This window comes from Pholis gunnellus (genome assembly GCF_910591455.1).
Source record: "Pholis gunnellus genome assembly, chromosome: 8".
In the NCBI taxonomy this organism is placed as follows: Eukaryota; Metazoa; Chordata; class Actinopteri; order Perciformes; family Pholidae; genus Pholis; species Pholis gunnellus.
In genome coordinates this window covers 10,998,235-11,060,268 of record NC_136534.1, presented here as the reverse complement: position 1 = coordinate 11,060,268, position 62,034 = coordinate 10,998,235, and the positions used below count along the sequence as shown (strand labels likewise).

Below are 62,034 nucleotides of genomic sequence, written 5' to 3'. Positions count from 1 at the left end.
TACTGATTTGGTCCCGTTTATTCAAGTTGGTGAAATACATGGTGTCTGTTATGATATTATTGTTGTTACATTCACAGTACTGCATGTAACAGACGGCTCTTTCAATTAAAAGGACTGCTTTGTCTGTTGGGTGTGTTCCCATCTCTCCCTCTGCTATTATGCAAGTGGGACATTTGAGCTATTCACCCAGACTACAGTCCACACCCGAGGAAAATATGACACCATCTGGAAGGTATTTGTGTCAGGGAGGAAACCTGCACACGAGGCAAACGAGGAAAAAAGCCTTTCGTCTTACTCATGGGCTGATGCATTATTTGTTTCTCGCCTTCTGTGCGACTGTGGCAGATCGGTTGTTTTTGGCTGTACTTGTATTTAGTAGACGAGTGTTTTCAGGCCTCTCAGGATGGGAGGAGTGATGCAGTGTCCAAGTAGAAGCTATAACCCAGGGTTGGGTGTTAAAAGGGAGTTCACCGCCCCCTGGTGGCCGGAACCAAGCACATCATCAGTTTGCATCCTAATCGAAGGTAGTGAAGGCTTTATCTTTTGAAAACGTGTTATCCTACTGTTCGGTTACTTTGAATCTGCACATGACAATATTTCACTGACACTATCCAAGTTTACGGACTGGATGGGTGTAAAGCTCCGTCACAAGCAACACAACGGCACACACATCAATGTATTTACTTCATGAGAGATCAATGTGCAAACAACTATTCTCCCGATTGATTTCCAGTTGCTGCTTTGAAGGTTATAAATGAACTGTCAAGCTCAACTCTCAAGTCAAAACGGATGAAAAGTCCAGAACAGCTGATAAATGGACGTTGCAGTGAGAGTGTTTTGTCAAATATTAGGGAGGTGCTCTGGTCTAATGTTTGCTACTCTTGATCCACACAGAGGTCGCACACTTGCACATTCAAGAAGTCAGTGAGCCAAAGCAAAATGTATAGTTTTATTATATTGCTAAAGCTGTCATTACACAAAAAATAACAACCTTTTACTTCCTGAAACAAACCGCATCATAGCCTGTTGAACTGTACAGAGACAGACAGAGAGGTCAACTCTCCTCGGGGGGAATAACAATAAGCTAGAAACTAAACTAGAAACCAGGGAATATTGTACTTTTAAACCCTCAAACTAGAAACGTCTTAATCATAGGATATACTGGCTTTTGGCAACTCTGATATAATATATATTTATGCTAGCAATTTAAATATGGAAATTACAGGTTGGACGGCCAAAAAACAAACAGAAATATGAACATCGACAATCTCCAGAAGTCAATGCTGGGTTTCCAGAAACATCTAGGAAGTATTATCATCTTTGCTCTGTTGAAATCAAACAGGAGAGGGGTATTTTATATGCAAGTGGTTTGTGGTGCATCTCCCTGTTCACACTATGGTTCTAATGCAGGCAGAGACGATATCTTTCTTTTATTACATCCCTCATCATCACTTCTTTTGCTGCCATTTCTTCTATTGTACCTTTGTATTACATTAAATACATAGGAAACCTGTTTAAAATATAGGGGAAAAAAATGATTTTCATGCCAAGATGTCTTTGGAAACTTCAGGTCAGACACTGTGGACAGTGTGCCATTTGTTCGAACCTAATAAGATTTGATGCTAACCAGATGAACAGTTCTACAACATTTCGCCTGAAGTGAGTTGTAAAGAACGGGTACAAACATTTTGAAATCTTCTTCAGGGAACAGTTAAACATTTGTCACCATCTGTTCCAGCAACAACTTGATATCAGGGCTGTTATCGGTCTGCTCTCAGCTCAGTCGCTCCAAAAATATGTGTTAAACAGAAACATATTCATTTCTAAAAATTAGAAAACGATGATTCAGGCACACTCCTTCTGAAGATATGCACAGTCTTGACTTACCTGAAACTGGTCTGGAATCAGCCATCAATCATGCAAATACCACTTGTCCCGAACATGTGAACCCATAATACTGATGCAGGCTTCACCATTATAAAACCAAAATCATGTTTTTAAATCATGTCTCTGACTTCTGGGAGTCAAGAGGAACACACTTCGTTGTAGCTACTGTTCATTTTTAAACCAGCCAGCATCTATGAGACTATCAAAATGAAGTGCAATTACGCATGTGTGAAATATGGGACGTCAATGAATCGTAGCAGGGCGGTCATAAACATTTCACTGATGAAACAACACATCATCAGATAGTACACGCATGGACAGAGGAAACAACTCCATCACTCTGATAGTTTATATACGTATAAAAATAGCTTGAGGAAAAAAAAAGAAAGACTGAGCATTAGAAAATAAATTAAAAAAGTGAGTTCTTGGACTAACCTGCAAAGCTGAATAACATTTACAGTTTCACACATCTTGTAGTAGCCATGGTCTCACAGTGCTTGAACTGAAATGCAAATCAAAATACAGGCAATGACTCAGAGATACTAACTGGTTTCAGCCGATATAGTCTTACAACGCTGCAGTCATCATCTCCCAAACATCGTATTGTACCCATGGTGATGGACTTCTTAAGTTCCACAATGCACATCGATGTGATCGCCTAGTTTTTAGTGTAACAAAATCTACACGTATGTACGTGCCACCTTCCATGCTCCTGTAAAAAAATCATAACACTAGAATTGGAGTTGACGGATGCAAAAGTAAAAACCTAATTAATCAACAGGACAGGAGCATGCACGCCACATGCGTTCCAAAGCAGACAATGAGTTTGATACAACAGCAACCAGACAGAGCAATAAAACCGGTGTGGCGTTACCAATTACAGCTTTCTACTCACAACTTTAGGAACATTAAAAAAACCAAAAACAAAACTGATAAAATGTTTTACAATATATATACATTTGATTTAATGTTGAGTTTTGACATGGCACATCTGTACTTTGACATTTATTAGTAATGTTATGAGCAATCAATGTGCTATTGGTAGTAATATGGCTAATAAATGCTACAAAAAACAAGGGGCTAATATATATATATATATAAGGGCTAATATATAAACACGAACCACTGAGGAGTTCTACAAAGCTCAGCATGTAGATAATGCAGATTAAATGAGATTCATAGTGGAAAAAATGATGAAAATAAAATAAATTCTTGTCCAAAGGTAACGAGGCTTGATGATCATTATATGAAATGAATAACTATCCTGTTTAAAAATGTGAAACTTAATGATTGTGCCACTGTGGAGCAGAAGGAAATACACAGTAAGAAGCACCGACACGCTCCTTAGCAACAGAGACATGCAAAACTATTTACAAATCATGTAAATATTAAAACAGGACGTAACTCGTAGTGGCTGTTAATGTCACGGCATCAACCATGTGACGCTTTAGTCACACTGTAGTCTCTCCTCCCACTTTGACTTGGAAGTTCATTTTAGCATCTTGAGGAGCTCTCTGTATTGCCCACACCTCTGTCCGTGTCGGCTCTGTGGATATCTCAAGTATGAAGTATTTGAACAGTGAGTGGATGACAACACAGCACCTTCCTACAGCCATCGGGGCGTCCCGTCCTCCAGGAGATGTCAAATGGAGGCAGTTAGAATGAGTATTTGTCCCATGATGGTAAAGTGCTCCCAAAACAACGAGAGTTCGTTCATACTAAGTGTCCTTTTTACACTGAGAAGAGGCGGACGCATTGTGGTTGTCCAACCCTCCGCTTCAGGAAGAATACTGGATGCATGTGTGTAAAATATGTCTCTACTGTCGTCTTAAAGAAATGAACATACTGTGGTGTAATGCTACTCTGTCCTTCTCTTGTGATTTATTAACAAAAAAACATCCTCATGTCTGACACTGGCATTAGACAGCTGTGGGCTCGGATTTGCAAAAACATTTTGGTGCTTAGGCTAACGACCTTTATTCGACCTAATTTCTTAGGTCTTATCTTTGTACTTACCACAAGTGGGCCTGTGTTCCACTTTAGGTCAAAACCAGTATTTTAACAAACTTGGCTTTATATTATTTCTGCGGCATCATAGGTCAATTCAGAACCCGTGAAGCTGAGCATTAGCATATCTATGTATTTTCCATATTGAATCAAAGATGGCTTCTGCAGTGAGGGACTCTCACAGGTGAACATTTACAAAATGAGAAACGCTAGATGTCGAACAGGTGTAACACATTTCTCATACTAGCAAAAAAAAGCCTTTTGATTCTGTAATGTTTTTTGTGTCGCGTCATCATGGGATGCGTGGTGCGGAGCGGTCGTTGGTGAGGGTTCTCTTCAGTCTGACCCCATTGCGGATGGCCACCAGCATGTTCCCTTCCAACTCTTCTCCTGCCTCCTCCCCTCCTCCTTGCTGCCCTATCTCACTGTGTAGGCGCTGCTGGTTGTGCAGGGCTACAGTGGGAGGATTGGTTGTAGCCTGACCACTCCAGGACATCATAGGCAGTGTGCCAGCATCCTCCCTTCCTGCAAATGTTAGAGAATCTGGGCTTTCTTCTCCTCTTTCCCTTCCTCCCACCGCCTCTACACTCTTGCTCCCATTTACTGCTCCAGTCATATTGGGCACTGTAGGGATTTTTACTGGGACGACAGGCGTACGAATAGGAATGGGGCCCACAGCTGAGCCTGACCGGCGGGCGGAGGGTTTTGAAGAGGGGGTGCGTCGGATTGTGGCGACCCCAGGGGTCACAATGACAGGACCGTGGCCTGTAGAATACGAGCCACAGGCATTATAGGAGCTGGATCCAGAAAAGAATCCCTGACCTGGACATGTTCCTGCAATGATAGAACACAAATGAGAATTTAACAATTACAAAAATGCATTTAAATAATATTTAAGTGCATTTCAGTATATTATACAGCAGCCTTTATTTGTTAACAATAAGAAGAAGATAATGAAGGACATGAAGAGAGAAAACAACACCTGAACTATTCTAATGAAGTATTACATTTAGTAAATGTGTCTAAAAGGGAGTTATTGTCATAAACCAACACGACACCTTACAAACATACATCAACAAAGTGAAAATGGAAAGATTGTACACATCTGTACCTGTAGGGGTTGAATGATAAGCCCCGGTGTGGACAGGTGTGGGGGGATAGGGCCCTGCACAGTAGGCCCCCTGTCCATGGTAAGGAGTCTGTGTGCTGGGCAGGCCGGCTGTGGAGGCCGGCCGTTTGCTCTGGAACATGAGTCTGTAGGACTGACTGATGTCACTGTTTCTGGGGATGGTGGAAGACTTGTCAAAGTCAGAATGCTGCTGCTCAGGCTCCTGATCCCCGGCCATTGAGAAATAGTCATAGTCTGATACTAGAAAGAACAATAACAAGAGATGTTGACCAAGAACTGATACAAGATATTGTTTAGCATTTAACATTGCTAAACCATCGGATTCTTGATTCAAGAGTGTTACCTTGTGAAGGTATTGTGTCTTCAGAGCAGCAGGGTGTGTTGGTCTGCGTGCTGTAGCCACTGGAACACTGGATGGAGTCCCTACTGGACCTCTGGGTGTCCAGCTCCAGACCTCTGGATAACGCCAGAGCCAATTCCTCATGAGCCTCAATATCACCAGCCTGGAGCAAAGAGCAAATGAAAAAGAGTCTCACTGTTTGGATACAGCCAGGCGCAATTCATTAAAGTCATTAAAAGGGTACATTAAATGGTGGGAGACTCATGCTCTAAATCAATGCAATGACTGCAAAAACATCAGGCTGCTGGAAGTTGAATGTGAGGTCGGAAACTTAAGCAACACAGACAGCATTAAATGTAGACTGAACTATGTTAATGTGCTGCTCTCAGTATTGGCAGAATTAAGAGGTAACTGAAGCGCTGAACTATTGAGATATTTTAGTGGCACTTTGCCACCTGCTGCAGAAAAACACTAATGTTTTCAAGCACAAAGACACAATAGACTGTCTGAAATCATAAGGAGCTCCTTTCCATCCAACAACATAAACCAGCAAAATATTATAATAATAAATACCTGGCAGAAAGCGCGATTGGCTTAATGAAGGCAGGCTGTATTTGAATGAGACAGGGACTAAAACTGACCTTGAGCGGTGCAGCCAAAGTTCTGTTCTTCTCCTCCACTGATGACGATGTTTGTAGCGCAGCCAGAGCTGGCGCTGAGGCCAGGCCTGAGGAACGGCTGCTATCATTACTCGCACTACCATTACTGTCCACTACAGCTGGGGTCTCCTTGTCTTTCTTCCTCCTCAGTGTGTTGACCATGGGCTGGTCATAAGGGCCTGGCTTAGCCCAGTCCTGGAAAGAAAGACATGTCAGTGTTCATTGTATTTCACATTTCTCTGATGTGCAATTGATGAGCACCTAAAAACCTTTCTTACATACTGTATTTTCAGCTGCAGATTTAATCCAAAGTATAAAAGAAGAAGACTGATGAACAACAACAACAGTAAAATGAGCAAGGCTTGCATGTTGAACAAAAGGTGGATGGGAACAAGTCGAACATCAAGACTGAGGTGATGAACAAACCTTCCAGCTGGGGACTCGTGACGAAGGCACCATGGGGGAGCCCAACGGGCCGCTGTGAGGTTGGTCTGGCAGCAAGGCCGAGGCAGGACGTGACCATGAACGAGTGGGGCACGAGGAGGAGGAGGAGGTGGTGGTGGTGTAGGATGAGGAGGAAGGAGGGAAGAAGGGAAAGCCAGTGCCTGACCCTGACCCCAAACTCCCCCCGTTGGTATGCATGTAAGAGGAATTGGCCGGACTGTAGTGGTCAAAGCCATTGGACAACTGGATGTGTGTGCGTTGGTAGGAGGAGGGATGATAACAGAAATCGACCAAATAGAACAAACACAAAATGGGATAAATTATTGAAATGATAAATAAAAAAAGAACACACCACATAACTGAGGAGAAATCATACAAAAGGAACACAGAATAATAAGGAATCAATATTTATCAGAACAACACAGAACAAAAGGAAATGGTCTGAATGAAAACTGGAGAAACCGATGCACGGGCCGGGGAGTTCGGAGGCTCCTTTAACATTTCTGTGATAAAGTCGATTTCAATGTACAGCCGGGTTTGAAGTTTAGTGTGATGAAGCTGGGGGCGTGTAATGCTGGTACCACACAAGACATTCATGTGAAAGAGGAGTAAGGATTATGGTGGATGAGTGTGTTTCACCTTGTCAGTAGCGTGTTGTGGTGCACTAGCAGCAGCTAGAGGAGAGGGGGAGCTGCAGTCACTGTGGAGCTGCCCAGTTTCTGACACCTCAGAGGAACTGGAACTGGGACATGGCTGGGACAGCGAGAGCAGCAAGCAGGCAGAGGGATGAGACCAGAGGGGGGGGGAGAGGGGGTGAGACAGACAGTGGGGAAGAATTGCAAAGACAGACATGTCAGCAGGTAGACAGAGACAAGCAGAGATAAGCAGTTTGTTAGAGAGCAGAGGCAACTTTCCACAGTTCTCAGCAGTTAGTGAGGAGTACAGCCAAGTGACGACTGCAGAGGAGGGCGCACTGGGAGTCATACCAGAATTAATTGCATGGACATCAGCAGTGTTTCAGCTTTGTTATGGGAAGCACAGGCACAGTTCTTCTTCTTCAGGACATTGAAAGTATCAACATGTGGGACATCTATTAGCCCTGGTTATTTTATTACCGTTAAAGGCACAATGAGTAGGATTTGTCGGTTTGTGGTTTGTGGTTTGTAAACACGAACTTTAAAGTTGGCACCTTCTCCTCAACGAGGGTTACGCTGCTCGCCAGCGGGTGAAAGCCTCGTTCTGGGGTGAGCTTTGTCTGCTTGGCATTTCCCCCCCGTTAGATATGCGCTATTTTCAGAGCTGTCTGCCATTTTAACCTCCTGGATGCCTGATATTTTTTAGGAAAATCCTACTCATTGTGCCTTTCATTATATGCCTATAGGGAAATTATCTTTTGCATGCTGCCTTCCAGAAAAGGATAAGGAGTTCGGGCCAGTTTCAGAACTACCCCTCCATAGAAGTGGGTGTTGAAAATAGAGGGAAATTAAAGAGATCCACATTAAGTTTTTAGCCATGGCCCAGCCTTGGTTAAGGAGTAAGTCCATGTAAACCCAGTATGGTCAGGAGACTGCTCTCTTTCAAACATAAACTACTGTAACTGCACCAAGAGTGAGGCAACAACAGGGCTGATTCCTAGGACTGTACTGTAAAATGGGTCGGGTATGGACTTGCCAAACCACCTTCACTGCATCATAAAATCTTGGGAGACTAACTACACCAATGTGTTCTGGACGGGGGAACTCTGGTCGCTGGCATGCAAAAAAAAATGTCAGCTTGTGCAGCCGCTTCTCATGGTTGATCTCAAACCACAAACCCCAAGCAGATAATCCTCTGGACAACCACATTGATGATTATCTGAAACCGAGTGTCAGATGGTTGGATAAAACTGACAGAATGAGACCTGCTGATGGAGACGCACTCTTGGTGCCTTTAAAATATACTGTTGACACTGTAACATGTTATTTTACTGCGATACGTTTAATGAAAATACAACACACAGTATGCTCAAGCCAAACCACAGTCTGTCACAGCAGTCGGCTCTTTAATAGCAGGATGGGGCTGACCTGTTTTGCCCTGGGATAGAATGGAAGCAGACTAATTTCCTGGGCATTTATGCTATAATAATAGCAGTAAAATGACTTCACCATGATCGCATACACTTCCTGCTGCCAGCTAACAGCCTCTCATAGTGGCTAGGAAGATGTGTGAGAAAAGAGTGGATTGCTGGTTTGGGGTTCTCTCTCTGTCTCTTACTACAATGACTGGAAAATCATAGGGCACATTTGGTTTTATAGTCTCAACCACGTGAACGTACTTAAAAGGCAAAATGATGGGAAGTGTGGGTAGCCGAGGGGTTCTTCTTACCTTTGTTTCAGCTGCCATGGGCGAGGAGGATTTGGACGATGTGTATTGGTCGTGTGATGAAGAAATGAAGCCCGAGTCGTGGGAGGAGATGCTAGAGAGCCGGGCTGGGGCCTGCTGGGGTAGCGTGGAGCTACGGTACCGTTGGCGGGGGTGATGGTGGTGGAAGAGGTGGTGTGAGGAAGAGGAGGAAGAAGAGGAGGAAGGAGAATGAGAGTGAGAGCCACTGGATCCCCGGGAGTCACTACTGTTAACGCTGTTCAGACTACTGTGAAAGGGGAAGGAGTGATGGTTGAGGGGAGGACCAGAGAAGGAGAGGTTTTGGCGGTGACAGGCGGGGTGAAGAGAATCAAGTGCACCCAAAGACATGGATTGAAGAAGGAAGGTTGAATAAGAAAGATAAAAGAAATTAAGAAAAAAAGAGGGAATGGAGGCAGGGGGTTGGGGAGAGACAGGGTGGGAAACAATTAACACAGCACACCAAGATGCAGCAGGCAGTGACCGAGGCCAATCCAGTCAAAACAACAAACCAACATAAGAGGCGTGAAACCATAATGACAATAATTACAGGAAACCACAGGATTTCATGCCTTTGAGAACAATCGCACAGCGCACTCATGAAAAGCAAAAACAGCATAAACACTGGGTATAATTACTGTGTGACGCAACTATTTGAATATCTGAAGCGGATATAAAAATGGTGTATTGAAAAATGTGTATTATAGAAAAATACATACTATATGTACCAAATCATGTACAAACTAACAATGAGGGACAATTATAAATTGCAAAACATTAAAATCATAAAAGCTGCTGTGTCATGATGATTTGTGAATTCAAAAATCCCCCATCTAAGGATCAAGAAAAAAAAAGGCTTGTGGTGGACGGGAACTATTAAATAGATCCTCTGTAGCGGGTTCAACATGTTGTGAGAACATGGAAGGCCTTGAAACACTCCCATCATGACATAACAAGTAATCTAAGTTTCGACCCAATCACAGAAATCCCGCAACCCCAAAATTGACAAATGCAAAGCAATACACAACCGGGGCTTCACATTACATTTCTTTCTTTAGAGCAGAACAGTTCAGGAAAAAAAATCATCATTGGGAGACACACAAAGCAGGGAGGACAGACGGTAGCAGACGAGGTCTGAACAGCTACTAAACAAAAGTAGGCTTTTTGTCTATTCTTTTAAAGTTCTCCTTAGTTTTTTTATTTGTTTATCTGTGTATTTATTTGTTCTTTGACAAAGTAGGTCCACTTAAAGTGATTTCAGTGGAGTGACTAAATTAACAACTATCACTAACAAAGAGGAGATGAAGCAGAGATACAACAATAGGAGAAAGTTGCAAACTACTCCACATTGACCACTGGGGGGCAGACAGAGATCGGACAACACAAAAGGTCTTCTTCAAGGCCTTATTCCTGACTGTATTACACTGATGTAAGCTGTCCTCGTACCCTCTGAGAGGGTCTACAGGACAGATTTGCAGATTTGAGTAGATCCTATGTGTATACATGTCATGCTATCATATAATCTCCAACATGACCTAGTAATACATTGTATGCTGGTTCACCTCCTCAGTAAATTCATTTTCCATTCAACACCATTCTGGCACAAAACAACTCGTATGGGTAAAGTAGGTAAATGATGAATGATGATAATATTCACGGTTATGAGTCTTGTGATTGGCTGTAGGAGCCTACCTGCACATGCTGGACTTCCGGGACATAGTGGTGCTGGGGGATGAGGGTGGCGTTTGATAAGACCAACCATAGTCTGAGCCTTTAAGGTCCATGATCACCTGAGAGGGAGGGAAATGTTAGTCACTCGTCATACTTGTGAAGAGGAACAGCTCTAAACACAGCTATATTTAATCCCAGAAAGTTAACCAATGATAAGTCATACGGGACCAAAAGGGTACGCTTTGTTTAACCGAGGCCTGTTTCATCTCTGATATTTTTCCTCACCTGTTCACTAGCGGGGGGAAGCTTGTGTGGGTCAGAAGTCAGGGCTTTGAGGTCATCAGAGATCGCCTGGAGATGGGTGACCTCTCCCAACATAGAAATCTCCTCATCCTAACAGAAAGAGAGCAGAGTGGCAGAATGAGCTCTCATTCTAGGAAAAAAAAAGTCCTCTTGAAAGCAGCGGTTGTTTAAAAAAAAAAGGGTCTTTTTTGTTCTCTGAGTGCTTTCTGGAGGCCGAGTTCTCTCTCTCTCTGCCCCACTGTACTCACCACTACAGGCCGCAGCATGGCTACGAAACAGCAGAACCTCTGTCTGTCCTCTATAAGAGCCTTCCTCAGGGCCTGTTTCTCTGTCTCCTCCAGCAGAATGTATTTATCGCTGACATCCTGCATGGCACTGTCCAACTGGGGCTGGATATCACCACGACCTTGGAAACAAAATGGACACACGTTACAAAGAATATACACGTTACTCCGGGTATAGTGAAGTTACCAACTCACAAGAAACACCTGATTGGTCAATTTACTATTTCACAATGTTTAAAAAAATCAAGACACTGAGAAAAATAATAGCTTTATACTGTAACATGCATGAATGATCACAAGCGATATGATCATGTAGCAATGAAAGAACATTTGGTGTTTTTCATTTGCATCCCTTCTCTCTAGTGTTGGCTGAGACTGTTACTACTGTTGCTACTGCTCTACATGTTAATCTTTTCACTGTGGACGCTGCTATCTTCAGTGCTACTATTTGAATGTCAACACTACTTTTTGGCTATCACCTCCGCGTGAATGGCCACTCTTGTCACGGAGTGTTTTCCCGTCTCTTGTTATCTACTTTAGACTAATCTGTTGTTTGCCTTCAACTTCAATCCAGTACAGAACTTTTTTTATCTCTCCGTTACTCTTTGTCAAAGGGTTAAGAGAATCTGTCTGTGCTTTCACGAATGACAGGTGTGCAAGGTGCCTCCATGACCATCTGGTCCTTGTGCTGTCTGTGTGTGTGTTTAAATATGCGTATGTAAATCCAGGAAGTTCTTAGTCTACAGTCCCAAGGTGATTCTGTTGTTAAGCACTGTGTGCGTCTTTGTGCTGCGTGTCGTGTTTGTAGGCGTGTGTGTCTATGGTTGCGTGCATTTCCATCTGGGATTGCACGATTTTAAGAGCGGATAGCCCGAAGCAGAATCAAGCCCTCTTGAGTTCTCTAAGGAGGCAGGACGGCTGGCGACTGCCCAAGATTACATACGGGGGACCTCAAAGGCATTATCTAACCACTTGAACTACACTTACACACAAACAAACACACACACACACACACACACACACAGTCTTGACTTTGATACGTCAAGGTTAACCCTCAGTGAACAACTATGTGGCCCGGTCTGTCTGTCTGCTATTGGATCTGGGCAAAGATAACAAACTGGTGTCTTTTGTCGAAACTTGTCGTGCGGCTCTCTATAATGCAAATCCGTAGTACAGAAACGCTGATAGAGTTACACAGACAAATCACCTTCACTTTAAATGTAAAACACAAGCTGTGTGCTCTTTCCTCTCTGACGTGTCCGTGCAGTTTATACATTATGTATGATATACAGCATGTGGTAAGCTTTCCACAACTTTATCTCTCCATCAGTCCACTACACCACAATGAAAATGACAATTAACGTCGACTTCAAGCGCAGACGCAAACACTAAGTTGATGGAAACGCGCCCAATGGAAACATTTACTGTCATTATGCCCCCACTGGCACAACAGCTGACATTACTGAGAAGTGACTACGTGTCTGAATCACTTAAGTTGATATCGGATGAAGTATATCTCTGAACTATATACTGTGGCGGATTTAAGACAATGTTTGAACCCAAAGTGAGAAGAATGTGCAATTAAACTAGACTGTTTAGTTTTTCCATTCTTCTGAGTTTCCATATGGAGGGAATCCATTTGCCAAGTTAGTTTGGTGACTGCAACACTGAGAGGAATGTGAGTTATGTGTGTTTATGGCAGTTCCTCCTATATTACTCAGCTCTGGAGACCACGATGAAGTAGATGGGCCGTAGAAAGTCCAAATTGCAGTATATATTTTCAGTCTCATATAGATCCAACGACCACTTTTTAAAGCAGACAAGTATACAATTACGTTGTACAAGGTTTTGTGGGAGAACTGGTAGTATGACTGAGTCTGAGAAGGCTAGACAGGCCTCAGTCATTAGTCTGGTTTCCACTTCTGGACCCAACTCATTAGTATTCACTTCCCTCCAAGAAAAATGGGTCTTTTTCCTCCTGTTGCCAATAAGGAAATAATTTTCAAGCAGAGCTGACATTTCAAGTAATATTTTGATCACTAGCTATAAACAGCTGGTCAATCGGGTTTTGAAAGATAATACAGAGATGAACCTATCAAGTGCATCTATAAAGTAAAACTGCCAACAGGTACAACTACATTTCAACTCTTTATGGAACAATGCTCAATACCTGCCATGACGACAAAAGAAGCTTCTAGTGAATTAGGGCACTGTTGTAACGCTCCAATATATATATATATATATATATATATATATATATATATATGTTACGTGACATTGAAAAATATTCCTGTTACATCACAGCCCTGCTTCTATTAACTCTGTTTAAAATGAATAAAAAACATGTTAAAGCTTTAGGCCTTTAGGCCTAGCTTTTTGGGCCCCAAAGCCAGTGGTGCTGTGGTGTCTCCTTGGCATGCAGTAAAAGCAAAGATCTTACTGAATTCTGGTTTTCTCCCACTAGTTTAAGTCTTGGCCGACTGTATTCTCAGCATAACCACTGTGGGTTTGGAGGACGCTACTGTAAGCTGAGGCACTTTGTCTGAGACAGATGGAAGGCCAAATATTTTCTGTGTTGCTGTTTTGTTAGTGGTAGAGCTTGAGTAGTGTTTAACATTATCAAATCAGTCTCCCATTAGTTCCTCATGTACTCCTGTTGAAGGCTGACCGATCAAGACGCACACTATCACTTCACTCAATTCTAAATATGGTTGCGCATGGTACTAACTCATGTGGAAACTGACCATAAAAGTGTAAATATTGTAAACTACTTTCAACTAACCACACATAGACTGAGAAACATATTTAATATTCAACAACAAGCCATTGTCATTACTGTGCTTGAGGCACACATCAGTGTTGATGTAAAAGTCATTTTGGGGATGGAAGGGGTTGACACACGCGGCACACACAATGCAGACACATCCTGGCATGAGATGTCAACCGCTCTGCTCACCACAAGTTATTAGTGCTGAACTGAACACATTCCCGGTGTCAGTGCCATAACTGGTGCAACTATGTGAATGGCAAGCCCTTGATTGCTACTTCCTCTTTCTGTTCAACCACAGACAAACACAGAGGTTCCTTAAAGGTCAAAGATCAGCCGACTGCATTGAAAACAAATCAACCCGGAAAAATATTTCACAAGCGCCTCTAGTGCTCAATTATTAATGACTGGTGCCTGTGACAAGTAGTCTAGACTCAATTTTTGGATTCACGCCCTAAAGATGACTAAGCGATAATACACTGGAGATGTCTGTTAATTGAACTAACAGATGGTAATGCATTTTACCAGTCAATTTAGGTAAGACTCATCATTTTATTAGATAGACTTCGTAGGTTGGTGTGAACAGTTAGCTAATTTGCTCATCCACACAACAGCCAGCAGGTAGCAGAAGCTCTGAAATGTGTGGGAACGAAAAGGAGACTCCTTTGAAGTGATAAACAGACAAATCATGTGATTGTGCACATGTCCAGTAGATGAGTGGTCACAATGTTTCTGTTGATCATTTATTATTTATCAAAACGTTTTACGTTAAAAACAGTAAATCGAGCTGAAGTCTATTCTAATGTTTTTTCCAAATTCAACTTGCCATAAATTCAGGGACTACTAAGCAAAGATGAATTTGTTGGGGGCCCGCAGTCTGCACACATGTATGTGTGTGTGTGTGCACGGAAATGAGATTAGCTTCTTCAGCTTTCACATGATCAATGATTCCATTTCATTAGGTTGCAGTCACAGGCTGTTACTTAGCAAGGCCGGGGTCTTAGGTCAGAAAAACACCCGCACGAGACACATATCAACACATCACATATACACAAGCAGACAGATGGGCTGTTATTTCTTTTCTATCTCAACCGTCATGTGGGTAAGAGCAAAGTCTCAGTTATGAAGCGCACCTTGATTTGTTGTTCAACTTCCTTTTTAAGAACACTTCACAGGCACTCTAGGTGCTTAACAACATGGGCCTCTGACCCAGAACCACAGACAATGAATAATAGGAGCCATAAAAACAAACAAATGAGAGGAGGTAGACGAGGCAGCAGTGAAAAGGATGGGCCGTGGATTTCTTGACCCTGAAGTAAAAACCTACAGGGGACCTCAGCTTCACAAACCATACATCTATACATATGTGCCAATACGGAGTAGCAACGACTAACTGTAAACGATAGCTGTCGTATGAAATATTTAGCAGCATCCACACATATTAAAACTCAATATCTGGTTGCTTCTTCACAATGCAACCAATATGCTTTGTTATGCATTATAAAGTAAAAAGCGGACAGTGTGTCTATTCCACAAACTGACTTACCCAGATTATCAGCTGCAGTGCAGCATAAGGAGGAGGATGGCATCAGAACCACAGGGGACAGGCAGAGGAAAAAAAAGATCCAAGTCAACGGAGAGAGTGCCAGCACTTAACACTAATGCATCACCTAAAGGTGCAGTCTCATGCATCGAGATGCCAAAACAATGCACCAATATGTTTTTAAAGCAATACCAATATCAAGTCTTTCCCACCCAGTATCGGATGATACCGATAGATATAGAAATAAAAATAGTAGACACGTTTCCTAAATTTAAGACAAAAAGCAGAGGAGCATGACAACAATCCTAGAGCTAATTTTATGGTCTGTCTTGAGATTATGCCAACAGTATTTAATGATAATCAAAGTAATCTACTGCACAGGAATAAGAAGAACCATTGATCTTTTCTGCGTTTTTTAAGATACAGGTTTCCTGTACTTTTTGCTGTTGACTTTAGGAATGTGAGGCATCCCGTGAGTCATACCTAAATGATCAACATCTCAAACATACTGGAAGCATAATTCTCTAATTCCTTATTTGTGTATAGTATGTGTGTGAATGTACTGTATATGAGGAACTGGAGCCAAGAGAACTGCAGAAAGAAAAAGGCCCTTCCCTCTCTGAGTGCTTACCAAGTAAGGTAATGTTTAGCCTTCCTAGAGCTGCACAAGTCTGATCACTAACGTCTTCTATACACATCACTGCTGTCTAACGAAAACCTCTGAACTACAATTTGGGCATTTCCCCTTTTCCTATTTGAGCATACTATGCTATTGAAGAGTAATAGACTGTAGTTTCATTCTTTCTGAATAAGATGCAAACTAGTAGAGGATAACTAAAGGAACAAATTCTCTGACATACGAGCCTCGTCTCATTCTCAGGGCGTCAAATACCGACATCTTGTCACATCCCTCATCGTCTGATACCATCGGATAGTTTCAGATTGTTGAAACAAGATCTGTCTCCCTAATTATTAGATCACTTGCACTTAGCAGTGTTATTTTTGATAATTAAAATAAGCAAAAACAAAATATGCTTTTTTCTTTTTCTTTTTACCTTTCTTGGCTTTCTTCTGAAGTTTCAGTGTGTCCGAGGACTTCTTCTTAATTTCCTGCCGGGCTCTTTTATACTCTGGTTCAGATGGACATAGTGAAAAATTAAACTGTGTGAAAACTCAGTGTCAAGGTACAATTTCCCATACTCTTGTTATATAGTGTGGGACAGAAGAATGAACAAGAACGGTACGATAACCTTCATGTCAAACTATGTTTTAAGTCATAATAAAATGAAATAACATCATCATTGGGCCTTTTAAATTGCTGTAAATGTTGAACATGCATCCTCATGTGAAAGTCATTCCTGGATCAGCATGTTATGTCTTGTGCGTGTGTGTGGTTACATTTGTTTGTCCTACCTTTAGCATGGTCCTTGTCCAAAGTGTTGACTCCTCTTTTCCACTCCTCCATCTGGTCTTGTAGAGGGTTGATCAGACCCTCCAGGAAGGCCCTGTGAAAACACCAGGATACTTACTTCTGATCTGAGGTCAGCTTGACCAGTTAAACAATTCAAGACTAACCTTTTAAAATTCAAAATGTGTCCTAATTTAAATTCATCGAAAACATTAAGTGCTTGGGTTTACAGTTTTCATAAATGATGTGTATCCCAAATACATTTTATTGACCAATCAAAGAGCCTAACAACCTCTTTATAAGATGTAAAATAGTAAATGTGTCAGTATATCTGTCACCGGATTGTAAAGTAGCAAAGAGAACGCCAGACTCAAAAAACTCATTAGGTCTGGTTTACCTCTCGGTCTATACACTGTATGGTCCCGTCTGTCAATCATTAACAGGCAGAAAGAAAAGGGAGAAAAACAGACCCGAGAGGATATAATTATATAAAGTCTGCTGACGTCTGACTGTGTGTCACAGGAGGAAGTAAGAAGCTTGTGTAGTCACGTCTGTCAATCATTACCCAACTGTGTTTGTTGTGTATTTGAGATGTATTTGTGAGTGTGTTGAAGAGGCTGTGAGTGTGAGAGGTAGGCAGCTGCAGGCTTACTGCACGAAACTAAAATTAGACTTCTGCCTCTTGCAGACATTTCTCCAAAGTGTGCGTGTGTTAGTGGGTGGTGACCATGCACCCCCCCCCCATGTACAGCCCCTGCTATGGAGATCCTAGTGGAATCTTTACTGAAATGCCAACCGAAATTAGAGAGACCCTTGTGTAGTGTGAGTGAGGGAGAGAGCGAGATGTAGAGTGTGTGTGTGTGTGTGTGCGTGTGACTACACTGAAACATTACAGATGCTTGTGTTGCCAGACAAATCGTCTCTTGACCAGCATTCCACTACAAGGGGCATTCTCACCCACACACACACACACAATGTCAAGGCATGGAGGATGTGGTGAGATAGGAATTTGAATGCAGACCATTATATTGGAGTTACACTGTTCGGGGAACGGTTTAAGTAAAAGTAAAGTAACTGCTACTAATAAAGGAAACACTGCAAAATTAAATAACCACAACAGAGGGCTGGGCGATAAAAAGAAAATCCAATATCACAATATTTTTGACCAAATACCTCAATTTCATTGACCATTGGTGCTTTCACATGAATACTTACACAATGATGATTATTTGATAAATAATTATCAATAACGTGGAATCATCTGCTCAGTTCACAAAATTACATCACTTTACTTTAATGCTGTCTTGAAAAACTAAAAGACGACACTTATCCCATATTTTTAACGTGTGTAGAAGGTTCACCAGACATAATGAAGCTCCTGTTAATATTCCACTTTCAGCCACCGTGATGGAGCTTATTGACGCGGTAACACAAATGAAATCCCAGCTCTCACCAAAACCCTCTTACATCCCAGCCAATTCATCAACATTGCACAAGGGATGTATTATATCAGATCCTGTAGGTCGGTAAATGTCAGTGTTGTGCTGTGTAGCTGGGGAGAGAGGAATAAAGGGTAAAACAGCAACACAGTGTGTGTAATGTTGCTTACATGGAGAAGTGTTTGAGTTTAGTCTCTATGCTGCGATGTCTCATACACATCCTGGTCAATGCTGATCCAATGTCTTTGGTCCCGCCTGAAAGACATAAAAAATACAAGAAAAAATCATTTAATTTACATGAATTCCTTTAAGTGACACCGATTTCCATGAGAGTAAAAATAAACGGAGAGATCCAAATGTATCACATTAGCTTTAGACACAAAGTCTGTTTTGGGGATTAATTGTCAGAATTGAACCACCATCAAAAAGTTTGACATTTGCAACAAACAATTTATTTTAGGGCTGTAGCCAAATCATTTAGCAGAACCTTTAACTATATAAGTAACTGGAGAAAATGGTTTAGCACAGCGCTAAAATACAAACATTGGGATATTGAAATATAAATAATGATAAAATATACATTTTCTACAATGTGAAAAAGATGCAACTGAACTCCTGCTGCCTCTTGTAGATTGCTAAATATCTAAAAACTGAATGTAAAGCAGTTTGGTAATTATATTGAAGTACATTATGCAGAAGTCTAATGTTAATTCATCAACTTCATACTAGACAGAGAGCGACTTCGCTGCTGGAAAAAAAATGTCTTGCACTTATTGACTTATTGACCCCACTCTCTCCACTGTGGTAATCAGTGGGACACTGAGTTACCAACTGCACACACATGCAGGTCAAGAGAAGTGATGGGAAGTTGGAGCTGGAGCCTTGTACATGTGCTTGAGGCTGGTGTCAGTTTCCTTCACACAGGCTAACTAGCTGTGCACTGGAAGGCCTCAGGCTCTACAGCTAAGCAGGATCTGACGTTGATTGACAGAACTATTGTCTGGCTGCTCAGTATGACTAGTCTGTTTCTCTGTGGGGTTGAAGCACTACTGTGTGTGTGTGTCTGTGAGAGAGAGAGAGAGACATGGTGGGGGCACAGATATCTTGTATGAAACTGTGTAGAGTTCTTGCAACATTCTGTTCAGTGTATCAGAAGCAGAGTGATACTCTCTCAGTTTGTGTGTGCATGCTTTTGTGTATGCATGCTTTTGTGTGTGTGTGTGTGTGTGTGTGTGTGTGTATGTGTGTGTGTGTGTTAGAGACAGTTTGGTTGTGATGATCTGATGTGAAGTGTGAATTCCCTCCAACAGAGCAAGCCATTCTGCTGTCAGCGCAGTCCTTGCTGCATGCAGAGACACACACACAGAGCTGTCACTCACTCACACTCACATATACAACACACACAAAATTGTCTTTTACTTCGTCAGAATCTGGACAAAACAAATGTAAGAGGCTGCTGAATTGGCCTACAACCCTCATGGTGATTTGGATGGGACAAAAGAAAAAGAAAAAAAATCCCCTTAACAGGGAATTCTTTTAGAACAGGAGTAAAATATTAAATTGAAAAAAAACGTGATCATCTTGTTTGTGAAAAAAACAATATGCGCACCAGGACAATTGTATTACAGACTAATCTAATCTAACATCTAATATTGGTGTGAGATTTTTTTTAAGCTACCTTGTGTGAACAGTGCATCTTAGGCTGAGGGGGAAAGAGGGGAGCAAAGTTTAGAGCATATGTTCCGAATTAGTGCTGAAGGTCTAAATTCCACAGGCTCTTGTGTGAAGGAAAGTTTAGAGGATAAAGCATTTTCATGTGCGTTTGTCTGTCATATATTAGATATTTGGAGTCAAGTGTCGCCGAATTGGCACTATAAGACAAGTTTTGTGTTGAATCTCCTCTTCATGTCTGCCAGACTGAACCAAATTCATCAGGGTGAAAATAAAATAAATATCTCCCCGTGTCTCTACTCCAGAACTAAACCAGTGCAACAGCATCTGTAGTCTCCATCACTATGAGATTATGAACTGGTTTCCAATCAATCTGCATCTGTCCTGCTCTTCTAAAAGAGCAGAATTAGCTCAGTGTGCTTTTGACTGCTCAGTGAGAAGGAGGCCGAGACCAACTGTAACACAGACTTAGGTGAATCTAGATGGCAAATTACAACTTTCTCAACCATGTCACCGAGACATAATTTAACTCCGTCCCATTGAGCCCATTATGTCCTCAAACTTTTTCCTCTATCCATTCATTCATTCTCTCTTTTTTCACCCCACATGCTTGTTATTGCAGAGGGTGTGGCTACTACATGGCATAACAGACCTTTCTGTTATACAGCACCATAATGCTCATTCATTCCTGTGTTGACTTGTTTAGTCATCCTATCCGTCCATCCATCTGCCCATCTCACCCTTACTATGACTGCTTGTTATTCTAGAGGGTGTGGCGGAGAGAAGCCACAGTGCCACAAGGAGGCCACATGGCGGCCGAAGAAGGAGGATTTAGTGCTGGCAAACTTTTTTCATTAAGAAGTTACTGTAGAGTTGTAGCCCACACTGTCGAGAAAAGAGTTTGGTTTCAGGTGATTATTCATTTGTCCCACTCACACTCCTGGATTTGATATGAGGCGTATAAGAGAACCAACATGTGCTCTTGGCTATACGCACAGGTGTGCCGTTATGAGAGATGAAACTCTAGCTCACACTCAAGTTAGATTTGGTGAGATTATTGAAATAGCTCTATTTCCATTTGAATAGAGTTCCACTGAATAGCGCATTTCCTTTCAAGGGATCCTGTTTATAGACGTGGTGATGGCACAAAGACTCCTCCCATGCCATGAGCATAAACAGGCAGACATTTCAGGTAACAGCCTTGAAACTAAAACGGTTTACACAATAGCGACATGATAATCATGAGAAAAGTCATTTGTTGAACTTAAATCATTCAGCAATACCACATACTCCATGTGTGAAAGAGACTTGTGCATCTCACAGCAGGTAGCTAAGCTAGTCCATGTGGCCTCTGCCATGACTACCAGTCACTGTGGAAACAGTGCATGTATGATTGTGTATTGTGTGTCCACAGCACTGCAGCGTGTGGTCGGACTAAGTCAATATTTTTGTCAGCAACTTATGCCGGTATGAATTAGTGAAGTTGTTTTGTGCGTATGACAGAGAATTGTCCGATGTACATTTTTGGACTATCTTACATGTGATTTTGCATATTTTGCCACATTGTGATAGTGATATTGTGAAAACTATTATTCTTATTATGTTATTGATTTCAACTATTTCTATACAAGCTCACACATCACATGTGGTCAGAGGAAGTGTTGATGGTTTGGGTGCAATTTGCCCCGTTTGTGGAAAGATGTTCTGTTGCTTTCAGGATAAAGTGGCTGCTAACACACATTGTCTACTCTGTTTAGTGCCGACTGACCCCTGGATAGAAATAGCTCCATTGGCAGCTCCAGTTCTAGACACACACACACACACGAACGTGTGCATGTGTGTGTGTGTAGCATAGCTGGCTGTCAGTAGAAATCGCTGCTGTGTGACATGGTTGTTTCAGAGGCTTGTAATTATCCCTGAACCACCAACACTTAAATAGTAGAGAACAGACACATGCACTTATAGACTATAAGCTTGACTACATAAGCTACTACAAATGATTCTAAACAAATGTGAGCAAGAAGACAGCACTAGCAACTTTGTCAAAAAGAAAAGAAATGCAAATTTGGCCACAGAATATTTGGCTAACGTTTCAAAAACCACCAACCATCCCAGGCCTAGGAAATCAACAACGCTCCACAGTAGATAGAATATACGGGAGGTATAAAGTCAACAGATTGTCTCACAGCTGGTTATTCATTCTCTCTGCGTCAGGTTGTGATACTAATACTTGTAAGAAACCACTACTTTTCATACAACCCTGACAAAGCTTTGTCTCTTGGTCTGTGACATTTCGACTTTCTGTGGAAACTTTTGTCTCAATGGCCTAGGGACATTTGTGACAGAGGTGATAGTTTTCTGTGTGTGTGTGTGTGTGTGTGTGTGTGTGTGTGTGTGTGTGTGTGTGTGTGTGTGTGTGTGTGTGTGTGTGTGTGTGTGTGTGTGTGTGTGTGTGTGTGTGGCAATTTGATGTTGCGCTGCCAAGTCTGTCTCTGTCCTCAACCCCCTTCTGGACTGTTCCTTGGAATGTCACACTGTGCTGACACAGAGAGCAAATGTCTCTCTCTCTGTGTGTGTGTGTGTGTGTGTGTGTGTGTGTGTGTGTGTTAAGCATTTTGTAAGAAAGCAGAAAAGCGACTTGAAAGGACAGGTTGATGTATCAATGCATTTGAAACATACTGCAAAACATGCATTTATTATCTACTCTCAGTATATGTAGCCTCAATAGTTCTATCGTATAAACACCCTGTGTGAGTGGTCACTGTTGGTCTTGCAATGAAGTCACTTGCTGACTAAGTTTGCTTGACAGTTTTCCCTTCAGGCAGCAGGATATACTCATTCTCCCCACAGGATTACATAAAGGTGGACAGACAGAGTGACTTCCTTTGTCTGTATTTATACAGGAGTACCTTTGTGGTTGCTGTGAGAACGTTAAATGATTAAAGAGTATCAATAATAATGGCATCAATGCAGCAGGAATCAATAGGACCCTGTATGACCCTCTCCTGTGTGCCTGCAGTGTATACCTGCAGTACAATCTCAATATACTAGTACATTTACAGAACACATAGCTAGACCTAGGACTGTTAAAAAACAACAACAATTGATTTTCTCCTGTTCTAATGCAAAACATTTCAGTCATCAATATAAAAACATCAATGGCAAAAGTGTAAATGATAAAGTCAAAAACACCATTATACTTTAGGATACTGAAATACTAATAATACAACTAATACTAAATGAACTACAAGAACCCTTGTTGTGCCCCACATCACAGAAGGCAGAGGTTCATTTCTGTTTAACTAGCTAACGAAAGTGTGGAACACACTAAGCCTGTGTGCATCTTTACACAGATCTCAGCCTGTCATCAGAGGATGGAGGGAAAGCTGATCTGAAGAGTGAAATGTGAGTGATTTAGGGAGGAGACGAGATGAAGGAAGGGAGGAAGTGCTTGGAAATGTATATGTTAAATATCTATAGCATACATTCATATAAAAACAAACGAAACAGTGAGGAAAGGAGGGTAAAGACTTAATAGGGTTAGGGTAGAAAGAAAAATGGAGGAAGAGAGAGTGATGTGGCTCGGGTAGTTTTGACATGAAGATCAGAAAGGCTTGCTCGCTAAAACTCACTCTGTATGGGCACCAGATGGTCGCTGTTAACTACGGGCCAGTGGTTACACTGATAAGAGACTGGAGACCATACAGCTGGACACACACACACACACACACACACACACACACACACACACACACACACACACACACACACACACACACACACACACACACACACACACACACACACACACACACACACACACACACACACACACACCACCCTCAGCTGGACAGAGGGGATCTGTTCGCTAATTAGAGAGCTGGAAAAAACACTAAGGCTACTAAGCCGCTAAATTTAAGAACATATCTTTTCCTCTTCGTGTTGGCCTCCAATCGAACACGGCTGGGCGGGTTTTCACACCGGGAAAACGGGAAGTGGCATGATTTCAAAATGATGATGTACGTTAGATAGACACATCTTGAATCATTTCACAGACTGTTCAAGTCATCTTAGTATGTCTTTGAAAACATAACAACCCCCCCCCCCCCCACACGCACTCTTAGCTGAGCAGTTGGCATGCCCAGATGGAGCCACCCACATAGTACAGATACAGGGTAGGATTTCATTCATTGATTTATATTTCTGCTCCGTCAGTGTGTTAGCCTACTCCGAGTCTACAATTTCATTTTTGAATAAACAATAAACTAAGTGGCTGAGGTTTTAATAATTCTGGGAGATAGGGGAGCTGTAAAAAAATGAATTAATGTAGGAGTGACTGATTACAAACTATACATCAAAAAATGATCTAAATAAAACTAATATACTATTTGTACTAGGTAAAGGGAGGATATATGTGGGGACAAGTATGCATGGTCTCCAAGGTCAAGGGCTTATAATAGTCTGCTCTAATAGTCTTCAGTCATCAATAGCTGTTGACAGAAAGTGAGCTTCCCCTGTCTACCCACACACACACACGACAGTCAGTAAGTCTATAGCCTCAACGGGCACCAACACATGCAAATGTGTGGGCGAGCAAACACACACACACACACCTGCTGCAGTGTGACCAGTGCTGCTGACACACAAAAACTACGGACTGTCTGACGACAGCTCCTGACAGCTGTCACGCTAACACAAGAGAAGGGAAAAGAAGGACAAGAGGGTAGAGGAGGAGAAGATGAGCAGAGGTGTTGAAAGAAAAGAGGAGCGGCAGGGCCGAGAGTAAAATAATGAGGTCTATTTCACATACTGCAGAAATGATGTAAGAGTGCAGTTGGAAAAAAAGGAGTTCCTGTACCGAGACACACCTTGGTTGATGGGCGTGATAGAGCTGTGATGCAATATTATTGGTGCTCTATCAACTGATTTTGCTTGTCTTTATGAATGTCTGTAAACTGTAGGCTTTTATGGTGAAATCTTAATTTACTTTGTGTTGTAAGATATCGGTTATAACAATCAGAAACAAAAACATGGACATTGGTGAAAATGTGCTGAAATCAACCAAAGAATGGCATCAAAAGAACCAATACTGAATTTGCAACATCAGCACAGCTAAAGTATGATTACATTCCCACACCCAGCCCTGAACCTGCTGCCATGAACGTACAGTAGATTGTAAAAGAGCATTAACACCAACGAGGACCGTTAACTACTACCCATTTTACATTTTATCAGCTCTTTCTCTTGCTAAATAGCACCATGAGTATATTGAATAGTGACAGAAGAGATAAGAGAGAGACAGAGGGAAGGGCGGATCATGAGCCAGGTTTAAACCCATGATGCCGTTTGTTTGTCGATGGTTTGCCCCACAAAAACTACAGGCTGACATCGGAGTGTCTTTGTGTAGATAGTGAATGACAGCTGGCTGCGTAGCTTAGCGACAACATATTGACAATGGACCGACTATATAGCAGATTGTTATACCGACTGAAATTTATTCTACAAAAAATATATATAAATATTCAGTGCATTTATGTTTTTAAAAGAACCAATAGAGACTCAATGTGAACTGTAGTTGTGAATGTGTGTCAGTGTGCCACCGCAATGCAGTGAAATGCATCTTGAATAGTGATGCATGAGACTCCCCCGGCCTTGCCCTTCTCTCCTTTACGTTGCTCTCCTCTCCTCTCCTGAAGGCCGTATACCTCCTCCTCCTCCATTTTCCTCTCCTTTTCTGCCCCGATCTTGTTTCTTTTTTTTCCTCTCTGCTCGCCCTCCCTTCCTCTTCTATTTTCATCTCATCCCTTCCTTTCTCCGTCTTCCAAAACACTCTTGTTCCCTTTCTCCCCCTTTTTTTGTTTACTACCTTCCTGCACTCCTCCACTCTATTCTGTCATCTCACCACTGATGTGGAAAGCACAAGCAGCATAAAGACTCATTACAGTGACAAATGAGTGATGTAGACAAAGATGGTTTAGAGATGTATGAAGAGTTACGGACTGATGTACACTAAACAGAGCTGAGGTTGGTAACAGTAAGTGTTTCAGTGTGAACACTGGACAAAATTCCAGCAAAACTTTACACTCTTGACATAATGCTTATTGTAAAACAGATAAAAATATGTCATGAGTGGGAGAGGAGGACTGAAGAGAAAGGGGAACATAAGGAAAACATATATGTTGATTTCCGTGAGGGGGAGAAGAGAGTATAGATGACGGAGAGTAGTAATGCGAGTGTGACAGTATGTCACCTCTGTGTGGTTCTGGAGGGTGAATGCTAACGAGGTCTCGAGGCCGCAGATAAACAAGAAAAGATAGCTGACAAATGCACTCATTGCTCCGCGTCTCTCTCTTCCTCATTTGGAATGCTTACCGAGCTACCGTATATCTCTGCATCCCTCCTCAGTTATTCTCCTCCTCTTTCAACATCCGTCTCACGGCACGGTGGTATGAATGGATACCAGAGCGACGGATGGGAACCAATTAAGATAAGAAGAAACGCGTTTCACCCGACTACAAAACGCCACCATCCTTTTTCCTGTCACCCTCTTTGGTGCGCTTTGTGAGACAGTTCTCATCGTGCACAGTTGCTGCATATTCAGCGCCTATTTACAGAGAATGCTGATTTCCATTTGCTCAATACATCCTCATTAAAGCTATTGATATTCTGCATCCGAGATCTCTCACTGGAACAAAGACATAGGCAATACATCAAGCATGCCTTGGAGTCCCACTCCCTATGCACAAATGCTTATGAAGAATTTTCTCTTTTATATGCAATATGGAATGTTCTTTACTGATCAAGTCAGTCACCTGACCTCAGTCCACCTACGCAGTGACTTAACTAAAAACTAACCGAACATGGCTTCAGTACAGGCCTTGCAGAGCATCGCCATAGATGTCAGAGGACTGCTGATGTCTACTGTATGAGTCACAGTCTTCAGTCGGCCGTCGAATGAATGAAAGAATTCAGCAAATGTTCTTGTCAGAGAAATTAAACAGCATGGCACTTCTACAAGGAGACAAACTGTTAAGCGGAGGAGTACTGTATGGTAATGTGATCTGTAGAATTCACATGGTGCACAGGAGTAGAGAGAAAAGGAGAAATGAATGAGAGTGAGTACAAGAGATATCAGGGTGGTCTCGTCACAGAGTCTCCAGGCAGACTTGACATGGTAATTTATGCTACTGGTTTACTGTACTCTTACAGGGCGATGTCATAACTGCACATGTTGGCTTCAGCTGCAGATGTAGGTCATGGAGGAATTTCACCCCGCCCCCCTTTATTCTACTGAATTCCCTTTATTTCGTCTTTTAAGCCATTCGCTCTCTGATCTAGTTGTTCTCTACTGTACATCCCAGTCGTTCTGTGCTCAGTTCAGTTTTCTCTCTTTCTGCACTGGCTTAGTTGTCAGCTACCACCTCTCGTCTCTGATGTCTCTGTGAATGTAGTACCATGCCATTAACACGGTGCCTGAAGTCATCACAAATCACCACAGTTGCCATTTCTGCCTCATCAGGTATAGGGCATCCAATGTTTAGCGAACAAATAACCTCTTAAAGCACAAAAACATCAATTGTTGTAATAGAGCTGGCAATACGGTGGTTCATTCACTGGGGGCCAGTGCCTGCATATTATTCTACACAGCATGTAACAGCTCAACAGCAGCTATAAGTCTGCTGCCCAGAATCTGACCAATCAAATCCCCTAAGGAGGGAGTTTAAGCGTGTCATCAGATGACCAGAGAGAGAGAGAAAGAGAGGGAGAATAGATTACCCCAGAGCCCACTCTTGCTCTTTTTCAGGCTCTGGTGCCCCACTTTCTCTCTAATCTTCCTTTCTGGTCTGACACACATTCCACAGACAGATAGAAAGGATTTACTAGGACCTCTAAATTCATTGCTTTTTTTTGGTTAGAGTATTGCCATCCTTATTTGGGGTATGCAGAGCTGAAAAACAGTGGCAAAGATAACTGCAACTTAAAACAGTCACACCACGAATCAACTTAAAAGCTGTTATTTGTATTTATTTATTGGACAAATGAGACACTGTACGTTCAGAGGTACAGACCAGCATCACATCAGCATATGGTCGGAATGTGCAAAAAGTCTGATGTCACGGTTAATCATTTGCAGTGACGAGGACAGACGTTCATATTTCCAACTGCAATAACTGAACGCAATAACAACTGAATAGAACGAGGTTTGAGTCATCGGGTCTGAGTCACATACGTCTTGTTTTTAAGACTAAAGTCAGAGCTAGAGTGGCCTGAATTACTCTCCCATTCAGCTTAAATCGCAATTCTGCAATTCATTACATTGTCATCGTGGTAGAGATGTTCAAGTCAGGTTTTAGCTGCAAACAGAACAATAACAATATAGTACAATAAAACAAATGTACCTTTAAGAAAATACCAGCAAACAGAACGTTGTTAAAACATGTGTGTGTAAATCATACGCAGAAAAACAGGAAATTAAAGCCTATACTTAAAACATACAGAGAATTAAGACCGTGTATACACACGCTCTTGAAAAAGCCCAGAGATTAGCTTTAGTGTTCAATAATGTCAATAACCCATTTGGGGCCTTTTGTAAGAGGTTTACTTGGGAGCAACATTTTTCAAGATATTTCCACAGAAGTCATAATACAGTTTTGGGTGTGCACAAGGAGCGGCACTGTATTATTCGCTCTTGCGTATAAGCCCAAGGCAATGAGTGAAATGTTGAACTGAAGATTAAATGCAAAAGCAAAAATACCACTAAATGAATTGCTGTTAATAGCTGCAATACTGTAAAAGCAAACACGATCTGGTATAAAGCAGAGGAGTACATGCACATAGACAATGAGCATTTACATGGACAATTTGAATCAATATACTAAATACCGCCAAAGTCAGTATTTGCCTTGATTTATCGAGCTATAGACTTGCATGTACCTTTGTGGGAGGTCGAAACTTTCTACTGTTACAGTATAAGGCCCTAAATGTCCCCTTGACATCAAAGCAATTCAGAGAAAACATCAAAATTTGACCGTCAGAAGATGATCTTTAATGAAAGTGACTTTCAAAAGTGTGAAAAATTAGGAAACTTTGGTTGCTCAGGAGAAATCCACCATGAAACACAATTTACAGGCTATCCTTGTTATTTCAAGAGTATGGAGTATATCGAGAGGAACGAGTTTTTCTCAAACAAAGTTAGAAACAAGACAGGCTGCAGTGAAGTCTAAGGTGTAATTAACAGAAACATGAAAGCAACTTGTCACCTACCAAACTGGGTATCCAATGTGAATGTGACCTTCCCAGGGAGACTGGGAGGCCTCTAGTCTCGGAGATACTGGTGATAATTTAAACCAGACACACACTAGAGAGACTGAACGGTTTGTCAGTACAACACAACACTGCCTTGTTTGCAATAATGACCACCAGATTACATCGACCATGTGTGTGTGTGTGTCTGAGCCTTTGCATGCATCATGTGTGTGCGCATGTGTACGTGTAAGAGCCCTCTATACTGTCAACGAGTTAGTAAGGGGACAGTCTCCACCCGAATGTCTCTCTCTCACACACATACACACACACACACACACACCCACACACACTTCATACAAACACATCATTCATTCAGAGTGCTTTATGAAGTGTCTTTGGGACGATAGGGAACAATCCAGACGCTGAAAGCTCACTGAGTCAACTCACTGAATGAGTAACTTGCATGGACTTAACTTAACCATTACTTCTCCATCTATCAACCAATACAAAGGCTGTATTATCTCACACACACTCAACGATAAACTCATACCTATTAGAGCTATTTAAAGAACGGCGTGCAACATGCTAGCTCAGCACATTTTACAGCACATTCACTGAAATCATTATTTGCCTAGATCAAAATAAAAAAACTTTAACTTAAAATGATTATATAGAGAAATATTAGACACAATATAAGCACAGTATAAGTAACCTTGACTGAATGAGGTAACACTTCATCCAAGTTCACCTTAATGGTCATTGCTGCAGCAGATGGCTCACCTGCCCAGTCACACTGTAAGAAGCTGATGATGGTAGCCCACTGTGCATCCGTGCTTCTGTCTTTAAATAGTGAGGCAAATGTGTAGCCGTTAGAGGCCGACCGTTTTTTTAAAGGCCAGTATAATAACAATAGTTTGGAGTAGAAAAAAGCTGATTAATCAGCTTATACCTGTCAAGAGCTGATAGTGTTGATTTATATATATATATATATAGCTGAGAGATAACATTTATGGGGTGAAATAAACTGAAAACAAGTCAGATGTTACACAAATCACACTCGGCTAAACCGAATAATCGGTCAACCTTAGCAGCTGTGGCACTCTATACTCAAGTGTGACACATCACTGGAAGATCTGAGCACAGACACACACCTTTTATTTCTGCAACCTATATAGCTCCTACTCTCCTCGGTCTCTGCCCCTCTCTATCTTCCCATCTTTCTCTCTGTCCTTGGGGGGAGTTTCAAATAAGTAGAAAGTTCCTGGTGATAAACAGAAGATGGGTCGATGCCGTTGTCACAGAACGGCTGTGTATGCACCTGGCCTCGACAGCCTGGACACAGACAGGAGGTGAGGCTGTAGATGCGGAGGAGAGGAGGACGTGGAGAGGAAACTAAATAAGAACGAAATGGAGGTGAGAAAGTGAGAAACAATGTTTAGGGAGAAGGAGGGGACAGAAGAAAGCAGATAGTCAACCTTAAATGACTTTGCTTCTTGAAAATGTAATGAAATACTTATACCAAGAATAAAAGACAAACAAGTCACATGTCATAATTGCGTCTACACTGCAGGGGCTGCCAAAGTCAAAATCAGTGCATTAAGAGCCGAAGTGGATTAATATTCCTCTGAGTCGAGACCGTATTTGGTCACTCACCAAGACAAACAAGTTGGCTGTAAGCTCAACCATCTCCATTAGGTCCAGTGAGTCTAGAAGTGCGTGCACGGAGGTATTGAACAAAAGCAGACTGTGTTGGGTCACAGCCTGGCTGCTGGGATGTGGTCTTGTGTTAATGTGTTCAATGTTAACTTTTACAGGGAGAAAAAGCTAAAATTAGCACACAGTCACAACAAATACTTACAAATTAGAAGTTGCACACACAGTCAGCAGACAGATGCAATTACACACATACACACACTTACTGGTGTTTGAAGGAAACAAGTGTGACTATTTTGAATGCCCTGAGTTTCTCTCTCTCTCTCTCTCTCTCTCTCTCTCTCTCACACACACACACACACACGCAAACACACACACACACACACACACACACATTGACAGACAGACCAAATCTTATCAGCCCAGGGATTTCTTAGCACTTTATAGAAGTAGAAAAGTATCACATGTTTTCCAATCAATTGAGGCCAATTGCACATAAGACAACAGAAGCCAACGTGACTTTCCCAGAAAAAAACAAAACAAACATGAGACAAGCCCATAAATGGGTATAAATTTGGCAACTTGGTAAATAAATGCCTATTAAACTCAAAGTCATTACGCTTAAGTTAATTTGCCAAAGACATGTGTTATGAATTTGGCTTTGCATGCATGTCAGATGTTCCAAATCCAAAACTCACTGGTCTAACCGGGTTTATGTTTAAACAAAAACAGAGAGCGAACATCCACAAACACTTGTGTGGACACACATTGCATGCACGCATAGTCAGGTGCACAGAGCAATCTCTGATTCTTTTCTGGGTCAAGCACTCAAAAGGTGTTTGGCCTACTCTTCTCTGTGTCTCAAAAACATGCACAACAAAACATCTCTCCTGTGTCTTATTCTTCATACACAGAAAAACATACACTCGCACACTTGTGTCCCTTAACTCCATGACAAGGGTGTTTAGGAGCCTAACTGTCAGTGGTCAGATGTTTGTATTAAAGCGGACACAAAGACACTTCCTTGTAGATCACAACTAAATCATCCTGATGAATCTATATTCTGTTGAGTCTGAGAGGGGGAAAACATATTTTATGCATTTTAGTCTATATGATTGAGTCTCTACATATGTTGTATATCTGTGCCTGAATTGTCATGCGAGTTTATACGTTAGTCTGTGTATTTGACCCGTTGACTGATTTAATTGCTGGTTCCAGTGATCTGTAAGAGTCCCGGGACGGGGTCAGGGTGAACAGAGGGTGGATTGAGAGCCACAGAGCTAGTCCAGGGGACGGGTTTCAGGTCTTTTTTAGCTGGACAGAGTACAGGAAATGTACACAGCCCGGCTGGTCTTGGACTGAAACGGTTAAAAAGGACAGAGCCCTGTCAGAGAGGGCATGAGACAGTGGGTTAGTTCAGGATGTAAGGCTGCTCTGTAACAGAGGCCAAGCCATGAACTGAGAGGGGCAACGAGGAAACTGATTATTTTTTCTTTTGGTGAAGCTGTAAGGGGGTCTGTCTGAGACAGAGCACACAGAGCCTGCTCAGAGAAACGAGCAAATAACTGACAGAATTAGTCTGAAGTCTGTTCCACAAAAATCTTAGCTTCAGAGCACTCCAAGTTTGGCTTAGAACGCCAATGTGTCCACGATAATTTAACAGAAAAACGTTACCGTTGTCTTGGAGCCTGTCAAGTAGAGTTTCTGATTTCAGACTGAATCACGTATTTACTTTAACTATAGGCTGGATGTGTGCTCGGTCCCAGTAATTGTATGGCCCAGTATCACTGAGCAAAAGGGGATGAGAGAGGAGGAACAGAGGCCTCATTGAGAAACTACCAGGGCATGCATGTGCACACACACACTCACGAATATGTGTAGCATGTGCTTGCCTGTATGTACACACGTGCACCCACAAGCTCAAATCCACACACACACACACACACACACACACACACACACACACACACACACACACACACACACACACACACACACACACACACACACACACACACACACACACACACACACACACACACACACACACACACACACACACACACACACACACACGATTTCTCACTCCCCTGGGACTCATTCAGATTCAAAGGTTAGATTACAGTGATCTACAGTATCTAGTTCATGCACACACACATTAATAACCCTTCTATCTCGCTGTAATTCAGCTTTTAACCATTCTCAATGCATCAACTGAAAAGTTAAATAGAGTGATATGCGAGTTTGTCATCTATGCCTGTAATGGTGACAGGCATAGATAACGGATAACAGTTGTGACAGCTTCTACCCTGCTTTAGCAGAGGCACCAAGTGAATTACCAGATGACTGGAAATAGTAGAAGGTAAATCTTTAGGGACATCTGGGGTTTACAACTTACCCTTGATACCTGCTAACACAGCAACACCGCATGGACAACTATTTATACAATATGCATGTAATCGGTTCCCTGTAATCTCTCAAAACGTATAAGAAATATAGGGCAGATAGTTCAAAATGAAGAACATAGGCACCTCTAAAGTTGAAGTTATTTTCGGGTGCTGAACTCATTGTAGGAACTCAAGGGCCTCAGTGGAACTAAGCTATTCCATAAGGAGGGGCGGCATTGATGTTAATGGGAGAGGTTATACAATGGGCTGAAGCTAGGCAGTGTATGGAGGTCAGAAAGATGTAGCACAGCTACTTTGTCCCAACTAGAAGCAAGCTGGAAAAGACAAATACACTTCAGTATGAAGTATAAGTCATCATTTTCTCACACTAGAGGTTTTGATCTGGGATTTAGCATCTCTATTCCATAACCCTCATTCTCTGTCCCTCCATGTCTACTGAGAGACAAGTCATTAAAGTTTCATAAAGGCTGCAGCTCACTCTGACATACTAGGCTGCTTCCAGTCAACATACTAATGAGGTTTATGTTTGGTCGATGCCACGGTCTTATTGAAAAAGGTGCAGTCAGATAGGAGGGACAGACACTGGGGTAACAAAGAAGTATATCTGGATAACATCAAGTATTAACAGGACTGCAGTAATGACCACAAAATCCGTCATTTTTCCAAACAGAATGTGTGTAAGAAAGATTTTGTTTTTTCTTGCTCAAAGCAGTCTCAATAACTGGACAGGTGACTGGAGGATTCCAGTAATTATCGTCTTTAAAAACATGTTTGTACAACTTAATAATCTTTTTAGGTCCAATTAGATCCAACAGGCTTCTACATGCCGGCTCCGTGACAGGTGTCTATTTCACCTCTACAGAGTCAGACGTGTCCAAACAGACTCAACACTAGCTGCTGACAGAGCCACTGGGAATAATATACTACACACACACACACTCTGATACAGTGGACACACTGCGTGTGTGTGTGTGTGTGTGTGTGTGTGTGTGTGTGTGTGTGTGTGTGTGTGTGTGTGTGTGTGTGTGTGTGTGTGTGTGTGTGTGTGTGTGTGTGTGTGTGTGTGTGTGTGTGTGTGTGTGTGTGTGTGTGTGTGTGTGTGTGTGTGTGTGTGTGTGTGTGTGTGTGTGTGTGTGTGTGTGTGTGTGTGTGTGTTCCTATAGAGTATGTTAGTATGTCACAAACTCACTCTACATGCCCAGACGGTGTCCTGACAGCTGCCAACCAACATGCGACACAGGCTTGGTTATTTTTACAACCGTGAACAAACTATTATGCTTTGGGTGGTGTGAGAAATTCAGTGTAGCGTGTGTGTCCATGTTCTTGAACATGTTATAACCAAGAACGACAGCTTTCAAGATCAGACTCTGGGCTTTCATACAAGCTATTTAATTAAGTCTCAAAACTGGTACAACTTGCTCTACGTATACAATTAGGATGGTAAGCAGTCTGTCCAGGATGGGATGTGTGTGTGTACCAGTAACATACTATGGTCTAGTAAACTAGGGTAGGTCATACTGGCCGTCAACTTCATCCAAGTTAACCCTTGAGAATATGTTCTTATAGAATTCATGTCTGTTTCTAATCCAACACTACGCGCTTCTTGGTAAGAGTCAAAACGGCATTACTGTGTTATTTTTAACATCTGCTCTCCTTGTCTGATCTGCTGTATGGAATGACCTCATCTCCCTGGGCAGCCTGGTGGCCGTCAGCTGTTTCACCGTGGCTGACTCGAAAGAAATCTCACCACTCACCCACTCTCTCACTCACACGGTGAATGGAATACCACAAAGAGGTAGCACTAGTATGAACACAGAAAGACAAGCTAAAAAAAGATGCATACACAAGCACGTAGAGGCAGAGACATACACAAACCCATTATACGCAGAAGGAAACTATGACGGAAGCATCATGTGGTACAGAATGGAGGGAAAGAGGAGATCTACATGGAAAATGAAACCGTACTTGATGAAACAAGAGAAAGGATTATTCTTCTGCCTCCTCTGTTCTTCTGCGTTTGTTCTCTCTTTACAGATTCAATGGGGCTTTGTCTCATTCTTTACCAATGACGAGTGCAGAGGGAGATAATGTGGTTCAGACAGCCCGGTTTCTTCACAGCCAACAGCTGAAAAAGAGCTGAAATGAAGACCGCGAAACACCAAGCTGTCTTATTAATTATCGTTTTCTTGTAAGATGAATTCTTGCTAAAAAAAATGTATTTAACAAAAGGGTTGTGATAACCTTTAATACCATGCAAGATAACTTTAGGTAGAAGACAGCTGTATGTTACATAACCGGCACTCTAAAGTTGTACCCTGTGCTTGGTCTGAACGGTTTCCTAAACCGCTTGCTTACCTAGCAGGGGCGGGACAAATAATTGGATCTTAGAAACTTCATGATTCTCTCTTGAACAGATCCAAAAAAAAACTACTTTATTAGAAATTCATAGGGTTCTCCACGGGTGGCTACTTTTATACGCCAAAGAGGAGTAACATTTGGTGGAGGTGGTAATGAGGTAAGAAGATTGACAGAATGTGATGCGACTCAATGTGAGCTGCTCATTTTACTTGATTAGTTTAACCGAGATTGATTAACCGATTCCACCGATTGCTACAAGAGATTATCTATTTTAGTTTATACAAAAAAAAGCTTTATCGTGTAAAGATTGTTACGATATGCTCAGATTCTGCTTAGAAAATGTGAAACAACAAGATAAATGTATCACTTTCAACTATGTTTCCATGTGGCCTGATGTCCGAGTACTTCTATCAAGTCAGACCCAAAACATGTTCACTCACATGACTTTAAAGCAAATAGAACCATTAGACCTGTTACAGCAAACACGGTCACACTGCTTCAAGGCCAGCAACTGTGTGGGTGGCGTGATGTGGCCTCCCCGGTGTGTGTTTGTGCCAACAGTCCATGGATACAGGCGTATGTCTTATGTAATGGTTTCACCCTTGTGGACAGGTTCATGGTTAGAAAATAGATAAAGCAGATACAGAGACAGAGTGAAAAGGTGAAAGAAAGGGTGACCCATAGAAAGGAAGGAGGAGAAAGGGCGGCAAAAAGTGGCAAAGGAGACAGAGAGAGGAAAGGAGACAAAGTGTGACAGACTTACGACACTAAAATGAAAGGCAAAAAATATATATTTTATAAATTCAGTGAGAAGATCAGTGCTCTCTCTCTCTAACAAGAGCTCATCAATGCTTTACGATTACATTTGAGTTTTTCCGGTGATGTTTTGGTTTGTCCCATTTCAGTGCTCATGTTGGTTTCCTTGGAGCCGATATTGTAAACTTTCCTAAATGATTAACCAGTCTTGAACGTGTGCTCAGGTCGCTTCATGAGAAATGTGCTGTTGACAGACAAAGCGAAAGCGTTTTAGACCATACTGACAAAAGTGAAAATATGTGGAGATGCCAAAGCTGAGTTGTCACGGCTCAGCATCTAGAGCTAAAATAAACAAAGAGGAAGGCTGAAAAACAACTGGATGAATAAATGCCCACAGGGATATGCTATATGACAAAGATCATGAAAAGAGCAGCTTTATTTTAAGGGATGAACATGTACAGTTAACCCTGACATACTAAGAATGGACCTGAAAAAGTGTTTGTCAGGGAGCATATGAAAAATAGAAAAACCATGCAGAGGTTCAAAACACAGCTGGAAAACAAGTCAAAACGAGAGGCAATGGGGAGATGCCAAAGCACACTTCAATGTACTTCATCAGAATGAGACAACAAAGAAAAGTGAGGCCTTTGTGCGGGGAGAAAGTCCAAATCCCAACAGACCACAACAGAGAGCAGCGAAACAGGTGGTTTCAGCTAATCCCGTCTGTGCGTGTGGCCGTGAACGTACGAGTCTTTGAACACATTGGAAGATGCAGACCTGTGAGCATCTCTGGCTACGAGTGTGCAGCTCTCCGTTCATTAGAAGTTGTGTGTGTGTGTGTGTGTGTGTGTGTGTGTGTGTGTGTGTGTGTGTGTGTGTGTGTGTGTGTGTGTGTGTGTGTGTGTGTGTGTGTGTGTGTATATATATATATATATATATATATATATATATATATATATATATATATATATATGTGTGTGTGTGTATATTTATCTATACATACATACATACATACAGTATATTGTTGCTGTGTCTGTGTTCACTGTAAGCTCCAATAGAGCACAACAGTGGAAAGGAAAGGCTTTGTCTGGAAACTTAAGTATTTCTTTCTTTCATTCATTCAAACTTTCTCCACTTGGCATTCCGGTTATTTTATTTCACTCAACTGTAAACTGGTAAGCTGGACTTTATCTTTACAAATCTTGACAATGAAAAGAAGCATACTCACTCAGAGTTTATTTTGGTAATATGAATTAATCCTTTCACCTTAATCCTCATCTCTTTTCCAACCTGAACTTTGCTTTAATTGGATATTTTTTGGATATGGTCCATGTGATGCAAAAAACACTTAAACAAAAGCAGAAACACAAACAGCATCAAACAGCTGATAGTTACATGAAGCTACAGACTTTCGCTGGACCGTTTTCAAAACTCAGTCCAAACGGTTTTTATTGCACCACAGTGATTAGCTCATGCAATGAGCATTTACTGCTGTTCATACTGGAAGATTGTTTCACAACTCTGGTATGTTTTGCATGAACCAACTATAGCGACTGTGCTGACACAAGTTTTTCACCATAAATCAAAAAGCACATTTTAATTAAAAGCCATTTCAATTATTGCTAAGATCATAATGATTTTTGTTGTGGTGTATTTGGTTTATTGGCTATTATACATGAGGAAGAGTGAAAAGAGAAAATGGATTTCACACTATTTATTAGGACTAATGCATCAGCTGTACATACACTTCAATAACAACATTATAACAAGGACACAACAATGTTCGGATATAACTTCTACAGCTGCTGAGCAGACATGAGGGAGCAACTCCAACAGCCTGATAGTGAGTTACATTCTAATTTGATACAGTGGAAATAGCTGTTCCAATCAAAGAGGTTTAAAAATTCATAGATAATTCTTGGGCAAAGTTTCAGCTTCTGTGAATAAGGTGTCTTCCTGTTACTGTACCTAAATAGTCTGAGCTTAATGAAATCGTTGAGGTATTTGAAGACTTTGAATTCACCTTTCATGAATTTCAAATGGGAACAAAAGTTCCATAATTAGATGGTATTAAGGACTGGAAATGTATGAAGGACCTGAGTGAGACAGGTCTTGCCCGGGGTTACCTGTGTCCCTGCAAAAGAATGTTTCATTCGTAGTTATTCCAGGTTTTATCCACATTGGGAACTGAGCGAAAAGAAAATGGACTGGTCCTTAAATGGAAGTGTTATTATAAAATGGTTGGTATGCATTTAACATATACATAATTTAGCAGAGATGCATATGAGAACACAGCTTTGTGATCCAAAGTTCAAGTTTGAAAAAGACTTCTGTGTCTTTCAAGCTTCTGATCATGCTGCTTCAGTGATAACACTGATAAAAAGGACCCAAAGTCACTTTCATCTAAACACCCATAGACAACTACTGGCTCATATCAAAGTCTGCCGAGTCAAGTGAATTTTTACGAGCTCCCATCACTGCCAATGTCTGCAAGGCTCTACAATAGTTCAACCGTTTACAAAAGGCGGCCAAAAGCCTTGTTCTCCTGATTAAGAGACTAAATAACCTTCACAGGTGCACTGTCAAAGCTCAGGTTACTTTTATGTTGGTGCGCTTTCATTATTGTTATTATAGCAGAACATTAACAGTTGGCGGTCTCTATGGTGTGGTGGTGGGGAGATAAAGAGATGTTTCCTTTTTTACTTTAGCACCTTAACACACACACACACACACACACACACACACACACACACACACACACACACACACACACACACACGCACACCTTTGATCCACAAACACTTGATTTCAGGTTTCAGGCACACAGGAGGACAAGAAGCAAGAACACGGAGAAGATAGAAAAGAAGTCCTCATCTTTGTATAGTGAGGCCTCAGCAGCCTCTGGCTTATCATGATGAGCAAACATAAAATGGTGTGTGTGTGTGTGTGTGTCAGTAATAGCCTGACCACCATTATCTGATCTAGACACTAAACCTAGACACCATCACGCAAACACACACACAATTACATTAGGACTACTGTAAGATCTTTTACAAGTTTCCATTGTAACAGCAGGCCAACTTTCAGCAGATATTTGAACTACTTCAAAGAATAAATCAAGCTGAAGGGTGTTATGAGCACCGAACTAGTCTACAGAGCATTATAAATGCAACTATTTCAAGATAAAGAATAACACAGAGAGATATACACATATTAAAAGCTATTTGCTATACTATGTTGTCAAAGCATTCACAAGCGTATACAAAGTATGATAAGCTATAAAGAAAGGCTTACAGGCTTAAGTAGTGCCCTTACAGTGTACAGCACCAGTCTGAGGTACAGGGTGTGATACAAACGCAAAAGAAAGATATACAACTGGAGCCTAAAATGAAAATATAATCTGTATTCCAGGTAATAAAGACTCCTTATAATACCCTGGTACGATTATCAGGTGGACAGGGTTATCCATCTCTGATACAGACAGCAGTGTGTCAGCCAACAGTGCACTATAACACATTATCCGTGAGGAGCTCAGGTGTACAGCGCAGCCGGAGCAACAGAGCACAAAAACGATAACAGTGTAATGCAATACTGCGAACACAAGATATGTGGAGAGCGTGGTAAGAGAAAGTGATGAAAGATGACGCTCTTCAGCTCAGTGAATCTGACTCCTTCGCAGTAAACATCCATACCGTGTGCGCTAAGACGGAGAAGGAGGGAGCGAGAGAATTATGACTCCCTGTACTCCCCCCATCTCTCTCTCTCCCCCCTATTTTTCTCCGCAGAAAGTAAGGTGATGAATGTGTGTGCCTGTCTCAGTTCATATTAATAGTATTAATAGTATGAAGCAGGGTCTGAGGTGTCAAAGCTAGGGAGGGATGAGAGCTCTCATTCTCTCACTTTCTCTCTCAGACGCTTACAGAGTTGGAGCAGACTCTACGGGGAGAGTCCAGATGTAGCAGAGGTGGAGTGTATGTGTGGGTGGGGGGCAGAAAGCAGGGGGAAAGGGGTCAGAGGGCGAAGACAAAAGCCAGCAGCAGATCTTCAAAACAGCATAGTGATGGATTTACTACCCATGCGATAAAGCAAACAACCCACAAAACGTCTCAGCACAGCGGGGTGAAAGACTGGAGCTGCACAGTAGGGCTACACAGACACACATACTGACACTTAGGTGCCCAGACACACATACTGTTTAACAGCGAGTTAAATGGTTTAACCCTTCCAGCACTGTGTCTATCAAGACTGAAAGCGACACAGATTCCTTTCAGAGATCATGGGTAGTTTTGCAGCAGAAGACCACTAGTCATACACTCAAGCCTTTACATCGTTGTGCATGATCCTACCTCGTGAGTTGGTAGCCAGGTCGGCCACTTTCTGAAAGGCATCGAGGAAAGCCGCCACAGCAACCACCGTCGCCCTGGGAGAAAAAGAGTAAAACAGAGGTTCAGTATGGAAGTAAATATGTCACACTTTAAAGAGGAGAGACAATACACGGCACCATGTTTTATAAAACTGTGCAATAATGACGGGAGAAGCAGTACTTTGATTCAGCCAGAGGTAACATAAACACAGGTGGCTGATCAACAAGTGTGCACATGTGTGCTACATTTGAGATTATGAAGCTTACATCAACCCTGATCATTTGAAATGCTAAGTATGTATAAGAGTGTCTGTAGTAACTGCGAGTGTCTGAGTGAGTTAAGACTTAAACGTGCCCTGCTGTGTGAGGAATGTCTAAGTCTACCGCTGGAATCTGTCCGGCTCAGCAGAGCAGCTCAGAGCTGAGTTTGCTGCTCTTACAGGTCAATGAAAGGATCAATGTGGGATCTACGGGATCATACCTGCCTCTGTCATCTCGTAGGGTTGACCAAGTATTTACAAATTGTGGTATATTATAGACTGACGGAAGGGCAAAATTCAATTCAATCTCATAAAAAAAAAAAAAAGTAGTGGAAACTTGGTGTGAGATTACTTTCTGTTTTACTCATTATAGATACTATCTTGCCTGTCTGACCGACCAGCTACTTTGCTCGCTGGCAACAGGTCGACTTCATTGGCAGGTCAGCTGACTGGTTAACTGGCAAATACTAACTGACCTACTTCAGAAACAACAGGTCTCTAACGATTAAGATCACAGGTATGGAGATGACGCTCTTGGAGTCTGTAAGTATGTGTGTGTGCACGTGCATTTGTGATACAAACAGTCACGTGTTAAAAAAAAAACAGAAACAAAAATGTTCCAAGCCAAAAGAGTTTGTTCTAACCCTGAGTACCTTCATTCGTAAACACTTGTTATATTCCAAAGGGCCAACAGGAAACCATCATTACGCAACTTGTGAATTTCCATAAACAAGCCTTACGGGTAGCTTTCACAACTGTGCAACACAATACCTGAATACAGGTTGGTGGCATTTCTAAAGTGTGACTTGCACATGGAACAAAAGTGTTTTTAATCCTCAATATGTCAACACCATAACACACCTATGAGTTTACGAAGCACGTTTTTTTTTTTTTTTTTTAAACTATGTGTTTATCTTAAGACACATGCAAGGCAACGGCAGAAGTGCTCCTGACGCATGGCCTCTGTGGTGGGGTGATATCCTTATAGGGAGAAGGGTATCAGTTTTACACACCGAAGTGTGTTTACAGATCTTGGGGAGTACTACTGCACATGTGAGGCGTCGGGGCAACATCGGTCTGGGCTGAACACTACAAGTCTGAAAAGAATCTGGGGCTCAGCACCCAGAACCGGTGCTGACCACAGAGCCACTTTTAGTCGTGCCCTCTCAAAATGACTTACGTAAGGAAAAGATTTGAAATAGACTGAAGGTTTATTGTGCTCACAATGTGTTCCTCATGCTGAGTTGCACTGTATTTTTTTAAAACGTCTTCCCTCCACTGTCTCAAGACTGCTTGAGTTGTTAAGTTGCTTAAAGGAGTTACAGTTAACATCTCAGAAGGGCCTCCATACGAAAGAAAGGTAAAAACAACAGAACACAGCTGATAAACAAACCTGATCCAAAACTTAGTTTCAGGCCTAAATATTCTTCTAGATTTGAGTGACCGTTAAGTCTATTCAGTAAATAATGGCACTTTCTTTATCACTCAAAAGCGTAATATAATTGGCTGATAAGTGCTGTGTTGTTGTAGAGCTGACCAGAAGATCCTAGGGTGTGTCCTGCAAATGGAAAAAGAAACATGCACAGATTCCTTTCTATTTAAAGCCCAGTGCAGCCACTCAAGCAACCTTCAACTGATGTCTGTCTCCACTAATATATTCCCAGTACACATCGGCGGGTGGATTATAATTTACATGCACTGGCAGCAAAAGTCTTGTTCAGTCAAGTTTAAGTTGTTAATCCAAAACAGGTTTGTGTGTGAAGTGGTTTTAACAGAAGCCAACTTTTGGCATTAATGGCTCCGGCCCACTGAAGTACAATGTGCAGAAGTTTACAATTACAAGCCACAATTATCTGCTGTAACCTGCTGAGATGTCAAACTATTAAACTGGTTCACGACACTTTCAACTATCGTCAGCATAAGATGGAAAAATCATGGTTTTACACAACATTCAAAATCTTTTTCTTTTTTCTGGCTCAATTGACAATGAAATTAGGTAACCTCACGACAAATAAGTGGATATTAAGTTGCACCAAAAGGCAGATTAATCCCCAAAAAAACAAGACTTCTGTGGCTGTGAAGAAGAAAAAAAAAAGGACTCATTGCTGCTACAAGCCTTCAGCTCTGCACAGTGCTCCAACAATGACCCTGCCTGCTACCATTGGCCTTAAAATCTGCAAACGCCCACGTGCTGGAGTCAAGACAAACGACTTTTACATCTATTCCGCAAGGCCTTGGCCGAGCCAATCTAAACTCCCCATAGACCCTGAGGTAGTGTAGCAGCTTGCTATTTCTGACAATGATATATTCAGCACTGCTGCCCCCATCTATTCTTAGATCAACAGAAACTGGAATGTGACTGTAGTAAATCTAAATCATAGAAAGAGGTTGTCTTTAGCTCCCCTTGTTTGAGACAACAGGCAAAGACTCATGACACAGATAATGTGCTTTGTATGTTTGTACCTTATGTATCCGTTGATCTACCCGTATATCAATCCACTTGTCCATTTACCGACTAAACTTTTAGGGCTCCTAGTTGAGTCCAAATACGTTTTATAACCATACAGTTCATGAGCTGAATTTGAAGTTTTGAGGTGGTCTGTTTTTCACAAGATGTTCTTCTGAAGCAGTGAGAGAGAGAGAGGCCTCTGTGTACGCCTCGCTCTGCAGCTGCATCAACCATGATCCACTAAACAGACCAAACACTGACAAGTTAAAAGAGGACTGTGATTAGAAATCAGCTAGCCTATATTCCACCCTGCCCTCTTTCTTCAAAGCTGGTGTGTGTGTGTGTGTGTGTGTGTGTGTGTGTGTGTGTGTGTGTGTGGCTTAAAACCAGAATGGGCAGGGGAAAAAAACACCATATTTGAACCAAAAAAAATGACAGAACAGGTCCTACACTGTAATTGGTTGATTTCCTAGTTGCTTTGTGAGAGGGGAGCAGAGGGTCTAAATTACAGAGTAGCCTGCTTTAGGACGTCATTAGACACACAGACATATGCCGCTACCACTGCTGGATAGTCACTTATCCAGGCCGAGGAGGGAAGGTGGGTGGGTTTGTGTGTGTGTGTGTGTGTGTGTGTGTGTGTGTCCTTCTATGGGGCCTAAAGCAGATTATAGAGGTCCTTGGGTGTGGGTTATGCTGTAGTCGAAGGGGCTAGTTTGGGTGTAAAGGAAGATAGTCGCACACGTGTAGCCGCGACGCAAAAAGCATATTTAATAAATACCAATGTTTCTTTTCGTTGGAACATTGGTCATTTATTAAATTCAGCTAAACCAAAGGTTGATAAAATGATCAGGCTAAATCATCGTGGCTACGAGTGTTCGACTGTTCCTTGTACTTTTATCTTGGTAATATTAGGGTGTGCGTTCCTCCTCACTCTCATCTTGAAGGGGCTAGTTTTTCCAAAGTTTTATTTGCCTGAAACTATCTTAAAAGCAGACAGAAAAGGCTGTATTTGTAGGTCACCGTGAGCAAGCCCAGATAGCACACTCTTAATGCTACAGCAGCAGGGGCATCGCTAAAGCCAGCAATGGTGGCTTAATAATGGAAAACCAATAGGTTAAATAAAAGGACAGCGATTACACATTATAACATGGTCATATATAGGACAGAAGGCAACTTTTTAAAAGCATCTCCATTATCAAGCCGCCACTAACCTACTCGGACTGGATAAAAAGATCTCACTGACTTACAGTACTGTAGGTTCAACCGACCCTTTCACCGGTACAATTACTGCTCGATTTGTTCTTTTATCATTGCCCTGGTGCCCAGACACACAGTCATCCTACTGCCAAACAAGCAGTCATTAGCAACAAGGCTACAAATACTCCCCTGAGCTTCAGCATGGCAGGGTCACATATTTAACCCCCGAATGATGGAGACACTTGAATAACATATCACCATTAATCAGCCTTAATACTGACAAAATGGAAGAATGGGACACTGAGTGGCCCCTGGGAAGTATTGTTAAGTCGCTGAGCCTTTATCCAACCGTCACTATTAGTCTGTCTCAGGACACGTGGACACTTAAAGGGCTAGAGAACTGCCATGCATTGTTAATCAAAGGATAATTTAGGCCACAGGACATCCATATTTACAGTACTTGCTGGACAATAAGCTTTTATTTCAGCTGTCATAAAGTGTTTGTCTCCTGACATGTGGCCACTTAAAACCAACTAGGGGAGGTGGCTGGGATTGGCATTCATTGTTAACAGAAGACTTGGAATAATTTTGGCAGGAGGTGTGCAAATTTACAGCATTTGAAATACAAATTAAATCAGGCTTAAAGAAGACTAAATGGGGGAGAGGGGCACATAATGACCCCTGGACGGTATTGTTAAGAGATTAGGCTTTTATGTAGACTGTCATTGCTTGTTAGTCTAAGGACACGTGGCAACTTAAAACTTCTTCAGAGGGAAGTTGACTGAGATCTAATGTAAAAGTCCAAATAAAGCACAAAATGGGTTGAAAGCACAAGGATATAAGTCTCACCTGAGTTGGGACTGCAGTTTGCCGGCCTTTGTGATAAAGTCCTCCCAAATAGGGTAGCTGCTCTGTGGGGGGAAAAGAGACACAAACACGGATGACACAATCGTCAGAACAGATTTCATTATTCCCAGAGTTGCATAACAGTTCCATCAACATGACACCAAACTGATGCCTCGCCTCACCTGCAGGGCTGAACAGGACAAATCCAAGGCTTAGGCTTTCCCCATACATGTGACCAAGTTTATCACCCACAAATGATGTTTTTTTCCCCCCATGAGAGTAGACATGAGGGAATCAGAAAACTGAAGCTATTGGATGAAAATGTGTTTAACAGAGGTGTATGCAACTGAAAGGCATGAGGTTTGATACTGTCATGTCCTGCATGTGACAGGTTGCAAAATGGGTCGCCGGCCTCTTTTGGAAAGATCCCCACACAACAAGAGCACTAATTCATGCTATAATGAGCCTGGTTCCCGACGGGACTCTAAATTTACCTAATTCAGGTCCTGGGCTGAAAATAAGCTAAAGAGCCTCCTATTGAAACCATCCCAGAGAACAAGTGGCCCAGTGCATCGTCTCAGTAAGACAGCACCAGATATCATGCGATGAGCACATGCTCGTCACTGATGTGCTACTACTGTCAGGGGTCTGAGGAATGTCATGTTATGCTGTCAAACATTACACCCAACAACCAACTTAACTCTCTCTACCTACAGTACGCCACTATCTCTTTGCATCCCTCTCTCTCTCTCTCAACCACCACCATCACATATCAAACACTCCAGCACCATGACAAATGGGCTTTCTCTGCATTTCTTACTCCCCTTGTTGACAGCTTGGGTTTAGTGAGCCTTCACTTTATATTTGGGTACACAACCTCGTCTTTAAAATTAAAAGACTTCACTGAAAGTGAGTGTGGCTTATGTACAGACAAAGCAAATACACTAAGCCTTTGCTTATTTTCACTGTATTTCCTGGCAGCATAGTTACCTGACAGTTAAGAGACATGACGACCCAAGTGAGACACGAGAGGTGCTGAATGTCGGAGCAGTATTCATAACAAACCTCCTGACTCCAGCAGACCCGATGGCTGGCCATTTGACCTCCGCATGTCAGAGCCTTCAGACCCTGCGGGTCATGTTCTACCCTGACAGCTACATTCCCAGAATTCCTTCGGGCAAGTAACGTTACAACAGCTGGAAGAATTAGCTAATTATCGTCCCATCGACCAAGCTGCAACGCTGAGAGATAACAGCTAAATAAGATCGCGCTATTCAGCATTCAACCAATGATGGCTGATATATCCACTTCAAACTGGAAAACAACAACAACAACAACAACAACAACAACCCTGTATTAATTAACAACCCAGAGATTAGATGCAAAGAGCGCATTGAAATAATAATAATGCAAGTTAGCTAGCTAACGTTATCACAAAATGAAAACGTACGTAGGTTAATATGAGACCAGGTAGACTATAGGGCTGCTAACCAAGCCATCATAAACATCAGAAAATAATATCTCAAATTAACTCAGCTCTGACGTCACTCCGTGTTGCTTATCGACTCCTACGGACGGTTGGGTTCAGAAGTCGGTCTAACGTTAAATTACCGTTGGTTCCGCTAACTTAAATACGCTTCACGTTATCTGTTGAAGCAAACATTTACACTGGTGTTTGGGAAGTTACCTGGCTGGGGTAGCTAACGTTAGTGTGTGTACGTCGCGTGGCAGCTCTCGGGTAACATAAGGTGTGCTGAAAAGTTAACTTGGCTCACCTTCATGTCTCCGATAACAGTTTGGAAGAGTCCTCCGAGCGCGCTGCATTCCTTCTCGATCACAGCCTCCATTTTCAGGACCAAGTCCAGCGGTCAGTCCTGACTCGGTGAGCCGCTATCCAGGAAAACCAAAATACTTCCCAAAAACGGACCAACTCCTTTATAAAGATTCTGTTGTTCCGTAATCGAGGTACAACAACTTTTTTTTTGTATCTCAGACAAACACTGAAACACAAGGAAAAGCAGCTCGGTTCTGCTCTGGTGCGTTTAGTTCAAATCAAAAGAGAAATTTAAATCCTCTCCCCTCCACGCCGTCCCGTTCATACCCATGACTGGGACGTGAAGATAATATTTTGCAGTTTGCTAGTCGAAACTAGAAATATTCCCAATGCTAGGCTTGTAACGTTAATCCGTATCTTGACAGGTAAATGCCGACACTCACGGGGTTTCTTACTGCCTTCTCGACACTGACTGAGTGGGAGAAAAAACGAGTCAAGAAACAAGCATCAAGCCGCCTGACTAAAGAGGGGGGAAAATCATTTCCGGTTGATTATTTTTCACCAAAATAAAACACCAAATTAACGACGGTTTTAAAGTCGTCTTGAAACATTTTCTGTAATACGAATTTAAATTGAAAATTAGGAAATAAGTATTTGGAGTAAATCAGTAAAACAGGTGTAATCCCAGCAGGTTACTCTCAAAGGGGTATTATATATATAAATAAAAAATAAAAAACATGAGGCCAATGATATCACAACACACAGACAGCAGTTCAGACATGCACATCAGTTAATTGCAACATACATTAGACATGAAACCTTTTAAGTAAAGCTATACATTGTTTGACACTGGAGGTGTTGTTGTTTTTTATTATGAAGGAATACACTCGATACGTTCGGTATTATTCTGTTTGACTTGACCATGATGATGGGAAATTAAGGTGAGCAGTAGTGAGCGAGCGCAGGGGAAGTAACGTTGATTGATGTTTTTCATTTGGCAGCATTGAACTGCATACAACAGGGATTAAACAATAGATGGAAGTTTAAACTAGGTTCTAAATGAGCAAATGTGACTTTTGTAAGAATAAACACAGTATTTTATTCCCTGCAAGTGTTGTTTGACTTCATAAGTGTCGAGGGTGCATGATACAAGCACAATATTGTCCAACTTTTTTAGTTGATGATGCCAACCTTTTACTATTTATGTATAAACATTGGATAAACATAGACATGTTGAGCAGTTGTAGATAACGGGCGACATCTAGTGGCTGAAATAAAAAAAGAAAACAAAATAACTGCAGTGCGTTCAAATGGAATATGATATATGAACGTTAATGTCGTCCAAATACATGTACAGTTAGGGCAAGTATTACTGCCTGGAAGGTCAAGTGAATGACAGTACCTGCTGTGTCCTCAAGATACATCAATGTCTATGCCAAGTGTCTCGGTGAAATGGGCCAATGTGCATAAGAATATGTCGTTTAACTCCAAATGTGGTACGAAATTAATTTTAATACACAAGCAAAGAACATTTCCTGTATTCAAGTGCATGTTAAAAACAGTTGAAATAGATTAAAAAAATAAAAAAAAAACTGCAATGTACGCCATTGAGAGAAGTTGTGTGTTCAGTCTTCTGTATAGTCTATGGTTCAGTCCCCATCAGTTACAGTCTCTGTTCTTGTAAAAAAAATACAGGGCCACCTATTCACTCTCACAGATCAACAAAGGGACATTGTTCACTTGGTCAAGTCTTTGAATTATGCAACCTGAGGAATTGTGTGGGAAACGACACTGCCTGGATCACTGCTGTACGCCAGTATATCCCTGGACACTCTCATAAAGCCCATACGTATAGGTCTTCAACATTTCCGGACTTTGGCGACGCCTAGTGGTAGCATCAAAGAAGACACTGTGGCAGAAAAACAATGCACCGTATAATGACGCGAAGACAAACGCGTCTTCTTTTTCAAAACCTTTATTTCGTTAGTTCTAAAATTAAGACATTAAAAATGACAAAAACCAACAGCAGGTGTCAAAAAAACAGAAACAAATAATTGCAAACGATTTTTAAATCAATAACATTTAATAGTCTGATGCAAACATAATTAAACAGTAAATACAGCTACTAAATCATGTAGCAAGATAGTTATTCATTTTGGCATTTTATAATGCATCATCACAGTTACAATCAGGATCAAACCCTACACACATACTATACATACTTAAATGATCCATTGCTAGATAATGATCACTGTTTAATACATAGTAGTTGACAAAGGCTTTTTTTTTATTGATGGTCAGATTAAATGATTAGTTTGAAATAGAATTCAATAGAATGACAGATTTACTTAACTAATACCTTGGTCAAATGATATGTATCAGTAAGTCACAGTGGAGTTAGCCACATAGGACAGCACTCAGAAAGAACAGTTAAGCAGCAGCAGATATTATTTTGTGACTAATGTTAACCGTGAATATACAATACTTACAATATTGTGAAAAACATTGTATGCGGGATGAAACAATTTGACAAAAAGCTCACAAAAAGAAATTACAATTTAGAAATTTAAATATCAGATCAACTGATCATTAAATAGCGGCCACATAAAAATGTAATAACAGTCAGTCGTGTTCCTTAGCACCAAGGTAACCAGAGGACAGTGGAAACACTCATGTTGCATTTTAGGCTCTTTCTGACAAATTACACCACCACATTAATTTTCTGTTGTGCATAACCCATTAGCAGCATACATAGGCATGTTTTTTTGTGTTAGGAAAGGGGAAACATTCCCTCCAAAGAGGATGTGACTCAGGAAATGGGGCAATATTCAGGTCCTCACTTTAATGTTCTGCTGTGCATAACCTACAAGCAGCATACATAGGCGTGCCCATGTGTCATTGGAAATGGGAAGTATTCCCTTCCAATGACGATGTTATTCAAGAAATGCGGCGATATTTGTATGATTGACAAAGTGGACTGGAAACAAAACCATAACTGTCACAAGCATCGATCATATCTTGCAAAATCGCCCTGTATAGCCTTGTACATATACAAGGTTATGTTAACAACCTGCTCTTTTTTAACCCTGTCCTAAAATTCCTTTAACAGCCCAGACTGTGACTACCTGAACCCAAACCTTCCAATAGCACAGAAGTAGAATCTCTGCAGGAATATTATTGTTCAGAAATCTTCTCATCTATATTGTTCCTCTGAGGATATTAGTTTCCCATCAGGAAATAACAATGTTCTCACTGAACTGAACTGAATAGCAGGACTTTCAATGGAGAATCTAGACGGTGTGGCTGATGTTTTAAGACACGCTGAAGTTACGAAGCAGTTATAAAACTAGTTTGTGCTGGATTTCAAGGTTACATCCTCCACCTCTTGAAGCCCATCACCATGCTGCAGCCGTAGCATAGTGTCACCACAAATGCAAATACCTGGGACAAAGGGAGAGAAAGCAAAAAAACAACAATTGGTCAGACAAACCCAGTCAATTTTACTTACATGTGCTAACTGCAACTTTTATTAACTAACATTAAAAAGACGAATCCATTACTAGTGTCAACAGTCTCATCTTAAGACGTCTTTGTTATTCTAATCAGCAGCTAAAAAGACCTACTGGAACCTCACGTGACCCTACATATCCTACCGAACTTATTGTTTTATTAGTTGTAGCTGATAGCATGCACACAATATTCTGTTTATTGAAGGACATTTATGGTCTTTCACATTCAAAAGGTGCATGCAAAAATATAAACCCAAACGAGACAAAAACTGATGTTTCGTGAGCAGGGAGGATGTTCATGCAGATGAGTCAGCTGAGGTGTTTCTCTGACAGCCTGAAAGAGTAGCAAGGCTGATGTCAGATTTTAGTTTTACTTTAAAGATTATAATGAATTCACCCTTAGTAATAACATGAGAACTATTATTATTAGTAGTATTCTTTCAGGAACTACCCTACCTCAGCAAACAAAGTCAACAAAGAAGTTTGACATCGGGCTATAGTCATTCAGATAGTACTGTGAGTGCGTTATGATAATATTAGTTAAAATGCACAAATGATGCATATGCACTGTGCTACAGACTTCATTTGAAACGACATATAGCACTCACCGTGGCTGCAACATTAATACTGTACTGCTTCTCGTTCATGACTGTGAATATATTGCCCCGAGGGTGGGTTATACACAAGACGGTCTCAGTGCTGTTGGGCAGGGGCTTGATGTTGGCTCCTCCATTAGCTGCTGTAGTCGCTGCCTCCAACACAAAGGCAGCAAAGTAGAAGAGCAAAGCCATGAAATGGTAAAACACATCCTGAAGGAAAAGAAGAGAGAATGCATGAGAAATAAATACCAACAAGTTCAAGTAGGTGCAGCAGATGGGAACAAAGAATGGGCAACGTGTGTGTTTCATCCCATTGGACAATTATCCGACAACGCTCTGAGCTGTGAAGCTACCTGGACTTTGGCATTCACAGAACAAACCGGGCCAATCAGTCAAAGCATCAAGCGTTTACATTAATTACAAAGCACAACTTAGCAGGCACAGCAAACACGGCAAAAAAAATAATAAGAGAATAAAAAAGTGATTTGGAAACCGTCCTATTACAAAAGAATAAAGGTGGATTATTAGTCACAGAGGGAGTGTCAGAGAGTCAAGAAGGTTAATGAGAGTTTGTGCTGTCGGCTGTGCGAGCCGGGCGGGCCTACAGGCAGGCCTTTGTTGCGTTTTGGTGTGAGCTCATCATCCATGTCACTCATTGTTCAGCTGAAAACAAACAACCAACCCCACACGCCTGGCTACTCCTGGGAGCAGGGCCTGGAGCCTGAGGAAGGGCTTGTTGTGTCTGAGAGCCCAGACTTAGCACAGAGTACACTACACAACACGACAACATGGCACAGGTTTACTTTAATCTCTCATAGATATAATCATAGCAGTTATTGCACTAATAGAATATGCTCTACAATGATACAATGAGAGTGTTTTCTAGTAGTGATTTCTTGTTATTTACATTTGAATAGTCCTACTTCATATCTACATGTCGGTTATTATCGACCGATCTGAAGACTATTTGCTTAATCAAGCAATTAATCATCCAACAAGTTAATCTACTGTATAAAACACCAGAGAACAGTACAAATAAAACTCTAAATCACAATGACTAAAAGCCTGAGGCGATGCCATTAAAGGACTTGTTTTGACTTGCAAACAGTCCAAAACCCAAAGAGAACACATTTGCTATAATGTAAGTCAAGGAAAAGCCTGGAACCATCATATGTCTCTCATTTATGCTTGAAAAATGACTTCAGCTATGAGTCAGTTTATAGTTGTCAATTAGTTAACCAATTAACGCACACAACGCGTTTTGGTGAGTAGCACTGGATGCAAACATGACTTTGGTCTCTTTAAAAGAAAGCTCTGCAGAGTCCCTTTAAATTCCAGTGCTAATTTCAGTCTGGTTATTTTTTCGTGCCATGTCAATCCTAGACAGATCGACAGCACGCTGAAAACACAGACAGCTAGACAGCTGTGCATATATATCTAGCGAGACTGATAGATGGAAGGATGGATGAATGAATGATTGGAGGGACAGACGGACAGACGAGCAGGCTGACTAATGTGACTGATCAGCTGTCAGCTGTATCGACATCTCACCAAGACATTCCAGTCGGTGTTGATGCGGTCAGCCAGGCCGGTGACAAAGAGCGAGAGGTAGGCCGAGGACAGGAAGAAGGTGGTGAGGGACACAAACATCACCCAGCCCTGCAGCAGAGGCACGGGCACGTTGGAGGACGCCACCAGGATCCATACCAGACCACCAAATAACTGGGGATAGAATCAAACACTCACATTGGTCATCATGTTGAAGAGGACTCAGTAACATAGTCACAGGCTTGTTGTCAACTGTTTATGATAACTCTAGATATGTTCCCTGTATTGCACCTACCAATGCCAAATCTAAAATCTGCATACGTCACTGATATGGAAATCATTAGAATATTGTCAAATGTAAGGTGACCTGCAACAGCTGTGACTCAATGAATATCACGTCTGTTGGCGCATCAATAACTTACGAGGTTTCGCATTATCTGAAAATAAAATTAAAATCATCTCTGCTTTTCACACCAGTGTTGTCTCCTGCTAACAGCATTGGGATTGGCGACAGAATCCAAGGCAGAGCAACACGTGTGATGTTTGACATGGTGTATTTTGGACATAGGGGCAAACATGAAGTCAACACAGTGGATCAAAACACGAAAGAAGATGGTGTTATGGAACTTCCCAACTATTTATAGCCATACCACCTGTGATTAATGATAGGCGTTGGGAAAGACTTTAAATGGGTGCACGCTGATAACAGCCACAACTCGGCATTTAAATGACACTCTTTCCATCTGAGGGCCTTTTATAATATATATGCTGGCGCTGAACTGCAAACAGGCCTTTAGATAAGTAGTCAAATCATCATTTGCTTAGATAGCATGTAAAGACACCGTTAAATACTGTGATGGTGGTCATTAGAAATGAAGCCTTTTACAGGCCTGCACTGGTCTATGAAACAGTCTTGGTGACATTGCTCGAGGCGACATTTGCCCTTGCTCTGGCTGTCAAGCGAAAGTAAAAAAAAACAAAAAAAAGTCAGGCAATCACAATGAAATCAGTGTGTTAACGACGATTAAACAGTAAGCAGTATGCACATCTCAGATGAATAGCTGTGTCAATAGTCTACAATATACAGCCTGACAACATATAAGGTCATTAATTATTGACTAAAGGTCCTGCAGAGAGTAGCCTGTTACTACAACAGCACTGAGGTCACTGATAAGACTATAACACGCAGCTGAACATAGATAAGCTCTCTAATATTAAAAAAAAAACACACTTACTATTTCTACACAAATGAGCGCTCCAGAGTAAGTTCTGAATACTTCCAGTCCCAAAGGTAGGGAAACAATTGGCGCTGGGAACGAGGTGGCAGCGGGATTAGTGGCTGGTTCCGACATCTCTATATCGCCCTCTCTCTTCTCTCTAACTCCCCCTCTCCTCTGGCTCTCACCCTCCGTCTCCCACTGAAAGGACTGCGTCGGACAAAGGACGGGAGCAGCGGGGGAAATTCCTCCGGAGTCATGTGTCCCCCTGAAACAGGTCGGACAGGTGCAGGTGCCACTCCCTGGAAACCTGCGCTGCATTCAAGGACCTCACGGAAGCTCCGACACCCAGATAATCCTTTCATAAAGTACATCTCAGGGGCAAATATTGTACTTTTTACTCCACTAAATTTGTCTGCCACATTTTTTTAGATCACAATTGCTATCCAGTGAAAACCCTGTGTCTCCATTTTGATTAGATCTTTTTTCTGACAAACTGATTATGGGTCCCTTCATAGGTTGAGTATATTCTACTACTTCTTTCAGATAAATACACTATTTAAAAGCCTTCTTAGACACATACAATCATCATAGTCAAACACTGTCAGGGATCATTTTACTGATGAATGAGTACTTTTACTTTTGATACTTTAAGTAGGCTTTGGTAATAACACTTTCAGCTAAGTAAGTATATAAATGCAGGACTTTTACTTGTAGTGGAGTTTTTTCGCAGTGTTGAGGCAGGATGAAGCCGATAAAATGTGATAAAAAATCCTGAAACTAAGATTTAAATGAATTTATTCGGAAGAAGTTGCTTTTAGAGAGGGAGGCTTAATAAATCCATTGCCCATAGTGACTTACAATCAAATGTATTTTCATCTCCGCCCAGACAAGCCGTGAATTGATATAAATGTTTTTCAAAGGTTATAACTTGCCAATAGATTTGATTTTGGTCGAATAAATCTGCTGTCTGCATCAGACATAAGTAAGGTAGTGTATCAATTATGTTATAAAAGACTTCAGGGTGTGTTTGCAATGATGAAACACCATTGACGGATTACTCCTTTACTCCTCCAATTGTTTACACGGTGTTATGCTCTCCACACCCTAAATGTCAATTATTGATAACTGCGCAATCATTCACATTATAAAAGGCATATTCATCTTGTATTTCTGGTAATTCCAACACCAACTGAAGGCAGCAATTTGACTCCCATTTTGTCAGTGTGTTGGAGCACTTGGCTCCCTCTGTGTGAGCATTTACAGAAACATGAGTGAGAGGAAAAATCAAATAGTTGGAGTCATGGCTGCTGATGACATTGATTTCACACTGAGGCTAAGAAACAATGGCATGTGCACTGGTTAACTTTCCCAGTGCGTGAGCAAATAAGTTTGAAAAGTAAACATTACCTTAAAGGTTAGCTGAGGAGAGAAGAGAACATATTGCCAAAGCAACATTTACCATGTTTGCACTAAAACATGGAACTGAAACGTCAGGTATTGGAGGGTATTTTGTTGGGAACACAGTTTTTCTTCATCAAATGGTGACGTCAAATTGCTATGTTGTTAATTCAGTTGGTGAGAGCAGTTTTTTACAATCCACATAGAGTTAATGTTTAGCCAGGACTTGGTTTATGTGAACCAATATTGATATAACCTCTTAAAGGGCACTGAGCTTAGTTCACTTTAGTGGCTGGCAGTTAGAATCAATACGACCGGTATAAGACCCCTGTATCCTGACATGCAATATAAGACAATTGTTTAAAAGATCAGCACTGCTAGATTAGAAATCTTTTTCAAGGCCGATTTTCTTTTTCGAGCATCAAAGAAGTTTTGAGATCACATATTTGTCACAGTTCTCTGTACATGGAAAGCCATTTAGTCTCCGGTTAGTCTCTGGAGGCCGCACAGTCATCTATGGAACAACAGGAAGCCAGATTTAAATAAGTAAATTGTGAAATATAACATGAGTCTATCAATCATTTAATTTTCCAGATTTTTATTGTTCATTTTAGAATCAGCGGAAGAAACATTAAGAAGACACAACAATGCGCGTTACACTTTTCGCTTTGAAATACTAATAATTGGTAAAAGCAGGAACACAATATGAAGAGGCAACGAGAGGATAAAAGAAAACTCATTCAGTGTCATTTTTTAAATGGATAAATCACCTTTATTTATATTTTAGTGCTTTTTAGATCATTTCTGAATTAACAGCATATTTGACACCACTAAAAGGAACAGCTGTAATCAGACTATAACCAAATTTATTTCCAGACCAGTAAGAGTGGTAATAATCAGATAAAAAATGGTGGGCACTAAATGGCATCAACTGAAAAACAAACAAATGCCCACAGGACCTTATTTCTCACACGCCCATGAAAATTTTGTAGTACAAGGCGCGTCATTAAATTTCATTGTTGAACGTGAGACCTCGGCACAATCCTCATTGTCACCATGATTATTGGGCTCCCCGCTTTGCCAGACTTCGTCACTTAACAGATCAGTCCCATCCACCCACTTCCATTTGCCCTCTTGCTCCTTGTCAAACAGACCGATCCAGGTTATCTCAATCGTTCTGATGACAAAAGCCAGCTCTTCTTTTGTGGTTATGGTCAGCAGGTCAGCTCCTTTCCCTTTACAGTAGATTCTGCTGCTTTCCCAGGTTTTTGTCTCTCCTTGAGCAGAGAAATAGTAGCACTTGTCTCTGAATGATTCCCATCCTTTGGGGCAAGGTTGATCTAGAGACAGCACATGTATATTTTAGTTAGTTTTCGTCTTAAGCTAAGATTTGGGGACCAGCAAGGAACAAGTTTTGTGAGCTTAACACCAGGTTCTCAAGACTAATTTCCGTAAGTGACACAAGTCAAGGTGGCCACTCCTCACACCCCAGAACACATAAGCCTATCAGACTAAAGAGAAACTGTTGGACGAGATTTTTAAAAAATTTGATAAAGAGGCAGTCATAGTAAATAGTTGACACTCTCCACATCGTATAGGCTACTGTAACTAAATGTACAGGGGGCAGAAGCTCCGGTAGATTTAGCCTACCATTTGAAAGTCCTGTTCATTTTTGAAACAATGGGTCCTTGATTTCAGACCGTGGCAGACAAAACAAGGCTTCTCATTTCTACGCTGCAACCATTTATTTTGTTGGCAGAAATGACAGCTATATGTTTTCACTTTTACCGTTACTTGCAAAGTTTGGTCATGAGGACTATAAGAGAGTGGTAAACACATGGTATCTCAGATAATGAGTTTGGCTGGGATTGCTAGAGTGTAAACGTCTCTAAACCCAACAGAGATGATTACTAATGCTAGCCTTCACTCTGTTACAGTAGCATCCACGACTGCCTTTCACAGGAAGTGCAATCATAAATGGCACTTATACCAATATATTAATTCTCTATAATGTGGCAACACAAAGATCAAGCTTCAGTGTGTTGCAAAGACTCATAGCGCCACTATCATGCAGTCAGCCTGCACTTGGTTAAATGATTCCTACACAACTGTACTAAATATTGTAGTTGTGGTTAGAATTTAACAGTGATGCAGATTAATCTTTCACTTTTGGTGCAAAAAGCCTGCTGTTTACAAGACGTGGACTCTGAGAGTTGCTATTTTGGATACCACACTTTTGTGCTGTCTGTTTAAAAGTACACAGGAAGTGTTCAGTAATTCTGTTTAACATTAAACAGACAATACAGGAATATTTAGACCAGTTAGATTCAGAGATAAATAAGAGCAGCAGAAAATGTAATGGGTTGCCTGAAATGATGCTGCATTAGTTAGAATTACTCATGTTATCATCCTGGCCCTTGTGCTTAATGGAGTATACTAGCATGCATTGTGTGATCCATCCAAGTCTATTTTCTGCATCTAAGTTCAATTTCCTTTCTACAGTAGTGAATCTACGATTCCATTCAAGTTTTAATTTCTTGCATAAGTACATTTCTTACCTGTTCTGTTGAGATTCAACCTGTTGACCTCCTCCTGTAGCTTATCTCGACTCTCCACCGTAGCGTTGTATTGGCTCTGCAGCACCTCCTTCTCTTTTGTCAGGTTGAAGGAATGAATCTTCAGTTGGTCTCGCTCATCTCTCAGAGTGTTTTTGTCCATGGTCAGGCAGTAGATCATGTTTTCCAACTTTGAGTCCTGATGATAGCCGGTAGCCCTGGAATCTGCAACAAGTTCATTTAGAATCAGTGAAAAAACATGAAAATCATCAAGTGACTAGTGAGTCTATACATTATAAAATTTTCCGGGTTTTTATTGTTTATTTTAGAATCAGTGGAAGAAACATTAAGAAGACACAACAATGCGCGTTACACTTTTCGCTTTGAATTACTAATAATTGGTAAAAGCAGGAACACAATATGAACAGGCAACGAGAGGATAAAAGAAAACTCATTCAGTGTCATTTTTTAAATGGATAAATCACCTTTATTTATATTTTAGTGCTTTTTATATCATTTCTGAATTAACAGCATATTTGACACCACTAAAAGGAACAGCTGTAATCAGACTATAACCATATTTATTTCCAGACCAGTAAGAGTGGTAATAATCAGATAAAAAATGGTGGGCACTAAATGGCATCAACTGAAAAACAAACAAATGCCCACAGGACCTTATTTCTCACACGCCCATGAAAATGTTGTAGTACAAGGCGCGTCATTAAATGTCATTGTTGAACGTGAGACCTCGGCACAATCCTCATTGTCACCATGATTATTGGGCTCCCCGCTTTGCCAGAATTCGGTGGCAAGGTTTATCTAGAGGCAGCACATGTGTATTTTAGTAATTGTGATCCTGAAACTGCTTTGTTTTTTAAGCTAAGATTTGGGGACCAGCAGGGAACAAGTTTTGTGAGCTTAACACCGGGTTCTCAAGACTAATTTCCGAAAGTGACACGAGTCAAGGTGGCCACTCCTCACACCCCAGAACACATAAGCCTATCAGACTAAAGAGAAACTGTTGGACGAGATTTTTAAAAAATTTGATAAAGAGGCAGTCATAGAAATAGTTGACACTCTCCACATCGTATAGGCTACTGTAACTAAATGTACAGGGGGCAGAAGCTCCGGTAGATTTAGCCTACCATTTGAAAGTCCTGTTCAATTTTGAAACAATGGGTCCTTGATTTCAGACCGTGGCAGACAAAACAAGGCTTCTCATTTCTACGCTGCAACCATTTATTTTGTTGGCAGAAATGACAGCTATATGTTTTCACTTTTTCCGTTACTTGCAAAGTTTGGTCATGAGGACTATAAGAGAGTGGTAAACGGTAAACACAAAGACTCATAGCGCCACTATCATGCAGTCAGCCTGCACTTGGTTAAATGATTCCTACACAACTGTGCTAAATATTGTAGTTGTGGTTAGAATTTAACAGTGATGCAGATTAATCTTTCACTTTTGGTGCAAAAAGCCTGCTGTTTACAAGACGTGGACTCTGAGAGTTGCTATTTTGGATACCACACTTTTGTGCTGTCTGTTTAAAAGTACACAGGAAGTGTTCAGTAATTCTGTTTAACATTAAACAGACAATACAGGAATATTTAGACCAGTTAGATTCAGAGATAAATAAGAGCAGCAGAAAATGTAATGGGTTGCCTGAAATGATGCTGCATTAGTTAGAATTACTCATGTTATCATCCTGGCCCTTGTGCTTAATGGAGTATACTAGCATGCATTGTGTGATCCATCCAAGTCTATTTTCTGCATCTAAGTTAGTAGTGAATCTACGATTCCAATCAAGTTTTAATTTCTTGCATAAGTACATTTCTTACCTGTTCTGTTGAGAGTCAACCCGTTGACCTCCTCCTGTAGCTTATCTCGACTCTCCACCATAGCGTTGTATTGGCTCTGCAGCACCTCCTTCTCTTTTGTCAGGTTGAAGGAATGAATCTTCAGTTGCTCTCGCTCATCTCTCAGAGTGTCTTTGTCTATGGTCAGGCTGTAGATCAGGTTTTCCAACTTTGAGTCCTGATGATAGCCGATAGCCCTGGAATCTGCAACAAGTTCATTTAGAATCAGTGAAAAAACATGAAAATCATCAAGTGACCACTGCTACACAGAGAACTTATTTATTTCAAGTGTTCAAAGGAGTATTTGCTGTGTACTTATGCTCATTGTTGAGGCAGTATTGTACTTACTGTGTGCCACCACACCTAAGATCACAATCAGCAGAAGAAACCCCAGACACACTGCAGCAGCTCCAATCCACCACACTAAAACACAAAATTGTCACAATAAGGTAATGAAAAATAACGAACAAGCAGTGCAGATGTCTAATTTAGCTGAATGGTATAATTAGCAGTACTTTGTCCCCATCCACATTTCATCAAGCACAACATAGCACTTTTATAATTACTACAGCTACTGTTTCTGTTAAATGTTGTGCTGTATATTGGCAGGAATATGGTTATATGTGTACTCTTACCTGAGCTGTGAGATCTCCATCCGTACTTTGGTCTATTGTCAGAAGGCATCAGATTCAGACTAGCTTCCCTAGCCTCCTCTGACTTGTTGCTAAATGTCACAGACATCTCCCAAATTTGTGGTCAGTATTTGTGTCAGTTTTTCTTCAGGCTCAATGATTTGCTGAGACTGCAAATACAGACTTGTGGGAAGGACATGGTTGGTTTGTGCTGGAGTCAGCAGAACTCTGGGATTTTTTTAATATTAGTTGTGAGTTCTGGACATGTGAAGCCTTTAGTTACAAAAATGTTTATCATTTGTTAAGATTACTGTGCACATTCATTTACATTTACCATACTTCATAGATGTATGCTTGTAATTGTGCATCAGTGTACAGTAGCAGTGTATTTTAACCTGCGACTTAGTTTCTGTCTTTTATTTGCATCAGGATTGCGGCTGAGCATTTAATGATGGCACACTTACAGTATAGTCTGCAATTAAAAGAGGATGTAAGGGGTAAGCCTCCCTTGATAGCTCGCAATGTAACCTTGCAGATTATACAGAGTAGGGCAAAGCAACTTGAAATATATTGGTCCATATTTAAATATTTAAAGTCACCACATGTACAGCACCGTTTTTGTACAAATAAAGACAATTGTTCATGTTCAACGCCATAACAAACAACAACAATAATACATGATTGATTTTTCACAATGTCTTGGTTCAAGGTCAATACTGTTGAATGTGAATGACAGGAGATGTCCTCCCATATTCAATCCATAGCAATCATGTATTAACTAATCGGACACAACCAACAAGTGCAGCACCTGCAATAACATTCAGTTGGTTTGTCGGTGATGTAGGCAGATGAGACACTTATTCATTGTCATTAGTCAACTGAGGCAAAATCACAAAAAAAAATAAAATAATCATACACATATTGTCACCACTGCAATTGTAATGCTTACATGTCGTTGATACTGCAGTGAATTGAATTGAGTTTTCTTTAAAGTGTTTTAAGGAAGTGGCAATTTTGTCTCTAATATGTTACACTGCAAACCCTCAGTGTTGTGCACCTCCAGGGGCCTAAAGGTGCACAACACTCAAAAATATGTCAAAGGGCAGAAACCTCAGCAGCAGCAAAAGAGGAAACATTTCATGGGAATAAGCAACCGGTTACTGGAACACAATAAGAAAAGTGCTGATGTCGAAACTGATTGCGGTGCATGAAGAAATCTTAAGAATCACCAAATATATTACAGTTCCTCCTGAGGAGAAATGACCAGTTTTCATGGTAATACATTCAATAGTTGTAATGTGTTGTCATATTTAATGTATGCAATGTTAAAGTCAGATTACAGAAAGGGCATATTGGCTAGAACATTTTTTGTCTTCTGCTACTCATTTTAAAATAATATTATTAATGGAAGTATCCATCCATTTAAAAAAAAAACACAAACAGAAAAACAACTTTATCTCTTTTTTTGTGTTTCACAT

At 41.2% G+C, this 62,034-nt stretch overlaps 3 protein-coding genes across 6 annotated transcripts; all 3 read right to left on the bottom strand.

The window, feature by feature from the left end:
• Positions 1-2,205: 2,205 nt before the first annotated feature.
• LOC306699908 (protein MTSS 1-like) lies at positions 2,206-47,697 on the bottom strand. Of its 4 annotated transcripts, none has more exons than XM_079164706.1 (17): positions 47,243-47,697; positions 45,471-45,532; positions 40,699-40,772; positions 18,431-18,515; positions 16,827-16,918; positions 16,469-16,543; positions 15,417-15,428; positions 11,068-11,225; positions 10,802-10,909; positions 10,538-10,635; positions 8,831-9,095; positions 7,106-7,219; positions 6,449-6,709; positions 6,005-6,217; positions 5,367-5,526; positions 5,006-5,263; positions 2,206-4,728 (listed from the first exon to the last, which is right to left on the bottom strand). In XM_079164706.1, exons 1-17 carry the CDS (start codon positions 47,312-47,314, stop codon positions 4,187-4,189), a joined length of 2,649 nt encoding a protein of 882 aa, XP_079020832.1. In that variant the 5' UTR covers positions 47,315-47,697; the 3' UTR covers positions 2,206-4,186. The 4 variants fall into 4 exon arrangements, with proteins under 4 accessions (XP_079020832.1, XP_079020835.1, XP_079020834.1 ...); XM_079164709.1 differs by having other exon boundaries at positions 8,831-8,960; XM_079164708.1 differs by lacking the exon at positions 7,106-7,219.
• A 1,509-nt stretch (positions 47,698-49,206) lies between these two features.
• mal2 (mal, T cell differentiation protein 2) lies at positions 49,207-54,332 on the bottom strand. Its single transcript, XM_079165545.1, has 4 exons — positions 54,133-54,332; positions 52,901-53,071; positions 51,359-51,559; positions 49,207-50,682 (listed from the first exon to the last, which is right to left on the bottom strand). The coding sequence occupies exons 1-4, from the start codon at positions 54,247-54,249 to the stop codon at positions 50,611-50,613; spliced, it is 561 nt and encodes a 186-aa protein (XP_079021671.1). The 5' UTR covers positions 54,250-54,332; the 3' UTR covers positions 49,207-50,610.
• Positions 54,333-56,102: 1,770 nt separating this feature from the next.
• LOC306699380 (uncharacterized protein) lies at positions 56,103-60,675 on the bottom strand. The gene is made up of 5 exons (XM_079163979.1): positions 60,560-60,675; positions 60,273-60,347; positions 59,907-60,128; positions 58,074-58,295; positions 56,103-56,855 (listed from the first exon to the last, which is right to left on the bottom strand). The coding sequence occupies exons 1-5, from the start codon at positions 60,663-60,665 to the stop codon at positions 56,476-56,478; spliced, it is 1,005 nt and encodes a 334-aa protein (XP_079020105.1). The 5' UTR covers positions 60,666-60,675; the 3' UTR covers positions 56,103-56,475.
• Positions 60,676-62,034: the final 1,359 nt, after the last annotated feature.

Coding starts and splice junctions, on each gene's coding strand:
- LOC306699908 (XM_079164706.1), bottom strand. CDS start 47,314: ATGGAGGCTGTGATCGAGAAGGAATGCAGCGCGCTCGGAGGACTCTTC. Junction 10,636..10,801: donor TTCCCCCCGCTAGTGAACAG/GTGAGGAAAAAT, acceptor CCTCCCTCTCAG/GTGATCATGGACCTTAAAGG. Junction 9,096..10,537: donor CGGAAGTCCAGCATGTGCAG/GTAGGCTCCTAC, acceptor CCCCTTTCACAG/TAGTCTGAACAGCGTTAACA.
- mal2 (XM_079165545.1), bottom strand. CDS start 54,249: ATGTCGGAACCAGCCACTAATCCCGCTGCCACCTCGTTCCCAGCGCCA. Junction 51,560..52,900: donor ACACCGACTGGAATGTCTTG/GTGAGATGTCGA, acceptor CTTTTCCTTCAG/GATGTGTTTTACCATTTCAT. Junction 50,683..51,358: donor GTATTAATGTTGCAGCCACG/GTGAGTGCTATA, acceptor CCTTTGTCCCAG/GTATTTGCATTTGTGGTGAC.
- LOC306699380 (XM_079163979.1), bottom strand. CDS start 60,665: ATGTCTGTGACATTTAGCAACAAGTCAGAGGAGGCTAGGGAAGCTAGT. Junction 60,129..60,272: donor CTTAGGTGTGGTGGCACACA/GTAAGTACAATA, acceptor AACTTGTTGCAG/ATTCCAGGGCTATCGGCTAT. Junction 56,856..58,073: donor GTTGAATCTCAACAGAACAG/GTAAGAAATGTA, acceptor TGCTGTCTCTAG/ATCAACCTTGCCCCAAAGGA.